Raw genomic sequence first — 70,474 nt, 5'->3', positions numbered from 1 at the left:
TAAGAAGGTATCTCAGAGATGTATGGCTCCGTCTGACTCTCCGTTGTTGCATGAGATTGAACGGTTCTCTAGAAATGGACTTCGCTGAATCTGCGGCCTGACTTTGACCTGCTGTAGGTCAGCGACCTTACAAGGTACATGTAAATTTTTGATACCAAGCAATCTGCTATTCACTTGCGTACTGCCAGGCAAAATGTGTTGCGGCTACGCCACGCCGTTCGGAAACCATTCCGGAAAAAAACTTCGTGGGGTGGGGGTCAAATCGACTCCCCACCCGAGCGCGTGTTAAGGAGCTGGCATGCGACGAATGACGCTGTTTTCAAAAGGGTATTAGCTATACCATTTGTGCAAACTTGTCATACAGTGACGCGATAGCATGTCCAGGTGAATGAAGACAGTGCGGGCCGTCAGACGGCTCACTGTCGCACTGTGGAATGGGATGCGCCTAGCAGGAGGTTTGAGGAATAAGTCCTCTCCAAAAGTCGTTTTGGAGCTAAAGACGTAGAACGTGGTGGTTTTATATGTTCCTATTTGGTGTCTCTCCGAATATTTACACCATAACAGTTCTGCAGCGGTTAGACTTGAACATGCGCTGTACGGGAGGCGAGTAGGTGATTCCCACAGCTATGCCAAAGTTGTAGCCAATGACGGGTCTGTTGAAAGACACAAAGCGGCGATATTTCCGCTAGACGATGATTCGATATTTTGTAGGGTTGAAAGCCTCTTTTTGGAATGGCCTGTTTTCCTCGTTATCGGACTGGTAGCAGCAGAAGCCTCGTTTTTCCTGAGACCAAAGGCCGCATTTATCCATACGTGCTTATTTTAATATCAGCAAGCACTGATCGTCTCTGGAAACGCCGTTTGAATGCAGAAAGGTCCGTGACGAAATCTCGTTTCTTTCTCTTGAATTGGCCGATGAAAAATTGACATATATTCATTTGTTTGGCAAAGCCGACTGCCGTATGGCCGGACGGTGATAATGCAGTCGATCTGCCGTGGCGCCGGGTACGGACGCCTCCGACCTGCTGAAGAGGGGCGCCGCGTCACACTTGGGTCCCTTGCCCGGCGGTGGCGCGGTGATCCGACGCCGGTGAGCCGGTCCGCGGCGAGGCCCACCCCCGCGTGCCGGGACTGGAGCCTCAGCCGGAGCCAGCGGCGGGGCTGGCGACAGCGCCAGCCTGGCTGAGCCCCGAGCAGTGCGTGCCGCCGCGGGCGCTCCGAATGGCACCCGTCCGTGCGGCCGGCATCGACCGCAGCTCAGGGGAGCCGTCCCGGCTGGACAAAGGGGCTCCCCTCGGCTGGCGGCGGCTGGTGCGTGCCCCTAGGCGGCCGCCGGCGCCGCCGCCGCCGCTGCCGCCGATGTCTGGTCGATACGGGCCGGAGACAGCTGAGCGGCGGCGGCCGGCCAGTGCGGGCCACCCTCTGCCGCCGGCCGGCCCGCTCGCTCGCCGCGCGCCGCCGCCCGCCCGCGGGGACCTGAGCCGTCGCCGAGCGGCGCGGCCCGCGGCCCGGCGGCCGCCCGCCCCCGCCCCCGGCTCCGGCCTGGCCCGGCCCGCCCGCCCCCGCCCGCGACGTCAGCCAGGTGAGCGGCGTCGGCACCGGGCCGACCGCCGGCGCCGAGCCGGCCTGCACGGGCCGCCATGACGCCGCTATCCCGCTGCTCCGGCCGCGCAGTCGCCGGTGTGACGAAACGGTCAGCGACGGCCGAGGTGCCCTAGCTAATCTGGCACCGACGAGTTCAGTTTTTCTGCGTGCGTTGTGGTGATATGCAAGGCTATAGAAACAATACAATGCATTTATTGTAGTAGCCATCCTTTATGTATGGCTTCGCCACGTATGTCGAATATTTACGCATTTCTCACATTTGATTTGTAAGTTCTGTCGATTCAAAGTACGAAAAGGTCGGGGGATGCCAAAATTAATATCGCCCTTGTAATCTTTGAAATGCAAAAATAAACGCATCGTCGAGGTACGTATGACATTGGGCGCGATTGAAATTTTCTTAATTTGCTTGTTCGTGTAAAGTCTATGTGTTTTGAGCTCACTAGCATATCGGGAGTCTAGCGTAGTAACCAGTTTTGTGTTGTCAATAACGATTATGGCTATTTGTAGAGGACCTGGTTCAACCACCCAGGCATCTTGCCCCACAGCGCGGCGCTAGGAAGACTGATACACTGGATGTCGCTGCCACAAACGGCCGTGGTAACCTGTGGCTACCAGGTTCTGGCATATTGACGCAGCTACCAGTAGTCCATCGATGCCGCAAAATGACTTTGGACCAAGTGAGACGAAATGTGCGCGGGCTGAACGAGATCGTTAGATAGCCTTGAACGAGACATCGCTCAACTGTGATATACTGCATATTTAAATGTAATGATGCCTTGGCTCTTCATGTCGGGGTACATTTAGGCATTCATGGTGTAATTCCTCCAAAACTTTAGACAAAATCTGCGTGGCATCTGCTCTTTCCAAAAACATTTGGTGAGTGGTCTCGCGTACCGGCGAAAGTCTAGGCATAGTATCCAAACAATGGTACATATACATACATACATATACATGCATTTATATATATATATATATATATATATATATATATCCATTGGTGTAGCTAGGATTTTGTCCAAAAGAGGGCCAAATCGGTGCATGAGGTCACTTCAGGCAAGAGTAGCCCCATTTCGTTGCTACATGAGGGTCCCGATGGTTTAGTCGGAAGGGGGTATTTAGGCTCGCGACCCTAGTTTGAGGCATCGAGCTCCTGTTTTCGATGCTAAAAAAGCCCAGTGTGCGTCTTAAACTGCTAAAGAATGCTAGGAGCTTTGAACGGCAAGCTGCGTAAACTGCCAAAGTTTTTGGCCCATGCGGCCATGGGGCCATGGGCCCATTTTGGCCACTTAAAATTCTCGCTTGGCTACACCATTGTACTGTCAAAAATCTGCTGATCCACCCAAAACAATTGTTCTAAACGCTTTTGACCATTATTTCTGTAGCACTGCAATGTTGGCTCACGTGGCAGTAGCAAGCAAGAAGCGAAATGAGTTTTATCTTACATAAGTCTACACAAAACCTTAATAAGGATTGCTTAGGAATGTTGCTGTTTGCGACGAATCTATCGAGGGAGCTTATGCCGACAAGCATGGCCCGTACTGAACTGTTTTGGGAAGCTGTGGCAGCACCCTCAACTTTCATAAAATTTAGGCGAGGCCTTAAGCTTGGCATTGGAAAAATTGACTTGAAAAAATTGAAAAAGACCTTTTTCAACCCTTTTTTGGAAGTTTCACTAGGACGAGACCCCCGGAGAAAACCAGTCTTATAAGATGTATGCTTCTCGAACGCAGCCCGTCCGTCATGCGAAGCGATTCCTTGGTTCTGAAGCGCGATCGTCTCACTGAACAAGCGTGCCAGGGCTGTGGCCCCGCACCTGCTGAGGTCCGCACCGAATGGCGTTGGCGGCCGGCGGCTCCCAGCCAATGACCTGATGGCACAGGGCCGCTGAGCGCAGGCGATCCGTGGCCATCTCTCACGACAGTCCGTGAGGACACCAAGATGGCAACAGTCGCAATGGCACGTGTGAGAACGGTACCCTTGGCTAAGCTCACCATCCTCCTGTCACTGTATCCTCTGGTCTCCACTGCGGAGTGTGTACAACTCCGACTTTTCTGTCATGGTATGCTGGTCTCAACCCACGATTCCCATTGTTCAAAACCAGTGAGTGGCTGGCTATCGTAAAACCAGTAAGAAAACCAGTGAGTGGTTCAATATCCGTAAACACAGTGATTGGATGATTTGGCTGGTCGCCTTTTGCTTTGCGAATGGGAAAAAAATTGGGATGCCGTTAGTCCGCAAACAATGCCCTAGCGGCGGAAACCTACCAGCATGGCCCTAAATGCATGGGCGCCAGCAAATCATGGTGGGTACTGACGTAGACACCAGGTGTAATCTCGGGCAGTGCAGACTAACATTTGGATGCTGGCCAAGCTCCGACACTGTTAGCACAGACACCACTCGAGTATCGTCAGATAGAAGTGACTGGAAGTCGGGCCACGGGCGTACGCTGCCTCCGGCGCCATGAAGCACAGACATCGTAGAAAGTTACTGCATGTCTTCCTGAATCATTGTCATTTTCTTTGTCAGTCGTTTTATCGATCGTAACCTTGCGGTTTTTGTTGCCCTGAGTGGACCCGAGAAGGCCCAGACACTGTCAGACTGTAGAAGACCCAAACGTAGTAGTAGCTTATCACTATGCGGCTCCAGTAGTCGTACCATAGTGTTTCTACGCAATTAGTAGAACTTTTAATGAGTGAACGCGAAAGTTGGTGCTTTTGTATGCTGGGGGATGGAAAGTTTTTTCAGCCGTCGCAAAACCAAAGGTAACTTCTTGTCGATGTTTGTCAGAGACCACAAAAATTGGAACATTTTTCGCTGGCACGATGCCTCCCATGGAATCTGTGTTGATGTCAACACGCTTGCAAGCATGCATGCGACGCCGTGGCTGAGTGAAGGTGCGGCCAATTAAGCGCCATGCGAATTGCGTGTCCCGCCACAGACGTCCAATCCAGCATGTATTGGAAGTGGAGTCTCCTACCCGCCAGCAATCCGCGCTATCGATCCACTCAGCGCCAAACCCTGCTCCGGCGTGGCCACGCACACACGCGCGCCACGTGCTGGCTGTGTCTCGCCCGTGTATGTCGGCGTGCGGCAGAGGGCCGCTCTGTGCCTGTGCCGTGCCGTGCCATGTCGTGTTGCGACCCGGCTCCGGCTCCGGCTCGGCTGATGGCCGCCTCTGCCGCGACCGGAGGGCCGCCCTGTGCCTTTGCCGTGCCGTGCCTCGACCCGGCGTCACTTCCGGCTCCAGCTCGGCTGATGGCCTCCTCTGCCACCGGCGGAGGGCCGCCCTGTGCCTGTGCCTTGCCGTGCCGTGCCGTGCCGCGGCCCGGCGTTGGCTCCGGCTCAGCTGATGGCCGCCTCTGCCGCCGGCAGGGCGGCTACCCGGCGCGACTGAAGAAAGTGCTGATCGTGACGGCGCCGCTCTGGTTCCGCGCGCCCTTCAAGATCCTGCGCCTGTTCGTGCGTGAGAAGCTCCGCGACCGAGTGTGGACTGTCAGCAGGCCTCAGGTGGGTGCCGGCGACCGGCCGAGCGCCGACGGCGTCCTGGCGCGCCATCTTGGCTGTGAGCACGCGCGGTATGGTGTGACGCTAGGTGCTTGGTTCAAGCTTACCACGCTTGTTTGTGTTTGTTCACCTGGTATCCAGATTGGTTGGCGTAGGCCGTTTTTGGTTTGAGGCCCGCCGTTGTTTTGCTGCGTGGTGCTGCCCTGCCATCTGCCGGCGCCGGCGCCAAGTGAGGGTTGGCGTGTCCTGCTGCAGTTGTCGCTGCACATAGCTCGCGAGTCGCTGCCGGTGCAGTTTGGCGGAACGCTGCACGCCGACCATGCCCAGTGGCTGCGCGAATGCCACATGTCGATGAGTAACAGGACGGATGGTGACCTCTGCGACATCAGCCTCACCCAGGTGAGAGCGGCGGCCTCACCCAGGTGAGGGCCACGCCAGGGCTGCCGCTGCTTGTTGAAAGATTATGACAATTCACCTGGCGATGGGGCTGGCAGCTCACGAAGGTGGTGAAAACTAGCCGCTGCTTTTTGTCGAACGCAACTGTAACGTACGTTCAATGACGCCGGGAACTCGGCGGCACTGTTCCAACGGATTGGCTGGCCACTTGGATATTTTGGTCGTGGTCGTTGAGGGACGTGAGTGCAGCTCACTGCTTTGACAGGCGTCCTACGCTTTATATTTAATCAAAATGAATTCTGTTGTTGGAGAGCTCATGTGAACCGTCCAGCATCATGTACAGTGATAACTAGTCCGCAATTTCACGTCAAAGTTTCCGACTTTGACGAGCCGGTGGCTCGCTGACAGAGACGTGAACTGAAAGACCACTTTAATTGATGCGACGTAGGACATCAGTGTGATGCAATCATCCATGTTTTGGTGCCCGTTGCCACCGTGACGTGTTCGATCCGGGGGTGCTTGTTAGGCCGCTGATGTCATTCGTGTCCATAATGTCTTGGATACCTTGGCGGTCTGATATTTGTGGTGTGTGCGCCTCTGATGACCCTTGGCGCCTAAGAGCCTGATGTCTCTGAAGGCCCTGATGTTTCTGTGGGACGTTTAGGTTGTGTTCCACATTTGTACAGGGTTTTGAACTGAAATAGCCGTCCTGAATATCATTCGTTGCAGTTCACAGTCGTGCCGTTCTTTGAAAGTAAACCCCTGTGGTTTCTGAACTTACGTCCGCAAATATGTGGAGACTATTTCAAGGTCACCCAGGCATGCATGACGCCTTACAAACACCATTCAAGATCTGCCGGTTAGTTGGTCGTTCGGCGATCAAGGCCAAGTAAAATATAATTGTCCAGTCGTTCATACCTGGCTTTTGTGAGCACTATTTCCAGAAACGGCCGTCAATTGGCTCTCAATCATTGTTGTACAAGGTACGATGACGCAATGAAACAATGACGTGTTGAGGAGCATATTAACTAAGTACAGACATTTGGTTTCCTAGAGCGGTCTTTTCCACATAAAAGCATACGATCTGATACAAGTAGCTCATTTCATCACATCTGCTGCTTGCTTCAATTTCATATGTGGAGCACTCCCTTCAATCTTTCTGAGATATTTCCATGAGTCTGCCTGTTGGCTGGGATCGATGGCCTGGCGACGCTGCTGTTTTGCGAACCCCGTTTTTTATTTAATTTATAGACCCTTGTGGTCTCTGGTCCGTTGTGTTTTGGTTTGACGGAACCTTGCCGCCCTCAATAACTCTGGGTACGTCGCTAAGTTTCAAGGCATGGGGGAGGGAGTCACGGGCGCTTCTGGAGGCTTCAGGCTTTCAGGCTTCCTGACATTCTTTGGAGCCACTGACGGCTTTGAGAGAGCTCTGTGCCCTCTGACTATTTGGAGTCTGTGTGGCTATCCGGATGTATCTACGTCTCCTGGAACTAGCGAGCCCCCCGGCATTTTGATCTTCCCCTGATTACGGTGTCTCATCTGGTTTGGAATCATAAGTCCCCTGAAGGAATGGGGTCCTCCAACATCAGTGGTTTGCAAAAGCAGTGATGCTCCAACAACGCAAACTGTTAGTACGCTCGGAAATATTCACAAAACTGTCTGGCCCCAGAAACATTATAGCGTCTCAAGAGATGTCAAGTGGTTTGCAGAAACATCACGGGCCGACAGAACTAGCAGGATGGTCTCGGAAACATTGGAACCCACAGAAGGTTCATAGCCAACACAAACAGAGAGCAAAAAAAAACAACAAAAAACATTGCGGCCAAAACCATATGTAAAGTACTTTCAGGACCATCATAAGGCAACATGGAAACACCGGGCCCCAAGAAACGCTAGAGACCCACACGCAGCGAGAGCCCAAAAATATCTGACCCCAAAAAGCAAGGTCCAGTAGAAAGAACCACCAGAATGTACTCAAGATGGTCATCGTTCCCAGAAGCATTAGAGGCATAACATCATCAGGGTCCAAACGCGTCCGAAACTCCTAGAAGCTCGCAGCTCAGCGCCAGCTGCAGACCGCTGCTTATCCGTGTGGAATGTAACGCCGCAGCTGATGCCTCCAAAGACACAGGGGCCCAAAGGTCCTGTGTTTGTGTCCCCTCCCTCCGTCCAAGGATCACCCGCTTCATGGGGATATTGCCGACCGCGAGAACGAACGGTTGAGAAATACCAGGAGTAATTAAAGCATTGGAACCTAAGAAACATCAGGAAAAACACGGAAACAAACGTGCCACAGAGACAGGGACACCCAGAATGTAACGTGACCATAAGCATCACTGCCCCCAAAACACTGGAGACACATGAGCACGAGGAAAAAGGCGTTTAAGAAAGGGCCTTCATTGATCCTCAAAGGTCTGGGGCACAAGGTACACGAGCATCAGATGTCACATTAAGGTCCGGATGGGTAAAAACATCGAAGGGATGCGGGAGCCGTGTGGGGAGGGGGGGGGGGGGGGGGAGATCGCGAAAGTCTACCGTGATCATGAAGGCTTCAGAGGTCTTGTTAGTTCATACCTTGATAGGTAACCGTAATTATGTGATGACTATCGGAACCATGATCATAACCGCCATAGTTACGTCGGTGTGAGTTGTGGAATGCTTTAGAATATAAGGACCATGATGCAAAATCACGTAGGTAATTTGGGCATGCGTTGCCGGAGTGAGTTGTGTGGCTGCCACAACACTTGTCGAAATATTTTTACTCGTTTCTGGTTACTACGACATAGGTAAATCGAGTTCCCAGATAGTGTTTCACGCCTGTCACCATATCATGCCCTGCCAGTGACGTCATAGGTCCCAGTGGTCCCCTGCCGGCGGGATTAGCGTGCCCGGCATCTGCCGCCGCCAGCGAGCTGATGAGGTCGGCCGCTCCGCCTCCGCTCCCCTGACCTGACCTGACCTGACCTGACCTGACCTGACCTGCCCGGTCCGTGCAGCTGGACTGCGAGCGGGTCGGCATGACGGTGGACGATGTGGCCAACGCCAACTCGTCGGCGGAGGCGAGCGGCGCCAGCGAGGTGTCAGAGGCGTCCTTCTCGTCGGACGGCGACGGCAACGTGCGACGAGCGGCCGCCACGCCGCCGCCGGCCGGCTCGCACTCGCCGGAGCCGGCCGCCTGCTCCGAGAGCTCCGGCTTCTCGGACGATGACTCGCTGCACATGGACGACGGCCGCGGCGCCACGCTGCAGGAGCTGCTCGGCCAGCTGGAGGCCAAGGGGCGCAGACAGCTGTACGACGACTACTGGGAGATCAAGGCCCAGGCGCCGGCCGGCACCTTCAACCACTCCATGTGAGTGCCACTGGAGCCCGATCGCCCATGTGGGGAGACAATGCCGTTCGTTGAGACGCCGACCGGGATTAGCTGCTGAGACGTATTTGGGTCATTTGTCGTACAACTGTGCTCCGAAATTGGCACATTAGTTTTTAAACTGACACGCGATGCAGCATAACGCTCTGCGCACGCTGTCGCTCTCTAGCCCGATTTTCACGTACGGACCAGCAGTCCAACAGTCCCCTCGGACAGCCCGCCTGCTGCTGGCGTCATCCTACGTCACCGCACTGTCCGCAACAGCTGACCGTGAGGCAGTGGGCTGGCCTTACCCTTCACTTCTGGTCCAAAACCGGCGGCGAAATTCGCTCCGGCTTAAGTTGGAGACAGCTGCCTTCTGCTGAGCGTTGGCATCCAGCGTCCCTGCAGCTGGAAGGAGCCGATGGGGATCCAACCTGGTGTCTCAATCCGACTCAAATCTTCCGTTAACATTGAGTGCCCATGCACCAAATTGGTGCATGTGATCCTCAATATTGGGGTTCGTCTGCCCACATTTGCATAAAGTTCAGCCCCGTCTTGCCCGCACAACTTCGTCCCCTGAAGTGAAGTCACTGCCGCACTATGTGCCTGGTCACCATTATCTCTGAGCATGATGCAACTTCGCTTCTAATTCCTGGCCAGTACCTGGCTATGGTACGATTTATGGTAGCTATCCAGAGCAATGCCTGGTTCATGAACGCTTCTGGTCTGATAAACGGTCTTGTACAAATACAAATTATAACAATGCTGCTTCTGGATCTCAAAATTCGCTTTTACAGCTCATGTGCTTGAAAATCAGCCAAATCCGTAATATGTGCTAGGCTGCTCGGACATGTGTTTTTTTTGCAGGCACGCCATCAATATAAGACTGTAGTCTGACAATCTGCTGTGCGCACGGGTTACCGACCATTGTATCTGGTAGAGCAGTTGTCCTTTCATCACAGTCCCTGGACGGCTATCGAAAACCCAGCGTCCAACGCACTGTGCTGGCGGCCTTCACTGTAACATTTGCTGGCATTTGCTACTGTATGTCATTAGCTAAACAAAACCGCCGCAGTACAGCTCTTCAGAAATTGTGTTGGGATTCTGATGAAAGAAGTTGGGGTTCTACAGTAAACACCAACAAGCCTAAAGATGTTGGTCTATCAATTGCATCCATACACGGATATGCCATATTTCATGGAGCACATCTTCACCTGCAAAAAAGCTCGGATGGATTGAGCGCCTCGTAGTTCGGTGGTTAGGACGACTCTTTGAAAGTGGGGTTGGAGGTTTTCACCAGTCCCCACTTTCTTCCCGTCCTGTGGGGTCCCACTGCCGGCGGGATCTTTACTGGTGATTGACGTTATTCAAGGTCACTTGGGCCCTTTTGCGCCATTTAACTGTCCATCATGCGCGTGGTGTTCGACCTACTTCTGACCGGCGGCGGCGGCCGCGCCTGGCGTCGGAGCCATACCGCGCGGCTGACGGCCCGACCCGACCTGACCCGACCCTGCGCTCCGCCAGGGTACCGGCCAACCGCGGCAAGAACCGGTACAGCGACGTGCTGTGCTACGACCATAGCCGGGTCACGCTCTCCCAGGTCGACGACGACCCCAACTCGGACTACATCAACGCCAACTACGTGGACGGCTACAAGCAGAAGAACGCCTTCATCTCGTCCCAAGGTGGGTGCCGCCCTGGGGAGGGGAAGGGGGGGGGGAGCAGGCCGGCCTGGCCCGGCCCAGCCCGACCCGACCCGACCCGACCCGGCGAGCGGAGCAGGCCGCCGCCTCCGTCCGAGCGTGTTCTCCTTTGGGACGCCGTATGTACCGGTGGTGCTGGTCTCCGGCGGTGAGCACCGCCGCGTCAGTCCGGTGGCCGTGTGTGTCAGGTGAACACGTGTGAGATCGACGGCGGGTGACGCTGTGTGAACCGGATGTGAGCGCCTCGTGCCGTGTGCACCGCCGCACGTCTGGCTGTGTGTCACCGTGTGACTGAGCGCGCGCGCGCCGGGCAGGTCCGATTCCGGGTACGTTCGCCGACTTCTGGCGGATGGTGTGGGAGCAGCGCGTGCTGCTGATCGTCATGACCACGCGGCTGGTGGAGCAGGGCCGCACCAAGTGCGGCCGGTACTGGCCGCTCGAGCTGGGCCACGAGACGCGCCACGGCTTCTTCACCATCGAGAACCTGGGCGTTACGCAGGAGGACTGCTACAACGTCAGCCAGCTGCTGCTGACGGACACGCGCTCGTCGCAGACGCGCCAGGTGAGGCGGCGCTCGGCGCGGCGGCCGCTCCCGTCCCACCACGCGGGGCGCGGACCGTAGGCTAGGTCTGGCGTAAATCGGCGGGGCGCATGCGCTCAGTGTGTATTTGGGACTGGTTCTCCAAACCGATCGCCATTTTTCTCAAATGGGAAGGCTGCGTCGTAGGCTCATTCGTCCGTTAAAGGAAGCGTTCCATGTTTGTACGGGGTTTTGAGCTGAAATGGCCCTCTCGAAGATCATTCGGTGTAGTTCACAGCCCTACCATCGTAAAAATATCTAGTTCCTGAGCTTCACGCCCGCGAAAATGTGGAAAGATATATCGTGGAGAGTCTTTCAAAGTTCCGTTAACACTCATGACGTCATGATAACGTCATGCAAATCCTGCCATTTCATAAGCCATGTGGCGATCAAGGCCAATAAAAATATATTTGTTGAGTTGTTCATATCTGGCGTTCGCGAGCACGCCCGCCAGATACGACGGCTCTTGATCGAGTAAATCAGTGCTGTGATGATTATTCAAGAGCCTTACATAAACTACGTTTTGTCCTACGTGTATAAGAAGTTATACGTTCTCCCTAGCTACAACAGAATTCAGACTTTTAATCAAATAATTTAAGAATATCGCTTTAACCGAGCGTTTGAATGCAAGGAAACGTCTTAAACTTACCGATAAATTATGCAATAACACCACGAGAAAGGGCCAAAGACCAAGCGCATAACGATATTGAGCTTAGCGAATACTTCCAGCCCGTGCTGCCATCTCTCAGAAGATAGCAGCTGCGATCTTGAAATGTAGAACATTCCCTTGAAAGGTGGCCAGAATTGTTGTTCAAGAGCGGTCACTTTCGTTTCACCCGATGTTTGGCGTCGCTAGACTGGTGCAGGACGGATGCCGAAGCCGCGTCCAGCGTCGGCCGTCGTGACGCGACGCCCGGAGCGTCGCTGACCTCCAACCTCTGATCCCTGACCGGCCGTCTCCCCGTCCGTTCAGGTGACCCACTTCCTCTTCACGGCGTGGCCCGACTACAACGTGCCGCACTCGGCGGACGCCATGCTGCGCTTCCTGGCGGCCGTGCGCCAGACGCAGGAGCGGCGCCTGGCCGAGCTCAGCCCGTCCTGGAGCGGCCACCCGCTCGGCCCGCCCATACTGGTGCACTGCAGCGCCGGCATCGGACGCACAGGTATGGAGCGCCAACTGTGTTCCCTGTGGAACGCCCCCGACCGCTGCCGAGGGTGGCGTGCGCGCTGGCGGGTGCGTGCGTGCTTGTGTCGAACTCTTCACTCGGGGAAGCGTGAGAGGGCAGTGGCTGACGCTCATTTGGCCGGTTGGTTGGCTGGTGTCGGCGCGACCCGTTGCCTGACTGCCCGCCGTGTCCGACAGGCACGTTCTGCACGCTGGACATCTGCATCCGCCGGCTGGAGGACGTGGGCACGGTGGATGTGCAGGGCACCGTGGAGAAGGTGCGCTCCCAGCGGGCGCACAGCATCCAGATGCCCGACCAGTTTGTGTTCTGCCACACGGCGTTGGCCGACTACGCGGTGTCGCGCGGCTACCTGACGGCCGAGGAGGTGGCCGCCGTCCAGCTGCTGGCCGAGCGTTCCGCCGCCGACTCCGACTGAGGCGGCACCGGGTACGCCGGCGCGCCGCGCGCCGGGCCGCGAGCTCTGCTGGGTCGCCGTGTGCGGGAGCGGGTCGCAGCGGCACGGCCTCCGTCGGCGCCCGGCGCCGGTCGCCGGCCCGGCCCGGCCCGGGGCGGCTGAGGGTCGGTCCGGCCTGAGGTCGGCGTGGCCCGGCGCCGGCGGGCCGGACGCCCCCAGGCGCCGGGAGGCGCGTGCTGGCCGGCCCAGCGGGCAGCTGCTACGTCGCCGAGAGACGCACCGCAGGCGTGTGAGTCTCGGTGGCGACCGAGTGGGGACGGATGCCAGCACCACAGGCCGGTGGCGTCGCCCGCCACTCCTGGACGGCTGGGAGGACGAGAGCCGTGGCTGGACCGAACTGACTCGTGTCTGTGGCGCCCGGCGTCCGGCGCGCGGTGGTCACGGTACCGTGTTGCGAGTGGTGCGAGCGTCAGCTAGGCCGCGGCGTACCGCACCGGACGTTGGACGGGTACGGCGCCGCTGGCAGATGGCGCTTCCTGCGCCGGCCCGGACAGCGTGTGCCCGTGTGGAGCGCGATCAACGGTCGTGGTCAGTGCCGTGGCCGCGACGCACATGTATGGCGCCCAACCCGCTGTACCAGTCTGACTGCGCGCGCGCGCGTGTTAAGAGCGCGGCGGCGTCGCGCCGCGTGTGGTGCGCTCCGCGCGGCCGGACCGGGAAACTGCGCCGCAGACGCCGGCCGCGCGCGGCGCCGTGACGGCCGCCGTCTTCGGGGGAGTGCGAGTGGCGGCTGGCGCTCCGACGTGAAGGTGCCAACTGGTGGACGCGTCTGTAGCACTGCGGGGTGCGCGCCCTGCCACTGACGACGAGACTGGCGACGGCACCCGACGGCCGCTGCCGAGGACGCAGGCCCGCCATTGGGACGGGGCTGTGTCCGGGCGTCCTCACAGAAGTCTAGGTCTGACGAGTGCGGTGCGACGTGCCAGCGGTGTCAAGTCTGGGTGGCTCCTCTCATCGTGTGAGTGTGTTCTAGAATGGCCGTCCTGTTATGCGTTTAGAACCTGCTGCAGCTGTCCTTCGTACGAGCTGAAGGTGTGCGAGTCCAGGCATCAAGATAGTCCTGTATGAGTCCTGGCGGAGATGGAATGGTCGTTCCCGTGCAAGTCACTTCCCTACCAATCATCAAACTCTGTCGGAGCCTGGGGTACCATGCAGACCACGTTGCGTCCTGCCCCCCCCCCCCCTCGCCACACGTCTTTCATCCTTCACCCCTTGGATTTGGCATCACGGCGTGGTGTGTCTTGGAAAGATGAACATTAAAATGCAAGCGCCCCGTTCCCGGTTATCACTCGTGTCCCTCATTCGTCAGTCGGTGGCACCGTTCCTTGTGTGTAGAGTGGCCGGTCTCCGTGGAAGTCTCTGCGCCTTTGATAACCGCCTCTTGTACGAGACGAGATGTGTGGAGGGTCTCGCTCTGGGAGCCCCTTCGTCGGGCTGGTCGTTCCCAGTGTTTGTCGCCGGTCCGGCGCAGTCCCTGCCTGCGCGAGTCCTGTCGTGTGATGGCGGGTTTCGAGCGGCGCCTCACTGCGCGGCCGCTGCGCTGGAGCGTGTTGTGGAGGGGATCCCCAGGACCCTGCGCTGACCGTACGGCAGGGGGGGGGGGGGGGGACTGTCAGTGCCTCGCCTCATGAGTCAGCTGGCGACACTTCGACCGCACTTGTGATACTTTGGCATTGGGAAATACTTCTCGATTCATCGTGGACGCTGTTGCCTTGGTCGCGGTCCACACTCGCTTCTCGGTTATGTGACAAGTAAACCTCGCCTGTACTGACTGATTCCAGCCGTGCTTCCCTCGAGAAAGCGTCCATGTTGAGCTGTTGCGTTTCTGGGAGAGCGAGGCACCGGGCGTGCGTCATTGGGGTTGCCCATTTCTGGTCAGGTGATTCAGCCCCAATTTCAAGCTGATATCATTTTAGTTGCGTCCTAGTAGTCTCGCACGTGCCTGGTCAGTATTTCATGTTAAGCCAAAGACATTGTGTGTGAGCGTGTGTGTGTGTGGGAGGTGTGCGTGTGTGTGTGTGTGTGAGCGGCCGGTACAACAGCGCACAGAAGTGACCATACCGCATATGAATCTATGGAATCCGATATATTTTCTTCGTTGTAGCGTATTTACTGCGCACCGGCCGGCAGCCGCGGTAGTGGTCTGTGGTGTCTGCAAGACATCGTCCTTTAATCTTGCATCTGTGTCCTTTTGCAACTCGTTCGCGGCCTGTCTGTACATCGTTGATCGCGTGTCTGTGACCGTCTTCCGACCTGTCAGCCCGTGCCGCGGCGGGCCTCGGCAGGGCCACGCGCCACGCCGGTGTCCGCGTCGCGAGCGCAGCCTCGGACACCTCAGCGGACACCCGAAGACGGCGGGGTCCAGCTCGGTTGCCAGCGGCGAAGGCGATCGCGCGGTGCGATGGCACCGGCGGGTGGCAGTGAGCGGTGCTGTTGGCAGACGCCCCGGGCCCGCTGGAAGTGTACATGTGGGCGGCGTGGCCCGAGATCCAGAGACCGATCCGTTGTCGGAAATATCTAACTAGAAAACTCGACATTGTGTTACTGCTTGCTGGTGTAAGTGAAGTCATGTATTCAATTAACGGAACTGCCACCTCTGGAATGTAGGCACGTGTTGCACTCGTTTATTTTAAGGGGAAGGGGGCATTAACTATAGTTGAGTACCCCGGCCGACCCCTGTCAACCGGACCTTTTGACGATTTTCGTTATCGGGTCGCACCAGAGACCTGGCAGGACCGGCAGCATGCCGGATTTCGTTGTCAATACATACTGCATATCTGCCCTGGCAATCAACAACGTCCTTTTGAGGCTCGAGTGTTCACGATTCCATAAAAGGCCCTCGCGCCTGCTGGCAGCGCAGCCGGGCGTGGCTGCTTTCAACCTGCACGCTCGCCACAGTAACGAATGAAGTCAAACTGCTTGCTGCTAGTTGCTTGCTTCGGGGGCTAATTTCGTGCGGAAGTGCGCAAGTATTTGTAGACCTTGACGTTCTTTCGCTGGGGTCACGTGGGCTAGAAAGCTGTGTGAAGTATAGCCTCACTTTCATACGAAAGTAGAGCCCAAAGCGAACTGACCTGGTTTCAGTGGGCCTTTTAATCAAAAATGTTTTGTCCTTAATGTTCCAGCCTTCGGCCTGGAAGTGGCCTGTTGGGTTTTACACAACGTGGCTGTCACGGCTTAGTCTCGAGCAGGCGATAACGGAGGCGTTTCCAACGCCGGCTGGGAAAACAGCACAATGAAGCTCACAAGTCAGCTACATCCAGTTGTAATTTGGCAGGGCCACTTGGGATGTGGCATGACTAATGTTCGTTGCTCAAACGAAAGACTCATCGAGATTAAATGACGATTCCCTGGGAGAGGCCCGAGATCGAATACGACGTCCACGTACCGTCATTTGCAGTCTAATCATCTGTGGCATTTCTCGTCCACCTACCCAGCCGGTACTAGCTCCTTCTCGTGGCAGCATTCGGTGGCCGCCAGCCCGCGTGCAGGCCACACATTCTGTACCGGCATCCAGGACTCTGGATTTGATTTGCGCATTCGTATATTTCCACAATTGACGCGTGTCGACAGCCCGGGAGGCACTTGAGTCGCTCGCGCGGCCGGCGGAGGCGCCGCTGAGCGCCTGCCAAGCCGCGCGACCCTGCGCCGTCCCTGTGACGCCCAGGTCGCGGCACGCCCGGCGTCCATGCCTGGTGTAAACGTCAAACCCCATTGCGTTTTTGGCGGTCGTCTGTCGCCATTTTTGAGGTCGGTTCAAGATCCGACAGCATACACAGATGTTCTCAGAAGGCCGTAATGCAATCCTCAGATCCGGCCTGGACAGAGGCTCTACCGATCCCAACTCTGGCCTCACAAGGCCCCATGGAACTGGTCGTAGACCAGCCAGGTCGAGACCACCTGGCTGACTCCGCAGCGGCAACGCCGGGCCCCGCCCTGCGGCGGCTTCCGTCGCGCCGAAGCGTCGTGGTCTATGGAGAAAATCTGCATTTGCTGTCCGATGCGCTTTTCTAAAAAAAAATCACACACTGTGTTGTGGCTAGCTTTTTGAATTTCACATGAACCAAAGCGTCGACGACCCTTCTCCAAAAAATCACAAGCCGGTGGGTACGCGTCCGACGGCAAGCTCGGGCGCACAGGGTGTGCACTCCGACGGCTTGGTGTCCGTACGCAGCCTCCGCACAGCGCAGAAGGCAGGCGAGCACGAGCGCCACAGCGCCCCACGCCGCGGTGAATCCGATCTATGGCGAACCGCGCGCCCTGCTCCGCCAAATGCGTGGGAGCATCGCGACGCCAGCCGCGCTCGCGGACACCCGTAGATAGCTCAAACGTCGTGGCAACGGTTGAAGCAGTTGATGCTGGCAACTGGTCGCTGGTAACACTGGTCGAGGCAGCTGGCAACGGAGAGAACAGACGGGACAACACAAATAACGGAGTGGCAGCAGAAGCAAGCATCATAGTACCACACGTAGTGTCAAACGCTGCAGCTACCGGACCGACACACAAGGTTGTATAATGCACGACACGGAGCGCGAATACACCAAAGCGATTACACTGCGCTGCCACGTAATTGCACCGTGCTGCGACATCAGCTGGTGGGAGCCCCGCGCAAAGCCCCCAGCAACTCGTCGCAGCACTCGCCGGGACGCTGGTGGCGGCCACTTTACGACAGCCATCTTACAGCCCGACCATGTCCACCCGATCGCACCAACTGACGGTCCTGGGATGCACCATCGTGGCAAGAGGCGCCGCCTCGGCAGGCACCATCGTGACAAGAGGCGCCGCCTCAGCAGGCACCATCGTGGCAAGAGGCGCCTCGCCCCGGCAGGCCCCATCACGACCAGACGCACCGCCGTGGCAGCAGGCGCCGCTCGACGGGCCCACTCACTTCGCACGGTCACCAGCAGATGGCAGTGCACGAACGCGAAACCGCGCAAGACGCCGTAACTACACAAATCTGAACATGTGGACACAATGACAGCATCTAGCCGCTCCCGCCTGATCCCTGGCGCGCGCACAAGTACCCTAGCAAAACGAGTAAGTTGCCTCAGTGGTGCGGGGCTTGAAGCTCGAGGTCATCCCGATAAAATACCGGCCGCCGCCGCCCGCAGGCCGGCTCCGCGGCCCGGTAACTCTGCACGCGGCCTCACACCCCCTGCGTCGAGCGGCGTCCGGTGACGGCGTCGCGGCGCAGTCGCGGCGCCCCTACGCCCGTGCCGGCACACCCATCAGCTGCGCGGCAGACGCGCCGACCGAGGCTCGGCCGGGCGAGGGCCGGCGGCGAGCGGCCGGCGCCAGGCCCATCAGCTGCGCGGCAGCCCGTACACGGAGACCAGCGAGTCGGTGCTGCCGGCCGCCAACGCCACCCGCACTGGGTGGAACGCCAGGCAGGAGACGGGCCCTGCCGACAGGCGCCACCCACCCAGTCAGCCGACCCGTCCGCCGGGCGCCGCCCCGAGGCCAGACGACCAGCCGCCCACTCGGGGCACGAAACAACAACGCACACGCAGCTGAGCACTTCCGGATCGTGGCGCGGGACGATGTGGCTTCTGAACTCGAACAGTCACGAACAACCATGAAGAACAAAAGGGTCGTCTATCTATCTGTTCGGTATTTGAGCCATGCAAAACGACACTAAGGACCACTTCGTTGCATGTTGACCGTCTGTCAGGCCAGACTTCAGCTGGCTTTTCATCTGTTTACGCGTTGGTTCAGGGAGGCGCGCCTAACCTGACCGCCTCACTCCCAGTCCCCTCCTGCCCACTCCGCCAGCACAGGCGGCGTGGCCAGGGCGGCACGAGGCCTGTGCCGTCGCCCCAGCCGCGGGTGGGGTGCGTGTGTGTGTGTGTCAGCGCGGCGACCTGGCCAGGGCAGCGCGAGGCCTGTGCCGTCGCCACAGCCGCGGGTGGGGTGCGCGTGCGTGCGTGCGTGCGTGCGTGCGTGCGTGCGTGCGTGCGTGCGTACGTGCGTGCGTGCGTGCGTGTGTGTGCGTGCGTGTGTGTGTGTGTCAGCGCGGCCCACTCACCGATGCGCTGTCCCATGAAGCCGTCATGGTAGCGGATGGTGTTGAGGCTCTCGCCCGTCAGCGTGTACAGCGATATGTACTGGTTCACCGACCCGCTGCGGCAGGGCACACGCACACCGGTCACACGTGTGCGAGGTTCCGCGGCACGCAGCACAGGCATCGCAGTCGCCCAGCCCGCGCCAGCCGCACACGCTCCAGTGACGACCGGAGCCGGAGAGATGTCAGCGCAGGATATTGCACGGGGTTCGTCATGACACCCTGTACGGTACAAAGCACGCGCCCGACCCGAGCGGCGGTCAGCGGAGCCGAGCAGGCACTCCACAGACTGAGGTCAATACTCACAAAACCCGACCTCTGAGGCCAGCCACATCTCGCGGACCACGCACAGCACTCACCAGACCACCGGCTCAACATGCCACTGACGGCATCCGTACACAAACCACACTCACCAGACTGCAGACACCCTTCTCAGGCTGCAGACAACTCTCAGACTGCAGACAACCCTTCTCAGACCTCCTGCAACTCTTACCAATGTCCTCAGACCACGGGCAACACCGTCCACCGTCCCCAAATGAGACAACCCTCATAGTCATGACCTCACGCACTGCTCCTCATACAACAGATGACTCGCAGGATCAAAGGAGCACTCGCTGCTGTCTCCAGGCCACAGACCGCGGACAATCCGCTCCACTGTCACCAGATCACGGACAATCCGCTCCACTGTCACCAGACCACGGACCATTCGCTCCACTGTCACCAGACCACGGACAATCCGCTCCACTGTCACCAGACCACGGACAATCCGCTCCATGTCACCAGACCACGGACAATCCGCTCCATGTCACCTGACCACGGACAATCCGCTCCACTGTCGTTAGGCCAGACACCACTCAACAGCCTACAGACACATACCAAGAGCAGACAACACTCCTCAGACCACAGACATTACTCAACAAACCACAGTCAATACTATGCACATTAGGCGGCACTCCGCCCATAAATCGCCTCCAAACCATAGAAGACGCTCACACCAGACTAGTCCGACGCTTTTCCCCAGGGCGCAGCCAGCGCTCGCCCGACCACGGCGCACACTCACCAGGCCAGCAGGTCGGCGGTGGGGTGCACAGCCATGGTCATCACGTCGGAGACGGTGTGGAACGTCCTGACGGAGGAGGGCCGCCGGGCGTCCCAGAGCTTGACGTCGCCCTTCTGACTGCAGGCGAGGCCGAGTCGGCCCGCGTCAGGCGCCGGCCGGTCGGCGGCACAGCGACCGACGCCGACCGCCGCCGGCCAGCAGCACAGCGACCGACGTCGACCGTCGCCGGCCGGATTAAACCCGGCTGCATCACCGCATCTCATCCTCATCCAGCTACACGGCCCAAACGCGGGTGGACAGTTGACACGTGCTCGGTAGATGGCGACGTGGGCCCCGCCGGCGGCCTCCACACTGCAATTATGGGCTCCCAGGCAGGACTGGACGTGAAACGGTTGTGTCCATGACACCACGGCCACCTCGCAGGGATAAACAGAGGCAACATTGTGAACTTCAGCACCAGAGACGTCGGTATCCTGTAATCGGGTTCGACAGCGGCTCCGCTGCGCCCTGGTCGTGAGCGGCCGTCTGCCGGCGGCGGTACTCACTCTCCCGTGACGGCCACCGTGTGTCCTCCGACGGCGCGCAGCTCAGCCGACACCACGAACGCCTGGTGCTCGCGCCACGAGCCCACCCGCGACTGCGGCCCCGACAGGCGCGTGTCGAACAGGCCGACCGTGCCGCTGGAGCAGCCGGCCACCACCAGGTGGGGCTCTGCGTGCCGCGGGGGAGGGGACAGGACGCGTCAGCAGACAAGGCGCGTCAGAAGACAAGGCGCGTCAGAAGGCAGGGCGCGTCAGACGAGAGGGCGCGTCAGAAGACAGGGCGCGTCAGACGAGAGGGCGTCAGAAGACAGGGCGAGTCAGCATACAGGGCGCGTCAGAAGACAGGGCGCGTCAAAAAATGGCGCTGGGGCGAGACGACAGGCCGGCACGGGTCAAGCACCGAACACGCCTGGGAGCACCGGCACTGCACCAGCGCACCGCCAGGCCGACCGGAGGGTACGGCGTGTGTCCCCCCCTCCCCCCCTTCCCCTTACCTACACTTAACGCCAGTCAGAAAAGAGTCCCCAGCCAGAGCATGCGAGGGACGGGGCGCGCCGGCCACCACCGACCTGACTCGTTGGAGGCCAGCGCCGTGACGGAGGTGTCGGCGCCGCACGGCAGCTCGGCGACGCGCCGCTCGCGCTGCAGGTCCCAGACGTGCAGCGAGCGCTCCTCGCCGCCGGCCACCAGCCGGCCGCTCGCCTGCAGCCAGGTGACGGAGAGCGCCGCCACCCGCGTCGCCTCCAGCGCCGACCACGAGGTGACGCAGAGCGGCGCGCGCGTGGCCGGCTCGCTGTAGTCGGACCACACCCTGGCGGCGCCGCGCTCGCGGTCAGCACCAGCCGCGGCCGCACTCGGAGGGCCGCACGGCCGCCACCACACGGAGCACACGCCGAGCTCCGCCACGGAAGCGGCCGGCCGGCTCCCTGCGATGTCACCTGCTGGTGTGCTCCACACTAAATGTGCGACACGCATGCACGCGGGTGTTCTGGGTTTGAGGCGCACGAATACATTCCGGTCCCACTTAAACCCGTATTCTAGGAGAGTGATCTTCACAACGGCGCCATGTACCATGCGCCGGACTCAAGCCATGAACCTAAGCCAAACGCACTGCCGACCGTGTCCCCCCCCCCCCCCCCCTCCCCGGAGTGGACAACGGCCATTCTCACTGGTCTGAGCGCTGCGTGGGAGGCTGGAGTCGCTCTGCACGGTGGGGGGGGGGGGGGCGCGATCTGTGCTATATATATGGGAGTGCTTTGTGTCGTGGACGGGAGAGTGACCTGTGCAGTGTACGGGAGAGTGATGTGTGCAGTATGAGGGGCAGTGATCTGTGCGGTGTACGAGAGAGTCAGCTGTGCAGTGTACGGGAGTGATCCATCCAGTGCACGAGAGTCAGCTATGCAGTGTATGGGAGTGATCTGTGCAGTATGAGGAGCAGTGATATGTGCAGTGTGCAGGAGAGTCGGCTGTGCAACTTGCAGTTTATGGGACAGTTATCTGTGCGGTGTAAGTACGACATATGTGCAGTGTGCCGGTGTGCTGTGAAGGTGATCTGTACAGTGTGTGCAGGCGGTGTGCAGGAGCGGTGCGTGCCCTGAGGCAGTGTGCAGGAGCGGTGCATGACCTGAGGCAGTGTGCAGGAGCGGAGCGTGACCTGAGGCAGTGTGCAGGAGCGGAGCGTGACCTGAGGCAGTGTGCAGGAGCGGTGCATGACCTGAGGCAGTGTGCAGGAGCGGTGCGTGACCTGAGGCAGTGTGTAGGAGCGGTGTATGACTTGAGGCAGTGTGCAGGAGCGGTGCATGACCTGAGACAGTGTGCAGGAGCGGTGCATGACCTGAGGCAGTGTGCAGGAGCGGTGCATGACCTGAGGCAGTGTGCAGGAGCTGTGCATGACCTGAGCAGTGGGCAGGAGTGGTGCGTGCACCTGCAGCAGTGTTGCAGGAGCGGTGCAGACCTGAGGCAGGTGCAGGAGCGGTCACTACCTGAGGCAGTGGCAGCGAGCGGTGCATTGACCTGAGGCAGTGTGCAGGAGCGGTTGCCTAAACCTGAGGCAGTGTGCAGGAAGCGGAGCGTGACATGATGCAGTGTATGCAGCGAGCGGTGAATGACCTGATGCAGTGTGCAGGAGCGTGCATGACCTGAGCAGTGTGCAGGAGCGGTGCATGACCTGAGCCAGTGTGCAGGAGCGGTGCATCAACCTGAGGCAGTGTGCAGGAGCGGAGACGCTGACCTGAGGCAGTGTGCCGGAGCGGTGATGACCTGCTAATGACCTAGGCAGTGTGCATGACGGTGCAACTAGGCAGTGTGCAGGCGGTGCATAACCTGAGGCAGTGTGCAGGAGCGGAGCGTGACCTGAGGCAGTGTGCAGGAGCGGAGCTGACCAGCGTTGCAGGCGGTGCATGACCTGAGGCAGTTGCAGAGCGGCAGAGGCTGTGGAGGACCTGAGCGTGTGCAGGAGCGGTGATGACCTGAGGCAGTGTGCGGAGCGGAGCGTGACCTGAGGCAGTGTGCAGGAGCGGTGTCTTGAGGCAGTGTGCAGGAGGGGCGGTTGTGATCTGAGCAGTGTGCAGGAGCGGTGCATGACCTGAGGCAGTGTGCAGGAGCGGTGCATGACCTGAGGCAGTGTGCAGGAGCGGAGTGTGACTTTAGGCAGTGTGCAGGACCGGAGCATGAGCTAAGGAGCGTGATCTGAGGCTGTATACAGGAGCTGAGCGTGACCTGAGGCAGTGTGCAGGAGCGGTGCATGACCTGAGGCAGTGTGCAGGAGCGGTGCGTGACCTGAGGCAGTGTGCAGGAGCGGTGCATGACCTGAGGCAGTGTGCAGGAGCTGTGCATGACCTGAGGCAGTGTGCAGGAGCGGTGCGTGACCTGAGGCAGTGTGAAGGAGCGGTGCAAGACCTGAGGCAGTGTGCAGGAGCGGTGCATGACCTGAGGCAGTGTGCAGGAGCGGTGCATGACCTGAGGCAGTGTGCAGGAGCTAAGCGTGACCTGGGGCAGTGTGCAGTAGCGGTGCATGACCTGAGGCAGTGTGCAGGAGCGGAGCGTGACCTGAGGCAGTGCGGGACGAAGCTGACCTGACAGTGCCGTCGTCAGCCGCCACTAGCAGCAGCGTCTGATGCTGGGGGTTGATGAACTCCAGACCCGTGATGCGCGTCGTGCTGCCCTTGCCCGGCATGTGGTTGACGTGCTGCGTCAGCTGCTGGCCCTTGCTGTAGTCGATCACACTGCCGACGCCCATCGACAGCGGCAGTCAGCGACACACCCGGTGCCAAGCGACGTCATTGTGCGCGAGAAGCTGCAGGGCACTGCTCTAGGTACAAGAGAACAGCTGCCGGTGGACAAATCGGCCGTGTCGCCCCGCCCGCGCGGCGGCCCTCTCGGCGCCGCGGCTGACCTGAAGCGGTTCTTGTCGGCCACCACCAGGTGTCCGGTGTAGGGGCTGAAGCGCAGCTGGGCAGGGGCCACACCGTGCTTGCAGAGCATCAGCTGGTGCTCCAGCCGGTCCTGGTGCAGCCGGCTCACTTCTCTCTCGCCCTCACGGCGCGCGCGCGCGTTCTCTGCGAACCTGCGCCACGGCAGGCGGACCGCCCGGTCAGAGCCCCTCGGAGACCGGGCCGCAAACAAACGAACGCATCCATCGCAGCTGGCGAAAGCGCAGCAACGCGCACGTCAGCATGTCAAGAAAGCAGGAAGCACGCTCCCAGGACCACAAGAATGCGCCAAACCAGGAGCGAACAACGTCAGATGTGACGCGTCTCGACGTTGCTGTAACAGCCCGCCCGAGCTAGCGACACCTGACAAGTACATGCACGAGACTGGGAGGCCTACCGCCCGTGGTCTCCGTCCCGCGAGACTGGGACTAGCAGGTCTGCCGCCAGTGGTCCCCGTCCCGCGAGACTGGGACTGGGAGCCCTGCCACCAGTGGTCCCCTTCGGACTGGGAGGCCTGCCGCCCGTGGTCCCTGTCCCGCGAGACTGGGGCTGGGAGACCTGCCGCCAGCGGTCCCCGTCCCGCGAGACTGGGACTGGGAGCCCTGCCGCCAGTGGTCCCCATCAGACTGGGAGGCATGCCGCCCGTGGTCCCCGTCCCGCGAGACTGGGGCTGGGAGATCTGCCCCCAGCAGTCCCCGTCCCGCGAGACTGGGGCTGGGAGATCTGCCGCCAGCAGTCCCCGTCCCGCGAGACTGGGGCTGGGAGCCCTGCCGCCAGTGGTCCCCATCAGACTGAGAGGCCTGCCGCCCGTGGTCCCCGTCCCGCGAGACTGGGGCTGGGAGATCTGCCCCCAGCAGTCCCCGTCCCGCGAGACTGGGGCTGGGAGACCTGCCGCCAGTGGTCTCCGTCTCGCAGGCGGACGCGTAAACGCCGCACCGGGGCCCGACCGACGCCGACAGGGTGCGGCCGCAGTGGCCGCCCACCTGCACTCTTTGGCGTAGGCCTCGTCGTCGTCCTCGGTCGCCTCCGAGTGCTCGGTGAAGAGGTTCAGAGGGCGCGCGTAGAAGTGGTCCATCCAGTCGACGAAGCACGTGCGCAGCGGAATGTCGCTGCAACCAGCGGCAGCTGGATCACACAGTGCCGCCGACTGGTACTTGAGAGCGCACCAACCGGGACCAGACGAAACATCATCTCACGGGCCTTACACCAACATTTAACAGGGATTATGTTACACAGCGTATTTCCTGATGGGCGTGTGAGCGCCAATTCATGTAGTATATTGTTCAAAACTGTCTGGATGCGAGTCTGGCCCACCTTGGCAGGTTGAGTCGACGAAGTGGATGATTTTGTCAAGAATGATGTTTTGCCAAAATTTTGGTTCGATATTGGTGGCACTTCAACAGGAGCAGACATCCCTGTTATTTCACGACCACACCTCTCCCTGTTTAAACCAGAACACATGACGCTCGAGACCGGTTACGAAAAGGTAACGATGGCCGCTTTCACACCGACATCTAGGCTGCCTTTGCGGACAACATTGAGATTCACGGAGGTTTGCAAACGCTACATCATCAGCTTACAACGTGCAATGTGTCCCTCGCCTGTGTTCGCTCTCGCTGCCGAGATCTAACAAAAATCAGAGAAAACACTGCCGCTGTGCACTATGTACAACAAAACACGACTATCCCACATTGACGGGATACGTATGCCCTCGAAACAGCCTTCGTTACATGCATCAACTTTCCCAGAAGGTAAATTTGGCGGCCTTAGTCCGTGATAATGTTGCGACTGATGTCACTGTGGAGCCACCTGACTTGATCGCGCCTTTCATTACTGGATATTTCTGCTTAAACTATCCCTCATAAACTTGCTTAAACGATCTGCCTCATCGAGATGGCATGCGACTGTCGGCCAGTCCTTCATCTTACTGTAATATTCCAAAGGCAGGTGTCACGTAAGCACCCGTAGTTCCTCACACGTAATTCACATTATGTTGCCGTTCCATTCGACTCCACTTGTTTACAATAAGAATGGCATGGCTTGCTTTAGTTGAGTTTTTGCCAATTTTTGCCACTGACATCTTACGTCCGCGGTTAAACTGGTCAAAACCGGCTGGCAGAAGCCGCGGAGCAGCCGGTTGCCGTGAACCTTCACTGATATATGGCAATTCAAAACCGTCTTTGTAACACGTTCCACGCTTTCCGTACTAGTCCAATCGGCAATGCTGTATTATGATCACACTACAATGCTGCAAAACAACCGCACCTGACCACGCATATTGCATGTCAATGCCGTACCACTGGTTGCTGGTAACGGCCACCACTGCACCGGTCCACAACATAAGCTACCAACGCCCCGACGGCCGGCCGCGGTGGCGCCGTCCCCTCACGTGTGTCCGGCCGGCAGGATCTCGGAGAGGCTGCCGTCGGCCGATGAGCGCGAGGTCCTGCGCAGCAGCGGGGACCAGGCCGGCGAGCGCGGCTCCGACGGGCTGCCAACGCGCACACCGTCAGACGGCGGCGCGGCCCACCACACAGGCGGCCGGTACGCGGGCGACGGCCTCCACCCGTCCGACCCGGCCGAGACCGTGGCGGACGCACCGACCGCCGTCGCAGCACGCCCCTCGTAATGATAACACAGGCGACGACCGAGGCCCGGTCGGCCCGACAGAGCGACGACGCAGGGAACTCTCACGCGACAGATGCCTGAGGTCCGACACCCGTGGGCATTACGGGTCGAGTATGGGCAGCATAACCAATGTTTGCTGGATGACGTCGTTTAACCGGTACCTCCGGGTATACTGAAGACCGACAACTATCAGCACACTATAAGCACTAGCACACACAGCATGATGGCACTCTTAACCCATGACGCCAAATAAGTCGATACTTTCGAAATCGAAATAACCCTGAACCGGCGAAATAAACCTGAGCCTGAACCCTGAACCACCAGACACGAAATACACAGCGCGCGTCGCGTCGTTACCTCCGTTGCGGGGAGCCGGCAGATGCGGTGTCGCTCATCACTGGCGTGTTCAGCTTCATCTGGGCCGCCTGGAGCCAGACCACGTGGTCAGCTGCCAGGCGGAACGGCACGGGCCCGCCCCGGGCAGGCGCCTGCACCTCGCCTCCCCAGAACACCGTCCACATCCCACCAGGTGTTCTCCTCTCGCCTCCCCAGAACACCGTCCACACCGCACTAAGCGTCCTCCTCTCGCGTCCCCAGCACACTGTCCACATCCCACCAGGCGTCCTCCCCTCGCCCCCCTAGCACAGCATCCGTACCCAACAAGCGCATCGAATGAGAGACTGACTACCAGGACGGCTGGTTACAGAGTCAATGTTAAAGCCGCGGCAGGTCGCAAGCAGAGCCATGGGTCCGCTGTTGCCAGCTGACAACAGGGCGCCGGGTGGCGCTGACTGACCTTCTGCCGGACCTGATGGGTCAGCTGCAGCACCATGTCCGCCACCTGGCTGTCCGGGTCTCGCTGCAGCGCGCCCAGCGCGTGCCACACCTTCCAGTAGACGCTGCCGAACGACAGGCTCATGTGCGTTGAGATACCTGCGGCACCAACGGCGGCTCACGTCCACATCCGGCTACCGATGGGTGTCTGGAAACGGCAGCTAGCACCACTAATGCCTCACTCCAAAAGCAGGCACCACAAAACAAAGCTGAGAAAAAAATGACTGCGGGAGAGAGAGAATGAGAGGAGAGAGAATGAGAGAGAGAGAGAGAGACAGAGACAGAGACAGAGACAGAGAGAGAGAGAGAGAGAGAGAGAGAGAGAGAGAGAGAGAGAGAGAGAGAGAGAGAGAGAGAGAGAGAGAGAGAGAGAGAGAGAGAGAGAGAAGAGAGAGAGAGAGAGACAGAGAGACAGAGAGACAGAGAACAGAGAGACACACAGAGACAAGAGAGACAGAGAGACAGAGAGACAAGAGAGACAGAGAGACAGATAGAGAGAACAGAGAGACAGAGAGACAGAGAGACAGAGAGACAGAGACAGAGAGACAGAGAGAAGGAAAGAGAGACAGAGAGACAGAGAGACAGAGAACAGAGAGACAGAGAACAGAGAGACAGAGAGACAGAGCGACAGAGAGACAGAGAGACAGAGAGACAGAGAGACAGAGAGACATAGACAGAGAGACAGAGAGACAGAGAGACAGAGAGACAGAGAGACAGAGAGACAGAGAGACAGAGAGACAGAGACAGAGAGACGAGAGACAGAGAGACAGAGAGACAGAGAGACAGAGAGACAGAGAGACAGAGAGACACAGAGACAGAGAGACAGATAGACAGAGAGACAGAGAGACAGAGACAGAGAGACAGAGAGACAGAGAGACAGAGAGACAGAGAGCAGAGACAGAGAGACAGAGAGACAGAGAGACAGAGAGACAGAGAGACAGAGAGACAGAGAGACAGAGAGACAGAGAGACAGAGAGACAGAGACAGAGAGACAGAGAGACAGAGAGACAGAGAGACAGAGATACAGAGACAAGAGACAGAGAGACAGAGAGACAGAGAGACAGAGACGAGAGACAGAGAGCAAGAAGAGAGCAGAGACAAGAGACAGAGAGACGAGAGACAGAGAGACAGAGAGACAGAGAGACAGAGAGACAGAGAGACAGAGAGACAGAGAGACAGAGAGACAGAGAGACAGAGAGACAGAGAGACAGAGAGACAGAGACAGAAGACAGAGAGACAGAGAGACAGAGAGACAGAGAGACAGAGAGACAGAGAGACAGAGAGCAGAGAGACAGAGAGACAGAGAGACAGAGAGACAGAGAGACAGAGAGACAGAGACGAGAGACAGAGAGACAGAGACAGAGAGACAGAGAGACAGAGAGACATAGAGACAGAGAGACAGAGAGACAGAGAGACAGAGAGACAGAAGACAGAGAACGAGAGACAGAGAGACAGAGAAGAGACAGAGAGACAGAGAGACAGAGAGACAGAGAGACAAGAGACAGAGAGACAAGAGACAGAAGACGAGAGACAGAGAGACAGAGAGACAGAGAGACAGAGCGACAGAGAACAGAGAGACAGAGAGACAGAGAGACAGAGAGACAGAGAGACAGAGAGACAGAGAGACAGAGACAGAGAGACAGAGAGACAGAGAGACAGAGAGACAGAGAGACAGAGAGAAGAGAGACAGAGAGACAGAGAGACAGAGAGACAGAGAGACAGAGAGACAGAGAGACAGAGAGAACGAGAGACAAAGACGAGACAGAGACAGACACACACACACACACACACACACACCACACACACACACACACACACACACACACACCCACACACACACACAACACACACCCACCACACACACACACACCCACACACACACACACACACACACAGAGGACTGGCGCTTACTGGTGCGGTTTTTCGAGCCCGGCGAGCTGATGCTGGTGAGGGAGCTGGCCGACGAGACGCGCTTGAACGGCTGCGGGGACCGGGCCGAGTCGCTGGCGCCCGACACGGTCAGGTAGTTCTGCCGACCGCGGCCGCACATCACGTCATTTCACAATACTACAGCCAACCAAAGCCCAGCGCTGGTGTCGCTTGTAGTTTTTTGTATTTTTATGAGTGCAGCCTTCGCGCTATTTCCATAAAACTAAACAACCAGGAGTTTAAGCATGACGAGGTTATTTTGGAATGGTTTCCATCAGTCCTTAATGCGGACAAATTTGGTATTTTGAACCAAGCTTTCGACCTACTTCATTTTTTCCTATTTAAAATTGTTTCCCAACATAGCATGGACAACGTAAGATCCACTTTGACGCCAAGGCTCTTTTGCCGAGCGATGTCCCGACTTCCGAGATAATTCCAACTCGGCCTACCGTCATTCGTCGAGTCTTTGGGCCGGCACCGGCCACGATATGCACCTAAACATGATACAGGGTCATGGTTCGCTTCGCTGCAGCGCCAGTGACAAAAAGTGTCAGCAAATGTGTCAAGTCGCGCGCCATCCATGTAAGGAAGCCATGGCTGCACACGCAACTCGCACGTCATGATTGTTGGATTTAATATCATGCCTCAGAAACGGCTGGAGCTCACAGCTCAAGTGTCCTGACTTGAGACGGCCTGTCGTCCAGAGGCCATTTGGTAAAATCGATGCAAATTGAGTATTATCTTCACGCACACACATTCTCCACACGTTCACAGACTCAGAGTACTTGACACATTAGCAGTACGTAAACGAGAAACTACCAGGCCCTCAAAGGTCTGCAGTCGTACACCAATGTTGCTGCTCGACCCAGTCACCGGAGACGATAACTGAAAGACAGGCTGTGGCTCCTTGCCCAGCGGTGGCCGCCGAGCCACCGAGACATGGCCACGGCCCGGCAGGGGAGTGAGCGCACCTCGCGCTGGGCCGCGGCCGACTGCTCCTCCTCCTGCGCGGCCAGCGAGACGAACTTGCTCTCAAACTGCTGCACAAAGCTGCTGAACGCCGATATCAGCTCCTGTGGCGACCGCGTCAGCCGTCAGACACTGGCAGCTCGACAGATACTGGGGTCAGCTGTCACAGGCAGCTCAACAGATACTGGAGCCAGCTATCAGGGGAAGCTCGACAGACACTGGGGTCAGCTGTCACAGGCAGCCCGACAGACACTGGGGTCAGCTGTCACAGGCAGCTCGACAGATACTGGGGCCAGCTATCAGGGGAAGCTCGACAGACACTGGGGTCAGCTGTCACAGGCAGCTCGACAGACACTGGGGTCAGCTGTCACAGGTAGCTCGACATATACTGGGGTCAGCTATCAGGGGAAGCTCGACAGACATTGGGGTCAGCTGTCACAGGCAGCTGAACAGATACTGGGGTCAGCTGTCACAGACAGCTCGACAGACACTGGGGTCAGCTGTCACAGGCAGCTCGACGGATACTGGGGTCAGCTGTCACAGACAGCTCGACAGACACTGGGGTCAGCTGTCACAGACAGCTCGACAGACACTGGGATCAGCTGTCACAGGCAGCCTGACAGACACTGGGGTCAGCTGTCACAGACAGCTCAACAGATACTGGGGTCAGCTGTCACAGGCGGCTGAACGGACACTGGGGTCAGCTGTCATAGGCAGCTCGACAGACACTGGAGTCAGCTGTCACAGGCAGCTGAACGGACACTGGGGTCAGCTGTCACAGGCAGCTCGACAGACACTGGGGTCAGCTGTCACAGGCAGCTCGGCAGACACAGGCGGCAGCTTACACCATACCACACAGCCCGAGGCTGCACCAGCCAAGTGTCAAACCTACATCAACAGAGCCACCCTGCAGTGACGGTTTTAGAACTACGCACGATCAACCAGAACATACCGCACAGCACAGCGCAGCAACGCACAGCAATCTAAGCTCACTGTACGTGCTGCGGCGGCAGGTCCGCCCCGACTGGGCTCTCCACATGCCGTGCCACCTGTGGGTCGGTAGCTGGGCCGACGGGGGCACCCACCCGGCGCGTCGCCCTGGCCGGCGGGACCCTGCCCAGCCCCTGTCGGCGGGGGTCCCGCCGGTCGCCAGGGGTACTCACCCGGCGCACCATCGGACTGCCGTCCCTGGCCGGCGGGACCCTGCCCAGCCCCTGTCGGCGGGGGTCCCGCCGGTCGCCAGGGGTACTCACCCGGCGCACCATCGGACTGCCGTCCCTGGCCGGCGGGACCCTGCCCAGCCCCTGTCGGCGCGGGTCCCACCGGTCGCCAGGGGTACTCACCCGGCGCACCATCGGACTGCCGTCCCGCAGTGAGTGCTTTAGCAGTGCCATGGCCACTGAGTGGTCCACAGTGTTGGCGTGCTCGGTGCGCTCCACTACGGCGTTCATGAAGGTGCCCAGCGCGTACACGGCCGCCGTCCGCACCTGAGACACGGCACACACAAACACACGATGACCGGTCACGTCAGCAGGCAGTTGTCAGACCTGGCGACGCTATCAAGTTATTTTATTTCGCTGAATGACACCAGTTAATCAAACGCATGAATCTGCACTGCGCTTACCAAATGTTACGACCACTTCACGGGACACGATGCAGGAGAATGATCTTGAGACGCCACGAAACGTGTTGCTAGGTTTTAAACCAGAAAGTTCAGCGATCGCTGAGTGATTATGGCCAAAGTCAAAGTGAATTATATAGGACAACGCCTTGACGAAATATCTTGATCAAGTTTTTTCATTTTCTAATTCATCGCCATCTGTGATTTCCAGTATATTTTGCGCATCAGATGCCTGTATTAAAAAAGGATTTGAGTACACAGGTACACCCAGCAGCACATCAAACGCATTCATCAGACTTCTGCGTGACCCAGTCGAAGACCGCGCCCCACCCCACACCGGACGTGGGGAGCGAGGCGCGAGCGCGGCGGGCGCGGCACCCGGCCGGCGGGGGCCGCCTACCTCGGGCACCTCGTCCTCCAGCAGGGTGAGCAGCTTCTCGTGTGCCAGGTCACGCACGCCCGACCAGCGCGCCTGGTCGTTGTGTAGCCACAGATGCCCGAGCGTGATGGCCAGCCAGCTCCTGCCGACGCGCGCCCGGTCCCAGTCAGCTGGGCTCAGGGGCGCCGCCGTCGGCTGCTCACGCCACAGCGGGGATCAGCCGCCGACGGCCACCAGCCGATCACGTGACGCCCAGCCCACCCCGATGGACGCGGCTCTGGGGGGGAACGGAGGCCGTCCTCCGCCACTGGTCTATTAATGACTCCGCGAAACAACAGCGGCAAAGAGCAGTGAAACGGGCATTCGCGAACTTGGAAATCGGCGACGCGGCCTTCATTTAATTTGAAGAGCCGATTCGTTCCCTTCCCTCGTTACAGCCCTGATAGCTCCCCATGCTCCACACAGTCCAGTTCCACACAATCCCTGACACTAGGCGGTATTTTCTGGAACTGGAGTATCAGGGATCGAAAGGCGCTCCGTCCCCCTTCGCACGGGGTCCTCCACCTGTTCTACACGGGACTTGTCTGGGGTGAGGGGGTGCAGTACCTCAGCAGGGGGCCGGAGCACTTCACCTGCTCTACACGGGACTTGTCTGGGGTGAGGGGGTGCAGTACCTCAGCAGGGGGCCGGAGCACTCCACCTGCTCTACACGGGACTTGTCTGGGGTGAGGAGGTACAGTACCTCAGCAGGGGGCGGAGTCTTCCCCCTGTTCTACACGGGACTTGTCTGGGGTGAGGGGGTACAGTACCTCAGCAGGGGGCCGGAGTCCTCCCCCTGTTCTACACGGGACTTGTCTGGGGTGAGGGGGTGCAGTACCTCAGCAGGGGGCCGGAGTCCTCCCCCTGTTCTACACGGGACTTGTCTGGGGTGAGGGGGTGCAGTACCTCAGCAGGGGACTGGGGTCCTCCATCTGCTCCACACAGTACGGGATCAGACTGCCCTGCAGCGCCACCTTCTGGCCGGCCCGGTAGTTGCGCACCATGGTGGCCAGCACGAACGCCGCCTGTAGGGTGCGACACACCGCCGCCCATCACCCGGCAGCCAACAGCCGCGGAGCGGCTCGCCAACACTCTCAAGACGCCAACCACTTTCAGGCACCGCCTGACGACAACGGCGGAAAACGTCCAGCAAACACGTCCAGCCGCTTGCAGCACACTAAAGAACGGACTGAAACAACTGACTACCAGCAGGCGGGCGGCACCAACTGCATGAAGAACAAACAGCGAATCAACAGACCGAAGAGGCGGCCGAGCCCAGCAGCGGCTCGGACGGAGTCACCAGTCCGCCGTCGCCGCCGGCGCGCCGGTGCGGGCCGGTGGCGGACTGCACGCACGGCCGGGCGGCTGGTCCGGCCTCCGCGCTCTGCCTCTCTCACCATGGTCCTGTGCTGCGCCGGCATGTGTGGGTCGGCCAGCACCTCCAGGAAGTAGCTGTGGCCGCTGTCCCGCACCAGGTCCGCCTGACACGACTGCACACGGGGCGGCCGTCAGTCCAGCGGCCCGCAGCCGCGCCAAAACGACATAAGCTGCACAGCAGGGGCACCGCCATAGGCAGCGGTGGGGAAACTTCCCCTTACCCACGCCTGACCCTCAAAGGATTCCCTAAGATCCGTGCATATCTTGAGACCTGCGGGTGGTTAGCTGTCGATGCGAGAGAATGACACAGAGGGTGACATACTGCACGCAGACGGCCGGCTGACACCGGCTCATCACAAATACCGACCAGTCTCCGGCGGCTGAGCCGAACCCTCCCGTATTCGGTGCACAAATACCGGCCAGTCTCCGGCGACCGAGCCGAAGCCTCCGGTATTCGATACCGGCCAGTCTCCGGCGTCTGAGCCAAAACCTCCGGTATTCGGTGCACAAATACCGGCCAGTCTCCGGCGGCTGAGCCGAACCCTCCCGTATTCGGTGCACAAATACCGGCCAGTCTCCGGCGTCTGAGCCAAAGTCTGCAGTGGAGCTAGCCAAGCGGTGACGGGTCGGCACGTCGGCCGCGCCACCGGCAGGTGACGCGACGACCTCGTGTGCGGCTCCGCCCGCCTGAGCACCTGCAGGTGCTGCGGGCGTCCCCCGCAGGGACCGGGCAGGCACCAGGTGGGCCGACGCACCGTCTGACGACCGCTGCCGGGCGGTGGGAGCCCGGCCGGCCGCCGGCGGACTCACCGGGTCCAGCGCCATGATCTTGGCCCAGATGATGACCAGCAGCGGGCGCAGCTCGCGCGCCGACGCCTGCAGCAGCTTCAGCACGTACGGGAAGATGCCGACCGAGAGCGCCTGGTTCACCGCCCACGGGCCCAGGTCCAGGAAGCGGCTCAGCAGGTCCAGCGCGCGCACGCGGTGTACCTGGCTGAGCAGCACCTGGCGGCGGCGCGCGGCGGCACGGCCGCTCAGGTCAGTGGTCCGGTCGCGTCAGGCGACGTCGGCTCGCTTCCGGTCGGTCCACCAGCGCAACTCCACCCGGATTTCATCGCACTCGCTCGGATCAGCTGCCAAGCGACAGCAGGCTGAGTGCGATCAGGTTCGACCAACGCACGCCTGGCTGCCGCCCAAAGAGTGACGCTGGAGGGCGGGGCGCGCCCGACTGCGCACGGCAGAGCACCCTCGGCCAGTCGCCCGCCGGCTCGGCACGCCGCCAGTGCCGTGCGCCGGCCGGCGGCGGGCCAGACGGGACGCGGACTCACCTGCAGCACGATGGGCAGCTGCTCGGGCGGCCGCTTCACCTCCACGCCGAACCTCAACCACACCTGGGGCAGGTCGGCCGGCGGCTCAGTCGGCGGCCGGCCACAGCTCTCCCCGCGTAAACGCACACACAAACCACCGGCATGCATGCTGTCTCCACGTGAGTCCGGTGTAATGCGGCGGGGCTAGCTGGGGCTTCATTATGACGGAACGTATCGGCCACACAGTTCAGCGTCATGGACTGAAGAGGTCACCCGCTTCCTATGCCAGTTACTCTCACATGCGTCCAACGCACATGGGCCTGCGTCCCGACAATGAGCCCACTCTCCCAGCTCGGACTGGTGCTCGCTCGGACTCCAGGGGAACATTACGCTCCGTGTCACACCGATCCCGTCCGCTCCCCGCCGTAGTAACGCAGCTGCAGCTCAGTTGGCCGTCGCCCCGCTCGCACCTGGAAGGCAGTGAGCTCCTCCTCGAAGAATGACGAGTGGTTGTACGTCTGTCGGTTCTCACGGATGATGGCCGGCAGCTGCAGGAGGCAGGCGTCCACCGCCAGGTCCCAGGACGACCACATGCTGTGCTACCGACCCCACCACAAGCCACGGTATCGGCAGAGGCCACACTCATGACCAGACATGGCGTGCGTTCGCGCACCACCAGCGACCGCGCCCCGTTCTGTCGCCACCAACAGCGCACGCCGGCCAGCCTGGCGTCGTGGAATAATTGAAGAGCGTGAAACTTGCCGGTGAAAACTGGTCCCTGTGCCGGTCCTTACGTCATAACAAATTTCCCGCCAGCATCGCCACCACTGCCGATCCACGAACAGTGAGCCGACCGCATGTTCAGCACAACCGAGCGTCGCGAAGCGGCATCACAGCACACCGGAAATGAAACCCGTGCACAGCCTGACGACCGCACGTTAGATGTCAACCCACGGCTGCAGGGCACATTGGCTGGTACTTCGCGGAGCTTCCGTGGAAAGGTTCAACGATCACATTTCAGGGTCGCGCGACACCGCAGCTCTGCAACAAACTTCCACATGTCCAGCCCGCGCCAAATCGCAGCTGACCGTTGGCACACCAATAGCTATATAGTACTACCACTTAGGAGCGCTACTAAGTCCCCGTAAGCCGCCGTTCTCCAGCGGCGCTAACGGCTGACAGTTGTGCAGGCAGTTAAGGTCAAGGCAGTGTGCTTACCTTGTGTGTGCTGGGTAAGAAGGGATGCGACACAGGGTTGCAGTCGTACGACTTCATGATTCGCTCGGCCAGGAGGAAGTTGCGGAACAAGCTAGCGACCAGAAGATCTTGGCGAAACAATCGTTGGAACACGTCTGGAACACGTGATGAAGCCTATCAAAAGTGTCCAAAATGACGTATTTGCTGTCCTTGAAAAGCAATACACAGGTCGCACCTAATGCAATAAAATCAACTCGTGTTCTCGCAACATCACGTGACAATTCAGAACAGCTCTAGGCAAACTTCAAGTCCATTAGCATTTCGCGCCTGTATAGGTTAGTATGTCGCCTCACCGCGTGGCGTGCACAGTTGAGTGTGTCGCGTGGCATGTACAGGCCAGTGCGTCGCCTCACCGCGCGGCGTGTACAGGTGAGTATGCTGCCTCACCGCGCGGCGTGTACAGGTGAGTGTATCGCGTGGCGTGTACAGGCCAGTGCGTCGCCTCACCGCGCAGCGTGTACAGGTGAGTGTGTCGCGTGGCGTGTACAGGTGAGTGTGTCGCCTCACCGCGCGGCGTGTACAGGTGAGTGTGTCGCCTCACCGCGCGGCGTGTACAGGTGAGTGTGTCGCCTCACCGTGTGGCGTGTACAGTTGAGTGTGTCGCGTGGCATGTACAGGCCAGTGCGTCGCCTCACCGCGTAGCGTGTACAGGTGAGTGTGTCGGGTGGCATGTACAGGCGAGTGCGTCGCTTCACCGCGCGGCGCGTACAGGTTAGTATGTTGCCTCACCGCGTGGCGTGCACAGTTGAGTGTGTCGGGTGGCATGTACAGGCCAGTGCCTCGCCTCACCGCGCGGCGTGTACAGGTGAGTATGCTGCCTCACCGCGCGGCGTGTACAGGTGAGTGTATCGCGTGGCATGTACAGGCGAGTGCGTCGCTTCACCGCGCGGCGTGTACAGGTGAGTGTGTCGCCTCACCGCGTGGCGTGTACAGGTGAGTGTATCGCGTGGCATGTACAGGCGAGTGCGTCGCTTCACCGCGCGGCGCGTACAGGTGAGTGTGTCGCCTCACCGCGTGGCGTGCACAGTTGAGTGTGTCGCGTGGCATGTACAGGCCAGTGCCTCGCCTCACCGCGCGGCATGTACGGGCCAGTGCGTCGCCTCACCGCGCGGCAGCGTGTTCCAGGCGATCGTATCTGTGATGGCCGTGAAGATCCAGTTGAGCTCGCCCAGCATCGTCCTCCGGTCGGTCAGCTGGCCGGGGATCTTCTCCAGCTCGTCCAGCGTCACGCCCGACACCAGCTGGTTCTGGTTGCTGATCACAAACCACCTGGCGAGGCCCGGTCGGCAGCGGAGCGTCAGTGGTAGGTCAGCGGGTGCGCGTGAGGACGGGCCAGATCGGGGTCAGCAGCGGTCAGCACACGTCTAGTGGGGATTGGGGCCTAGAAGGACCAAAGTCCATTAGACTTTGGACGTTTTAGGTGAGCTTTGACCTCGTCCAAAGTCACCACGTCCTGAACAGGCCAGCTTGAGCTGATCACCGCGCACTGAATGATGAAGGCTCGGTGGCAATCAGCTCCAGAGACTGAGTTTTGCATCACGTTCAGCAGATTTTGGTGGTCCGGGGCGCTTCTGGTTACATTTGACTCGAGCCAAAGGTCGCCACATTTCGAAACAGTGCATGTCATCCACGGTGGCCCATCGAATGGTGGACGTTTCGTGGTGACCCGCTCCATAGTGCTGGAGCATGGCATCATCAACAACTAATTTTTCCGATTTTGACGTTTGTTTGGTGATCTTTGGTCTGACCCACTGTCGACATATTCTAAAAACGAGAAGTCAGTGAGACACGTCGAATGGTTCTGATATGGTGACAGTCGGTATGATAAGTCCAGAGCGTACGATCACCGGCACCTCAAGTTGGCGGTTTGGGGCGTTTTTGGTGGCCTTGACCTAACGCAAGGTCACCGTATTGGGGACGGGTAAAGTCATTGACCAACGAATCGGAGCACAGGATGACATGCACGTAAATCTGGCGGCTTGGGACATTTGTGACGCCCGCTCACCTCAGCCAAGGTCAACGCAGTCTTCGAAGGATAAGATACCGACTATGGCACAGCGCCCTAAAGCCCAAAACATCATCATAGGAAGCGTGATGGTCTGGCTAAGATCGGTCACGGAACACTCGGAGCATGAGATAACCTGTAGCTGATTTTGACGGCTTATGACGTGTATATGACACCTCTGACAGGACGCAGTCACCTGTCTTCGACTTTGGTGCGGTCTGTGCAAGTATGGTAAGCTTTCTTGCGAGAATCATTCGGAGTGTGCATTGAACCAGTACTTGAGATTAAAAGGAGCTTAAGGGGAAACGCCTCAACATTTTTGCCAGGGGCGGGGCGTGCATTTTAATCGCTGTAACTTTTAAGACACTAGTCGGGGTCGCTATCTGTTGAAAGCACTGCGTCGATTATAACTGGGAGGCACGTTTAGCACCAAGCATCATCCGTATTTTAAATGGCGCGATTCTTGAACTTGCCTAAAAGACCTCTGACCCTCCATGTCACGGCGGCTCGTCTGACCGCCGCCAGCCCTGGGGTCGGAGCAGCGCCCCGGTCCACACCCGCTGCCGCACTACAGCACGCAGGACCCACCTCAGCGCCATGCGCACGGGCGTGGTGAGGCAGCAGGTGAAGAGGTCAGCTGGCAGCGACGGGTGCTGCGGCAGGATCTCCTTGGCGCCGCAGGCCGCCAGCTGGATGCAGCTGTTGAGGGAGGCCATGCCCCCCTCGGCGACCGTGTGGTACTCGGCCTGGAGTGGGTAGCCCGTGCCAGGTCACTTGAGCGGTCCGATCGGGTACGTCGTCATAGTGCGGGCACACCATCGCAGGGCCACACCCGGCAGACGCCAGACGGAAGCACACACAAATACACTATATGGCTCGAGATTAGCCAACAGTTGGTGTCTTACTGACTTGCCTCATACTGACTCTGCAGGCCCGCAAATACGGTAAATAGACGAATAATTAAGCTATCAACCGAGCAAAAACTCAGTCGATGGCTCTATATTCTTCGAAGAGCACATGGGTCCCAACGCGATCATACGCGACCAGAAAGTGGGATGCATCCACCTGTTCGCCAGAACTGCGGATTCCCGACCCGCTGTCTGCCAGGCGCCCTCCACTCGGCCTGTCGCCCATCACCTCAGAGCCAGCCAGCCAGCCAGTCAGCCAGCCAGCCAGCCAGCCAGCCAGCCAGCCAGCCCAGCCAGCCAGCCAGCCAGCCAGCCAGCCAGCCAGCCAGCCAGCCAGCCAGCCAGCCAGCCAGCCAGCCAGCCAGCCAGCCGTCGCCCACACACCTGCCGCTGCGAGGCGAACATGTTGAAGGAGTCGACGATCTGTCCGGCGCTGGAGCAGTCGTACACGTAGATGGAGGGCGCGCCCATCCACGTCTGCAGCTCGTAGATGGAGAGGGGAATGTACTGCGAGTAGGTCTGCCGGACACCGGTGACAGACGGGTCTCACACGGTGCACCCTTACCCTACCCCACCGTATCCACTGCGAGTAGGTCTGCCGGACACCGGTGACAGACGGGCCTCACACGGTGTACCCTTACCCTACCGTATCCACTGCGAGTAGGTCTGCCGGACACCGGTGACAGACGGGCCTCACACGGTGTACCCTTACCCCTACCGTATCCACTGCGAGTAGGTCTGCCGGACACCGTTGACAGACGGGCCTCGCACGGTGCACCCTTACCCCTACCCTACCGTATCCACCGTATCAAACACAACTCACAAAGCCAACATGGCGCAAGAAATAGCATTTACTGACTGTTTCTTTTCTAGCCTCTTTTTGCAAGTAGACTATGATTACTAGTTGCTCGAGATTATGTAGAAACAAAAATAGGGCAACGTCGACATCTAGCTCCTTAATAACGACCTTCGTTGAGCCTTTAGCTCCGATAACTCCAAGCATTTCACCGTACAATGCAGCTGAACCACGGTTATATCATCACAATTGCTGACTCGTTGTCCACATAAATAGTTGTGGTTCTCACCACTTCGTCGGATATGCATAGAAATTCGTCACCACCAGATGTGGTAAAGCCTCACCAAGCGGGAGGGTCTACTTTGCATGCCACGCGACGGCTGGTGGGCATTTCTCGCTATTTGGCATACACCTGACGCTACGGCCAGAGCAATCAGTAGACAGCTCGATGTTAAAGAAATAACCTTTAATAATAATAAACAACTAAATAAAAAATACCTAAATAACCGGTTGACCTCTTCCTGTCAACCAGAAGCCTCCCAAATCTGCCCAACTTCATTACTTGGGGATAAAAAGTAGGGTACTTGCGGTTCTCTGAAGCTGCAAACGGCATTTCGGGGGGAACTAAACACAACACTTTTTGAGATAAGATGACAAAAGGTTTGAACTCCGTGTGGACCCAGTGGAAGGCGAGCGGGTGGTAGTGGTACCACCAGTGTGACAGCGATTTGATAGCCTTATGGGTCACGACAAAGCGCAAACGACAATACTTCAGTTGTCCTGAATTTGTTGGGGCTGAACACCTGGTTTTTTACTTTCGAGTTTACTGCTCATACGAGGAAAAGTGAAGACAGAAAACCGCAAGTGAGTCCAACCGCTTAACCCCCAGCAGGTGCACTCACCCGATTGAAAACCCAAATCTCGCCGTTCTGGGTGGGTCGCGGCACGCCATGGCCGTTGTAGTGGAAGAGGATGCGCTCCTCCTTGGCGTTGCGCCGCAGCGACGTGCACAGCTTCTTCACGGCTTCGGTGGTCGGGTCCAGAGCATGTTTGTACCTGCGGCGGAGCAACACAGCCTGTACTGGCAAGCTGCACTGGCAAACTCGCTCAGGCCACCGGCAGAGCCTTCAACGCGCGCCCGACCGTAGATCCTGGACCGTACAGGATCTTCGACACACCAACCTGGAGGCCGGAATAACATTTCCCCAACATTTACCACGAATTCCAGTTCTACGGAGTCCATTAGACGGAACATCTGAATACTAATCCAAGACGAATGATAAAAAACACAGACACAGTCCAAGCCCTTACACGTGGCGCCAGTGAATACGGTGATCACTACAGCGCCCAGTGGCAATGGCGCCAACCAGAGTCCACTCTGACCCCCCCCCCCCCCCCATGTTGCTGATGCAATCTGCCCGGCTATCGCAGCCCGACCCTCGGCGGCAAGAAATCTTCAGAAACAGTGCATTAAAAGGCCCTAAATGCTGGAGATTCTTCAGAAAGCTGAAGAAGTACCAGACTGTACAAATGTTGATCGTGGCGATCCAGCCACACACCTCCGGTTCTCCGGTTACTCACAAACTTTCGCTTCAATTGCGACATCCAAAACACGGGACAGATCAGGTTCAACCTGTCACTGAGCATGCTTAGCCACCCAACCCATCTAAACTTTGTTTGTGAGGACTGGGTAGTCACCAAGGAGAAATTCTTCAGGGTCTGGTGCAGGATAGGAGGCATGGCAGCGCTACCACAGTCAGAGCACCTCTTGTAACTTGGGCGCCAAGTTTTACGAGGGGCAATCCAACCTAGCATCATTTTTTTGGCGAGTCCCTGCACAAATTTTGCCAAAATAGATCCTGAAAGATCTTGTTACAAAACTTGAAAATAGAGCCTTGATCCTCAAATGCCCTTTGCCAAGCTCGGCACGTAGCTTTTATTCTGGCAGATCCTTGCGCAATACTAAAATGAATTTGCGGTCGTGCGACACTTCGGCAAAAGCTAAAATTGGCCATCCACATCCCGGAAACCATTTACGATATCTATGCACATATCTGGGTATTCATGCTGCTTGTTCAGTGCTTGGCCGTGTCATGGGCGACAATAAGCAAACGTTCCCCACCACAACAAAGGCGCACATCACTCGCATCAGACCTCTGGCGAAAACTCCGACGCGGTTCCGAAAGAACGACTATTGCGCATTCTAAACGTCCAGCTATATACAGTATACTCGGAGACCCTCCTGTTAGTCGCCTGAGTATCTTCCCAGTCCGTGCTACTCCGGTGACCCGGCCGCACGGCAACACCACTGCGGTAGTCACCACGCCTTTGGCTGCCGGCGCTAGCCGTCCGTCAGAGGGCGGCACCCACCTGGCCTTGGGCTGCCAGCGCTGGTACTGCTGCTGCAGGTTAGCGGCGATCAGCTCCAGCGCTTTGGTCGTCGTACGCGGGTCTGCCGGCCAACAAACAAACAAGTCACCGTCCGCCCGCCGACAAACACACAAGTCAACGTCCGCCGGCCGACAAACAAACAAGTCACCGTCCGCCTGCCGACAAACACACAAGTCAACGTCCGCCGGCCGACAAACACACAAGTCAACGTCTTGCCGGGTGACAAACACACAAGCCAACGTCCGCCGGGTGACAGACGCTTAATTCAGCACTCACGCACACACAAAAATAGGCTGAAGGTACTTTACATGCGTGTAAAGTTAATCAGACTCGCACATGCCTACCCCCAAACGATCGTGACAGCGGTGTATGATGGGCACTTAGCATGTTCCATAAACAGCAGCCAGCGCAAATTATGCCGGCTTTAACTTAAGCTGTGTAAGTGTGCAGAGCAGTGCAGATGCTGCTTATTTGCAATGGTTTGTTCCACTTAAAGGAAATATTCCACAGCTGCAGATATTGAAGCAAGCATCCGACATGATTAAATAAACTAACTCAAAAACGTTAGCATACTTTTAAGTGGAAAAGATTGCTCTAGACAACACAATTTCTCTGTTTCACAAATGCGCTCTTCGATACGTCGTTGCTTGATTACGTCATCACACCTTGCGCACCATTGATTGGGAGCTAACTGGCGGCCGCTATCTCTGGAAATCGTGCCGGAACGCCAGATATGAACGACTCAACCATTCTGTTTTTGGCCTTGATCGTCGCATCGCTAAAATGAAATGGCGAAGATTTGGATGACGTTATCATCCCGTAAGGATGCCTGGGTGACCTTGAAATGGTCTCCCCTAACAGTCCGCATGTCTTCGCCAGCGTGCAGCTTAGAAACTAGATGGGTTTAGGCTTTATGAGGGGCAGAGCTGTGAACTGCATCGCATGATCTTTCAGACGGCTATTGCAGCTCAAACGTCCATACAAATGTGGAACACTCCCTTTAATGAAAGCTTACAGAATATGGATATACAGGCATATGGATGACGACCCAAACGTTGAGAAACCCCTATCTTTTTCGGGTCCATACCATTACACAGTGCAATTTCAAACCGGCGGAAGTTGAACATTCATTTTACGAAACTAACCACAGCCTAGGGATTGCTTCAGAACAATACCACGACCGCCAACATTCCCAATATGCGCAACCGTTTGTGTTTATACGATTATCCGGCTAATAAGCAAGGTCAAAGGTCACATTCGGACTGGTTCGGGGTTTCGTCGCCCTTCCGCTTCTACCGGCGTGGGACACTGAGAACCCTCACGACCAAAGGCACTGTCTGAACCATAGAATGATACACAAGCCGCTCACCACACGTGCTACGCTGGTGTGCTACTGCATCTGAGTTGCAGGACGGGACTGAGGCGACAGACAATCAGTACGTGCGCTACGAGGTGGGTGTGCGCCGTGTCGGCGGCGACACAGCGGAGGCAGGCCGGACCCGGCGGCCGGCGCGGCTACTGACCGACCCAGGTCTCCAGGCGCGCGCACGGGCTCGTCTTGAGCACGTCGGGCGGGTCCACGTCGATGTTGAGGCACAGCACCAGCGCCACGCTCACAGTCTTCATCTGCCAACACAGCGCGCCAGTTCAGAGCCCCGAGGGCCCACTCAGAGACCCGACGGCCCAGTCAGAGGCCCGAAGGCCCACTCAGAGGCCCTAGGGCCCACTCAGAGGCCCGATGGCCCACTCAGAGGCCCGATGGCTCATTCAGAGGCCCGAAAGCCCGGTCAGAGGCCCGAGGGCCCACTCAGAGGCCCGAAGGCCCACCAGAGGCCCGAGGGCCAGTCAGAGGCCCGACGGCGGCCTACTCGGAGGCCCGCCCTGGAGCGACACGCAGCCGACCTGCCGACCGTCAGCAGCCGGCCGGCCGTTAGCGCACCTAGCGCACGAGACGACCACGCCGCTCTCGCGGGTCCAGAATCACCACAGTCAACCTACATACAGATATCGTAGGGTTTTTGTTGGCTTTGCGACGCACTTCAGCCGCTGATGCTATAAGACGCCACCTGACTCTCGTCCTGGTAGGATGGGCGGAAGCCGCGGAAAATACAAAATATTGTAGGGTATCGGCAAAAACACCAGCATTTTATGCTCAACTAATCCAACAGTGCACCGGCCAGCATGCATCCATCTGAGCCGGCTTCAGTGGAAAATGGCAGATTTCGTGGTGCATGCTTGGTTTCAGGCTTCCTTTCGTATGTCCCGGCTGGATGAGCGTTTGAGGACTTCAGGACCCTAGGAGCGTAACTTCGGATTGCACGTATCGCTACCATATCAAGGGGCCCGAAAAACATAGGCGTCTTGAAAACAAACGGCCATCGCTACCATATCAAGGGGCCCGAAAACATAAGCGTCTTGAAAACAAGCAGCCGATAGGCCCTGTAGCTAAGATGTTGTCGGCCCCAGGGCATCACGAGCCAAACAGAGCCTACCATCATCCGGTATCAGTTCAAACCACCGTGAGGTGTGGAGGTGGGGGGGGGGGGGGGGGAGGCGGAGCCAAGGGGAGAAGGGTACTAAGTCGCGCAATACACGCTGGGGATGTTTATATGCTGATGTTTAGTTCTGCCTGCACATCAACATATTCCAGCGTAGCGCCGACTAATCCATCTTTCGTCACCGTGCGTCAACGCAACAAACTCGGTGCGAACGGGCGGGAAATCACGCCAGGGGTCCCCGAGGGAGCGCAAAGAAACGGCCGTCATTCCACAACTGCGGATTGCATAGTGCTGGGTAGCAGCTGCTAGAATGCGGCTCCAAAGTCTTTACGTCACGGTTTTCGTCGCCACAACCGACAGGGATGGCAAAAAACGTTGAATTGCGACATAATGAGTACAAATATCCCTCAAAAGTGAGGCCATAACGGAGCATCGGTCCTTAGCGTCACAGCCTCCTCTATTGGTTGTGCCGATGGCGAGGCCAATTACATAAATAGTTTTGTACACGATTCTCCCAACCCTCCAATCCTCTTTCTCGCTTCATCCTGCGTCCCAGCGGCGCCCCGCTTGTCCGAGGCAGGCTGCATACGTCAGTCACGAGTGGCCCGAGAGGCCCCTGGGGAGGGACCCCGACCGGGCGCCCAGCGCATGCCCCACGGAAGGGTCCCTGCGTGGGCTAAGACTCGGCGTTTGACTCCCCAGGCGCCTGCAGTCCTCCCCCACCGTTATTCATTCGCATTCATCTGATAGCCCTGAAATGATCATTTCTGGTCGAAAGGGCTCTAATCCAAATAACGAAATAACAAAAAATTAGGCAATTGATATACCATCATATAACACTGCCACATTGGCCAGTGTTGGTACACAAGTGATGACCATGACATACCGCTACATTAACCAGCTTTAATTTCTGCATGGTCAATGCGGTTGGCTACAGGTTCAAACAATGCCCATCATCATAACGACAATCCTAACCGTCCTGGGCATGCTGTGGGCAGCCACAACACGTCCACGCCATGGCACATACCCGCTCCTTCATCCTCCAGCACTCCTTCTGCACCAGCTGTCCCCTCGATCTTGCCCAGGTGGCGGCCCTGGCGGAAGAAGACCGGAATCTTCCAGTCGAGCTCGTCCGGCTGCTGGTCCGGCCCGGTCGACTCCACCGAGCGGCGGCCGCTGGCGCTGCGCGACGCCGAGCCCGGCGGCCGCGAGAACATGCTCCACGACATGGCGGACGCCTCCAGTTCCGCAGAGCAGCACTTCAGCTGGCGCAATCACGGCACATCAAGGCGGATAGTGCCACTCCTGTGCTGCTGCAGGCTCTGTGGACAGCAAACATGGACGTATTTTCACAAGCACGCACGCAGCCAGAGCATTGGTAAGGAGGGGCGGAGGGTTCACAAAGGGCCCCTGATGGTAAAAGGCAACCCCCCCCCCCCCCCGAAAACAGAATCGCTGGATATGGCCCGTTTGTTAATGAGGGCATCTTTTTTTGGTACCCTTCATTTTTACCTTCTATGAGTGGAATAGAAGCCAAAAGCTCCAGCGGGATCAATTCTGTCAGAATTTTATAGTCCACATACTGAAGAAATATGTGTTAAGCGACGGCATGAAATAAATCACCGGTGCCTCTTCATGTTACAATGGTCCTGTGGACTCTGTCTAGTTTTTGAACTACATGTCCTCAAAAATGGGCAAAGGAATATCGACGAGAATATTTCAAAGCCACCGTGGCATTCATGTCATCATAACGTCATTTAAATCTTGTCATTCCACACGCCACGCGGCGATCTACGCAAAAAAAATATTGTCGAGGCTTTCATATCTGGCGTTCGTAAGCGCAATTTCCAGGCACAACGCCTACTCAATTGGCTCTCAATCAATGTTATGCAAGGTACGGTGGCGTAATCCAATCATCACGTATTGGGGGAGCGTGCTTGCTAAAGAGAATTGTGCTGTCTACAGCAGTCTTTTCCACTTAAAAAGTATACCAATCGTTACAAGTGAGCTTGTTTCAACATCTTCGACGCTTGTCCCAGTATCTTCAAATGTGAAACATTCCCTTTAAGGAACCCACGAATGCAGCTCGAAAGGGGTCAATAATCGATTTGTACTGACATGACCAAGCCACGTTTGTCTAGAGATATTCAAAAGTTCAGTCAGAATTGATGACCCATGTAAATTATGTGACGCAGTTTTGAGCATGCGCACTCGCAAATCCTAACAACAAAACCTCATGCCAGGCGTCACAGTCTTCATAGCCCGCGCGGTGCCTAGCAGCCCCACGGCTGACAATGAGCCGTGGCCAACGGGTGGACGAAAATGCTGACGCTTTTGAAAGAAGCATCTTTGAACGCTTTAGAACATCAAATCGCGCATTTAGAAGGGAGTCTGGGTATATGCTTCACCTATACGGTTGCAACATTTATGATAAGAACGGCTAAGCATTTACACGAAGAAGTGCCGGGATCTGGTGGTGGAACTGGAAAAGTAAACGTAGAATCGCTGTTTATCGTATTGCAGCAAAAGCTAATTTATCTCGTAGACGGTCCCAAAGATGTAAAAAGACGCGCCCAGTCTCATCTTTGAACGGTACGAATTACCTTTAAGAGTCGGACCAGAATTTTGACGGTCGTTCTCGCGCGCTCGGCACCCGCCGCCTGGTGCTGCTTGCAGTGGTCAGCGCCGTTCGGTTTACGGAAACTGCAACCCAGGCCATCGCTGTCCTTGCTCCCGATTACGGGAGCACAAACTCAAACATTTTGATGTGATCTGTTTCACTGGTTGATTCAGCAAAACAATAAAAGTTCCCGAACATGGGATGGCCTTGTTCGTTTTTGAACCTATTTAGATCCACTCTATTCAATACTGATGGGATCCTACATCTCCTTCCAGGCAATGGTCTCTTGAGTAGAACACTAGGGAGCCCATACTGACCCCTGTCAGGGGCTGAAGTGCCATTCTTCCAACCGCGGGGTGGCTTCCAGCTACCACTCTGGCGACACCGGGCGGGATCCCCTAGCCGGTCTAGAGGCCCTTAGAGGGATGCATCATATCACATTGTAGACCTCCTCAAAGCCCGTAACTGACTAGGGGCCGCTACCCGACACCTGATCCCCTGTTATGCACTGTGAACCCTGACCGACCCTGGGACCCAACCACTGTTTTCAGGACGAGGACCAATTAAATTGTGTCCCGTGGCCTTGCTCCTGCTTGGGAAATGGGACACCAGGGCTCAGACTGACTGGGAGCCAACTGCTTGGTGTCTGAGGTCTTCGGAGGACTCGAACATCCGCATTGTCTCAGGGGGGTCATCACCTTGATTTGACCCCCCGCCACTCCTTCTGGCTCTTATGCCCGCCAACCAGACCTTTGATAGTCAAATCCATTGGGCTGCCAGACACCTCTTCAGGACTCATCAAACACCGCTGTTGGTCAGCTTGGGGCCCTTTGTGAGCACAGAACCCTCTGTTGAGTGCTTTAGGCCCCTGACAGATGCAAGGGGCCTGACCAGTGTAAATCACTGGCTCTGGCTTTGTAGCTGTTTGGGAAGTGAGTCTCCAGACCTGTACTGGCATGCAGATGACTGAATGGTACTGGCGGTGCCTGATCAACATATGAGCCCACATCAACTCAAGGGTCCTCTATTATTTGAAGGCCTGTCCTTACAGGCTGGGGCCCCTGAATAATGCTCAATCCAGCTTTTAGTGCCCTTAAATCCTCTAATTCAGCCCTTGACTGTAAGACTGCAGGCCCGCCAGGCTCTTCAGCTCTCCCTGAACACTGCCTTAGGCTCACTCAGGCCCCTTGCCAACACAGGGCCCTTTTCCAATTGCTGGCCCTGGTTTTGCCCCTGCTTGGGAAATGGGCCCTCAGGCCATCGCCTCCAGGAGCACACTGTGCATTACTGGTGGTGTCTTACTAACAATAGATCTTTGATGGCTCAGTTGGTTCTTAATCATCACATAGGGCCCCTGGCTGGCAGAGGAGTGCCTGGCCCTGTGAGCTGAGGCTGCTGAAAACAATCTCCAACCAGCCTTTTGGGCACTTAATCATAAGGAACCTATGGGAGGAGTATGCATCCTCTGTGCTTTCTCTGCCTGTGGTTCTGTTCATAACCAATGCTAGCACAACCCTGCTTTATTAGCACCCCTTGGGTTAGACAAAATATTGAAAAAGGCCTGTAGTCCTGTGCATATCCACACTGTATAGAACCCACTTATTGCAACCTATCCAGTGCCTCTATAAACCACATACCATCACCTTCCCTGCACTGAAGCATCTTCTAGGAAATGACCAAATGCCACCTTTCCTGCCAGGGTGACAGGCAGGTGACATTATATAGCCTGAGCAGCTGAGTGGGTGTTGAAACCCCGATGATAACGGTACTAGGTAATGTCTAATCACCATCATCCCTTCATATGTTCATGTCTCATTGAGCAGTGTCTTCATAAGCCAACAGCTAGCATTCCACTTTGCTGTAGGCTAACTGCCACAATGAAATTGGCCTTAAGCAAGATGATATTCTAGTTGCAATATAGGAGGATAGGGTTGAGAAAGGGAAGGTTAAGGGTAAAACACAACACACAACTTTATGATTTTATGCAATTTGCACTGTACGCATAGCCATGGACCATGTTCTACATTTATCAGGCACATTTTATTTGCCAATTTTCCTTTTCATGTTAAAATCATCTTGACAGCATGGTATTTAGTAACATCAAAGCATTACAAAATACAAAAAGGGGCAATCGTGATATTTTTGTTGGGATAACAACATGCAACAAAATATGCCTGTTCAACCAAGGTAATCACTCAAACCTTTTCTATCATCCCCAAACTTTAAAAATAATTGCCAGAGCCATAGGCTTTCCAGTTCTAATACACACTGAACTTCATAAAACAACAATAATGACTATGGAAATACGGACTGCACAGCAAATAGCCGTAACTTACATACATACCTTAATGTAATAAACTGCTATAGCAACGAACGCTCAGTGGTCACCAGTTTTCAATGATCATCCCCTGGGTGACCCTACCACGAGTAGGACCCTCTTCAAGCGTGCAGGTCAGCTCCAAAGAACATCGTACCCGAAGTCGATTAACCACCGTCAGCTGATTTGTTCCAAATAATAACAAGCGTGTTTAATATGACGTCATTAACACCAAATCAATCAGACAACAAAAAACAGATGATGGGAACGATCAACAAATAGCTAACTTCTGACTATCAATACTCAAGTAACGCTATCCTTATCGTTATTACAATGTCGTGAAGTGAATTGTGTAATACTATGACGATTGCAGAGGCGGTCCCGCCAGGGGAAGGGACAGGTGGGGAAGAGGGGAAACGCGTCCCCCATTCCCCTTAGGCCAATAGGGACTGACTATCAATGGCCTGATTTGGGGGACCGAAAGGCTGGCCGGGGGTCGTATTAGGAGTTTTGCCCCTGTGGGCCGGGCCCTAAAATGCCAGTCATAAGGCCCTCTGTGCTGACTGGGGCTCCTTAGCTGATGAGGGCCTCTATGTCGGTCACGTACCACGAGCACCGAACAGTCAGCTCTGTGTCAGTCTAAGCCTGACGGCCCATTTCCCAAGCATGGACAAGGAGCTGGGGCCCGCGATTTGTTTTGGTCGGGCCTCTGAGTCAATGCGGGACTCTCCGTCTTGGCCGGGCCAACAGTGCCTAGCAGGGGGTTTCGTGCTGGCAAGGAGCCCCGAGTCGATCAGGGGCAGTGCTCTAGGGGGCGGGAAGAGGGGCCTGATGCAAACTCCCGGACCAACGATCAAGGACCAGATTGGAAGACTGAAGAAGCAAGGGGCCCGAAGGGCTAGTTGTAGATCACATTAAGAATCCCTGACCATACAACCGTGACTTAAAACGACAAAGGTTCAACGTCTTGCTTGAAGGGAGACCCTTGGGACAATGCAGGTCCCTCTTTCGGCCAGAGTCCACCGACACCGAGCAGGCGGATCCATCTCAGTCTCAGCCGCGGCGTATATTTCCCTAGCAGGGACGGGGCTGGGGCCCGCACTTTGCATTGGTCAGGGCCTAGAAACAATGGGGGGCCTTGTGTCAATCAGGACCCACAAAGCCTTACAGGGATCTGTGTCGGCAAGGGGTCTCGAGTCTCCCAGGGGAACATTGTCTGAACACGGACGCGGACCGTACGCCGAATGTCAGGAGCCTCTTGCGTCGGCCGGGGCCCTCTGACATTGAAAAGAGATATGAGAGCTTACGATGAGAGTCAACAATGGAACAACGAAAGGGGCTTGTATCTGTAAGGACCTTTGTACGGAAGGAGAGCCCTTCGCCCCATTTCAGCTAAGGGCGTACAGAGTCGAACTGGAATCTTTACCATCTAGTGGGCAAGCTGAGGCAATAAGGGATACTGCTACATTAGTGAGGGCTCCTACTTTGATCTGCGGCCAACTTCCCTGGTAAGAGGGCCTATCGCACCAGGGAGGGGACCATGCATAATGCATTTCTCTAAAGACCTCCGGATCGACCAGGGGACTCCATCCTTGTGTCACCATGTTGGCATTCGGAAGGCATTACCGTGCTAAGAAGGTTAAGTTAGCGACGTTTTGGTATTCGAATTCAGCGTCAATACCGATTACGCCTCACGCAGGTGATTCGGTCAAACGCAACCAGCTGATAACGAAAATCAGATCCCGGCGCAAAATGACTCGGAAGTCGGCGCGCCCTAAAATACCAATCATCATCACGAAAATCAGGTCCATTCTTCCCTAACTCGACCACATTGACCTCCCGAGGCCAACTATCCAAGTGAGCGTGCCGTGCGGCCACTGTATGACTTGTAGCCAGTTATCGGTTCCAGCCCCATATGTCAAAACGTCAAACGTTTTACTCCATTGAAGTAGCGCGGGTGGAGGGGGGGGGGGGGCACAGGAGCACCACCTGACCCCCTTAGGTTCCGAGGGGCCCGAAGGGCCCTTCAGAACTTAAGATTAAGGGCCCAATTTAAGGGCCCGAAAGGTCGACTGGAGGTCATATTGAGGAGCCCGGCCTGCAGAGCCGGGACTTCAATGCCATCTGGAGGGCATTATGCGCTGATCAGGGGCCCCCTAAGTCGATAAGTGCCAATATGTTGGTCAGACACCACCAATAACGCACAGTCAGCTCCGTGTCGGTATGGGCCTGAGGGCCCGCTTACCAATGGGTCTGAGGGCCTGCTTACCAATCAGCCACAGGGCCGGAGCCAACGGTTTACATTGGTCGGGACGATTGTATCCGTCAGGGGTACGCAGTGCCTTACAGGAGGTCCGTGTTGGCAGGAGACCCCGAGCCGACCAGGGGCAGTGTTCCATGAGGCCCAAAGAGGGGCTCAGCGACCCAGCAGATCCGATGATCAAGGGCTCGTTTGAAGGGCACAAGAGCCCAAAGGGCCGAGTAACATAAAGAATCGCAGCCCGTGGGGTCGTGGCCCGAAATATTAGTCATAGGTTCTCTTGCACCGTTTGAGGATCCCTGTAACAATGCCGTTGTCTCGTGCCGCCAGAGACCACGAACACCGAACAATTCACCACTGTCAGTCTGAACCCTGGGGGCCCATTTCCCAAGCAGGAGCAGGGCTGGGGGCCACGACTTGCATTGGTTTGGGTTCATGGAGCAATGGTTGGAGCCGCTGTGTCGGTCCGGCGCCCACAGTGCCAAACAGGGGGTCATCTGTCACCTAGTGTCCCCGAGTCGGTCGAGGGTTTTGTTTGAGGAGGTCCAAGGAGAGGCCCAAGGGCCCCTCGAAACCGAAGATCAAGGGCCCGATTGACAGGCTGAAGGGGATCAAGGGCCTAAAGGGCCGACTGCAGGTCATATCATGGCCCCCCGCCCGTAGGGCCGTGATCTCAAATACCAGTTAGACGGTCTCTTGTACCGATTGGGAGTCCTGAGACAGACCGTTCGTCCATTTGGGCCAGAGATCACGAACACCGAACACTCGACTCCGTATCAGTCTGAGCTCTTGAGGCTCATTTCCCAAACAGGGCCAAGACCGAGCCCGTGATTTACATTAGTCGGGGTCACTGCAACAATGCCGGGCGCCTGTATCTGTCGTAGGTGCACAGCGCCCAACAGGGCGTTTTGTGTCAAAACAAGGGGCCTCGGATCAGTCAGGGAAACATTTGCTCAACAGAGATAGGGACGGGACCCCCAATAACAGAGGACCTCTTGCGTTGGTTGGGGCCCTCTGACGATGAAAGGAAACATTATGACCTATGATGAGTGTTCACATCGATACAATGAAAGGTTCCTGTCCCAGTCAGGGCTCACAATACCGAATGGAAGGCCTTCCAACCCAATTCCAGCATGAGCCCGTTCAGCCGAACCGGATTCTAGGCACCAAGTATTGGATCAGCTGCGGCGATCAGGGATGTTGTTGCGCCAATAAGGGTTCCTGCATCGATTCGGGGTGAAATGTGCGGTCAGGATGCGCCCCATGTCAGTAAGGGACCAGCGTGATATGGTGTACTCCTCTTTAAGACCTCCGGATCGACAAGACGATCCCGCCTCGTGTCGCCAGAATGACAATCAGAAGACACCCTGCGGTGGAACGAAATGGCCCTTCAGCTCCGAACGGGAATAACGATGTGCTTCCAAGTGTTCTACTGAAGAGATCCCCGAAAGAAACAAGGTGTCTCATTAGAGCTGAAGAGAGTGGGTCGAAGTGAGTTAAAAACGGGTAAAGCCATTCAATTTTTCCTGAGGACGTTCATTCTTTTGCACGATCGATTGGTAAAACAAATCACATCAAAAGCTTTGAGCCTGCGCGCCTGAAATATCGGGAGCAAGGACAGCGGCGGTCTAGGTTAAAGATTCCATAAAACCGAACGGTTTCGGCCGCTGCAAGCAGCACCAAGCGGCGGGGGCCGCGTGCGCGAGAACGACCGTCGAAATTATTGGTTCCGACTCTTACAGGTAATTCGTATCGTTCAAAGATGAGACTCCACGTCGGCAGTACTCGTCCACTGTTGAGACCAGGCACATGGACGCTCGGAGGAACTTGGAGCGCCCCCGGGGGGTGATGAACGTTGCGAGATGTTGGCTGCTGGTGGTGTTGGCTGCGAGGCTGCTTTCTTGAAGAGGGAGCTGCCAGTATCCTGAATTGGCATCCAGCGTGGAGAAGATCTTCGCGCTCACTGGCATACCAGAGACGGCCTCTCTCGGAGAGTGGATGCAGAGTCCTTTTTACAAACTTGTTGAGCTTGGTGAGGTCAACGGATATCCGCACTCCTCCATCAGACTTTGTGACCAGCACCAGTGGATGACACCAATCTGATGGCTCGTCACCCAAGGGGCGATGATGCCCTGTCGAACCATTTCTTCCAGCTGGCTCCCCACGTCGCCTCTCCATGCGTACGGCACAGGGCGGGCAGCGCGTACTGCGAAGGGTTTGGCATCTTCTGTGACATGAATGGCCATTGGTGGGCCTGCCATTGGCTTAAGAGATGCATTGCTGTCATCAGATGTGAAGACGTCGGCGAACTCCTTGAGAATGTCACTGCTTAATTGTTTGCGCTGTTGCTGTTGGCCGGTGTCCTTCGCTGAGCGTATTAACGGCACGCAGTGACTGCTTGCGCTTCGAGTCTGGAAGTCATCAGCGGGCTGTGGGTAGTGGTCTGGGAAAATGCCGAGTTTCTGGGCAGTATACCAGGCCAGAAGAAGTCCCCGTGACTCAATGAAGACGTAGACTGTGTCTTCGACCGCAATCTCGTTGAGGCGACTGATGGCCCTGAAGGTGCCAATGTAGTGCATGGACTGTCCATTGGCAGCTGTGACGTCGGTGCTTGGCGGCTTGGTCAGGGCACTGTCCTGTGCACCCAGGGTGTGTGCAGTGTCTGAGCTCATCATTGTGACCACGGCCCCCGAGTCTGGGGTTGCGTTGATGCTGCCAAAGAACGTCCCGCTGGGATCTTCCAGCTTGATGGCAATCTTGGGGGCCTGTAGACTGCGATGTAGACTGCTGACGAAGACTTGGGTAACAGCTGTCTGGTGTGACGGGTAACGCTGTCTGCGGCGTGATCGCCGTGATGCGTCAGGCTCAGCCTGTAGTTTCTGGGACAAGAGCCTTCTACAGCAGACAATGGCGAAGTGTCCCCTGACACCACAGGAAAAGCACGCTTGGTCTGCTGCAGGACATGCTCCTCTCAGATGGCTAGACCTGCCACAACGTCCGCATGGTGGGCCTGGGCGCCCTCGCGAAGGACTACGTTGACTTCGATCACGGTGGTTGGAGATTCTGGACACGTTGTGGCTTCTGTTGATGACGTCTTGTAGCACCTCGTTGTTTGCCTGCGCCGCTTCCTCGGAACGACATGTGTCGATGATCTGTTCCAGTGATGGGAATGGGCACACTGTCAAAAGCTTGCGCCGGGTCTTTTGGTTGCGAAGTCCTGACATAATGCGGATAGTGAGACGCTGGTCTATGCATATGCTGCATAGTTCAGCATCAGCGGCCAGCTCTCTCACTGAAACCAAGAAGGCATCGAAGGGCTCGCCCTCTTCCTGTTGCCTCTCTTCAAACTTCACTCGGTCGATGGCGATGTTGCACTGCTGGCGAAGATGATGTTCTATCTTTTCCAACGCTGACTGAACCGTGTCAGACTCCTCGTCGATGCCGATAGCGTGCTGAGATGTTGCACGTATGTCTTCAGTGAAGCAGGAGCGCAGGTAGGACAGCTGGTCTTCACGACTGAATGTGGTGAGATAATAGAGCCTGTTGTAGTCTTTTCAAGATGACTTCCATGCTCGGAATTCGCGTAGACTGATGGACACGGAGAGCTTGCTTGGCGGTGCTGCTGTGGGCGGTCTTACGGCACCGTAAGGCATCAGTGATCTCGGTGGGTTCGATGGTTCTAGTGGAGCCCTTGCTTCTACAGTAGCGGTACCAGTGGACGTCAGCGGCAGATTGCACCGGGCTTCCCGCTCGGTCGCTTCAAATGCCGGAGTCTCTAAGAGCGTTAGCTGCCGGTGTATATTTTGTATCTCTGACCTGAAAAGATTGAGGTCACGCCAATGTTGTTCTTGCTGCCCTTGGAGATCTTGCCGGCGCTGGTCTTGAAGGCCGTCCAGCAACTTTGTCAGCCACGGTGGAACAGTGTTCTCTTCAGTGTTCTCTTCAGTGTTACCCATCTTGCAACTTGATCGAAGATTGTAGGCCATGCAGAGTAGAAGTATCAAGAGTCTCTCGCAGAAGGTTCAACTGTCGGCTGCGTCATGTGATGTCTTCGTCCGGCGCTTCGGCTCAGCTCGGTCAGAGAGAGAGAGAGAGGCGTGTAGTGATGCGGCGGTCTGTATTGGACCAAGTCCAGCGGCGCCCTGTCCCTGCTATCTCAGGTAGGCACGACCCAACATTTAGTTCGGGTGAACTACCACTCATAAGTCAGCTTGCATGCACGCACCTATCATGCGTCCCGTACGGCCCGCCACGGGACGGTGGTCACCGCCCGCGGCGATAGGTCGCATTCCACCGCGCGGCCGAGGCCGCGCCGCGACACGGCAGGGACGGCATGCTGTGCCGCCGGGCCAGCTGGGGGTGCTCATAACACAAATAAGACGTCATTAGAAGCCCGTTGTCAATTCCAACCCAGGGTTCGTAAAAACACCAGAGCTCACGCCAAAACCTATGCCGAAGTTAAAGTCAATTTGAGGTATTGTATTTGAACTTGGGTTTCGACTTTAACACTGGTGTCTCTGAAAGCCCAGGCTGGAATCGACAATGGGTTTTCTAATGACGCCTTATTTGTACAAATTCGTGTCATACAGCGGCAGCGTGGCATTATCTCGTCCATTGATCTCGAATTTGACCATGGGTTTTGGCTCTGGCTGCGGTGTTTTTGGAAGCCCAGGCTGGAATAGACAGTAGGCTTTCTAATGACACCGTATTTGTACAACTCCGTACCATATAGTGGCAATGCAGCGCTAGCCCGTCCCTTGACCTAGAAAATTTGCTTTTGGAGCTTGTTTTCCACCACAGTAGACTTTAAAGTTTGTCATTTTGATATCCCAGGGACAAGCGATCAAGGGCCCGATTTAAGGTTCCGAAGGTACCGAAGGGCTCGTCGGAGGTCTCATTAAGGAGCCCGGCCCACAGGGCCAGCCCTGTGGCCAGCCCTGTGGCCCTTAAATGCCTGTCAGAGTCGATGAGAGCCTCCTCCATCGATCAGGCACCCCCAATACCGAACAGCCGGCTCCGTGTCGGTTTGGTCTGAACGCCCATTTCCACGCAAAGACAAGGCTGGAGCCTCCTATTTACGTTGATCGGGGCCCCTGACTCGATGACGGACCCTTTTGTCGGCCAGGTGCCCAGAGTGCGTAACGGATGATCCTATGTTGGCAGTTGACCACACGTGCGTCAGGTTAAGCTTTCGAGGGGACCGGACGAGGGGTCCGGAGGGCCGTTCGCAACCGACGATCAGGACCCGAGTGTTCGAGGGGTCCAAGGGGCTGGCTGGCGGTTGTGCTAAGGGGCCCGGTCAATAGTGCCGGGCCATCCGATGCCAGTCAAAGGGCCTTTTGTGCCAATCGGGGCCCTCGGCGTCGATGAAGGCCTTCCCAAATCCTTACCCAAACAGTCGGCTCCATATCAGTCTGAGCCTTGTGGGACCATTTCACAAGCATGGATCAGGCGTGCGCCCGATATTTGCATTGGTCGGAGCCCCTGAAACAATGGGAGGGGGGGGGGGGCGGAGCGGGGGCCTGTGTCAGTCAGGGCCAACAGTGCCATCAGGGGTTCCTGTTTCTGCAAGGAACCCCGAGTTGGCCGATGATACATTTGCTGAATGGGGGGCCTGGACGGAACCCCGAACGGCAGAGGGCCCCCCGCGTTGGTCGGGGTCCCCTGATGATGAAATCAAGGGAGATTTGGTAACTGTTGAGCAGTTCTGAGCTTCACGGACCACCCGGGGTTCTTCCGGTCTTCAATGAGCACCCCTAATTGCGCAGGAGCCCTTCTAACTACCTAAGTGCTCTTCTGCCTACTCAGAGTCCATTGGCTACTCAGAGCAGTGTCCTAGAATGGCCGACTTTGGGTGTAAAGCAGCACCCTATGAGGAGGAATTTTTCACTCCTTGTCCCCTATATTTTAGGTGTTTTTTCACTCCTGCCTGACATTCTCTAATCGTCACATGCCAAACCCCTATTTTCCTTTCTGAGATTTTCAGATGTCATCCAAAGCCGAGCTCACCTTGAAACCACCAAGCACAAACGAGGCTCCGCAGAACCTGGACACCTATGGCTATGTCCTGCCTCACCTACATCTGAATCATGTCCATGTATGGACAGAGCAAAAGCGCCAGCTACCTCCAAGCGCAAGTACCCCAGCGACCCCAGCCGCTTGCACGCATGAAGTTTGGTTTGTTTACAAAATGCATCACAATCTGCAGCTGTACGCCAAATACAAGGTTTTCACGCATCCCCTATTTTTTGGTCTCACCGCCACACCACGGAAACAGAGCCTGGTGCAAACACCAGCAAAACCTGGTAGAGAATTTTACTCCACGTACTTCTTTTTCCCCGAGGAAGCTTGACCACTAAATGCATCACTCCCGAAATGCATGAGTGAAAAGTTCAAGAAATGTCTTTTAAATGATGCTTACAAGATGAATATCACCATTTGAGCATTTATATTAACAGATTTTAAGTGAAATCAGCTGATGACAGACTCTTGTGAGAAAAGTACCAGTCTTTATGTTTATTTAGTTACTTTTGTTTTTCTTGATATCATACCAGTGTGATACCACTTTATTCTCCCTTCCTTTTCGATTGCCTGTGGAGGTACTATTTGCTGCTTAAAATGTTGACCAATTTTTCTGCAAGATGATCCAGCTGCAAGCTTGTACGTATTTCATAGCATAAATTGGATAAATTCGCCAGCCGCCCAAACATGTTTGATACGCACCCAAGCGTGAACAATTCACAGGGAATGAAGGAGACAATCTTGAAGCACGGAACTTATTTTTACCGCCATTTTTGCCCCCTTAAGCCTTCGGTTAACTGTTTTTTTGGTTCATGGCGGTGCTCAATAAGGATAAATCCAAAGCTTTCGAGTGTCTTGCTTACCAGGCCACCTCGCAAGGCCTTAAAATAGCCCTGCCTAAAGCTGCCTCAATATGGCAGCATATTCTAATGCTGCCATACAGAGCCTTGGGACAGACCTGGCGCAGCTAATACAGAAGTGTTTAATGGAGAAATTCTGCCTTGTGGAGATGTTTATCATGCGCACCTCTTACTTATTTCGCACTTTAATCTCGAAGGTTGGTGGGGATGAGTGATATTTGTATTTGGGGGGTGACTCGGACGACTCTGACTGCCAGCAGACCATGCAAAAGGCACTGAATTTGTGTTTTTGAGGGAGCAGGAAGAAGCCGGTAAGTCTAGTGTGGACCAAGTAATTGCTTACCGTACCTGCTTTCAACGCATGGATTGGTAAACAGAGTTAGCCATTTTCTGTTTTAATGCATCGAGTTTTGCCATAAGACAAATTATAATGCCGCAAGGCATGTAATGGGCTTATTTTGTTCCATATGCTTGGTTGTTTGCCCCAAATTTCTTCAAGTGGCCCCTCATGGCTGCTTTAACCAGATGTTTTCTATAGTTGGCATGGTTTGCTGACTGCCAAATGACTGTATTGTATATATGCACTATATTTTTAACACAGGGATACTCTAAGCTGCATAGCAATTATAATATGAGTTAAATATTGCTATGTAACAAATTGTCAGACCACCCCATTTGAAAGATGAAGCCAACACCTCAAACTTACGTCATTAAATAGGAATAAACAAGCCCAAATAGATGCATTTGCTCCAGCTGAAAAGGCCAGTAGCAATACTGGCATGGTCATCTAAAATTGATGTTATTTTTGGAGAAGAGAGATTGCTTTGTGGAGCATACCCATTATTGCCCTTGACATAGGCTAACCATGACAATCAAAATAAGTTGTTCAAAGTGATTTAAAGTGTTTTAGTTTGTGTGTTGTCAACTTTGATGTCAACAAGCATGCACAAATGAACCGAATAAAAATGCAAGTTGAAATGAGCCAAAAACTAGCTGTAAATATCTTGTTTGTATCACAAGTGCTGCTGTCAACAGACAGGTGAGTTGAGATGATGTTCATCATATGGGCTACTCTAAGTTAGGTTAAGTTGGTCAAGTGCATGGCAAGTGGCAATAGGCATTGTGCAAGAACCAGCAACTCACAACTGCTGCTGTGATACAAACAGGCTATACAGGATGAGATGATGTAAGGCCTCTTTAGGTTAGGCATAGGCTACTTTCATGGAAATAAGCGCTGGTATTTTGTAAGAAACAGTAACAAAATGTTTGTTTTCCCTGACCCCACCTTAACAGAAGCCAGAAGTATGTCTATTGTGTTTGACTTGGTGATGGACTGATGTGTAGAAGTCCAATGTTTTTTGGTTTGAGTGTTTTATGCTTGTTGAATTTTCTGTTGTTATATTGTTATTGAATTCCTTTGCTTTGTTTTGTTTTAAAAGTGCTGTGATACGTAATTGAAAAGTGCAGCATCAAACTATTGGTGTTAGTAATTTGTTATGCTCATAGTAGTGTCATGAAATTACTAGGCTTTAACACGCGCCCGGTTGGCCGGCTAGATACCCTTCGCTCGGGTGTGAGGGGAGGGGATCAATTTGACCCCCCTCCCCCTCTGAGATCTCGGGAACTAAAAAAGGTAGATACACCAAATTTACAGGGTGTCTTGACCTATACGTGAACTCACTTAGGTTAAGGTTTCAGCTTCCTAGGTCATGGCCTTCAGGTCAAATAAGGTCAAACAAGGTCAAATTCCAGGTTGGTCTCCAAACCACCCCCAGAACCTATGCAACTGTCTCTAAGCAAAAGGTCACAAGCCCGTTTGAGGTCATTGACCTTGTTTGACCCTTTGAAGGTCATGGTGACCAAAGTGATACAAGACTGCTCTGCGTTTTCATTTGAATAAGCGACAAAGATCACACTAGGCAGTATGTTCCTAAAACAAAAGGTTGGACCCGGGTCGTCTTAGGTCAATGGCCTGTTCTGACCTCTAAGAAGTCAATTGAAAATGTATAATGCGGTTCCTTCTGTCAATAAATTCGAAGTGAGCACCGGCAATTAGCCCATACAGCAACCCTTAGAGTAATAGATCAGGTTGGTTTTGACCTTCGTCTGACCATCATACCTGACCTTAGGTCAACGTAATTTGCGCATTCAATATTTGCGGTGCCTAAGAAAGCATCTCAGATATGTATGTCTTCGTCAAACACTCCGCTGTTGTATCAGATTGAACAATTCTCCAGAAATTGCCTTCGCTAAAACCATGGACTGACTTTGATCTGTCATAGGTCAGCGACCTTACAAGATACATCTAAAATTTGTATGTCAAACGATCCGCCATGCAGTTTTCTACAGCTATGAAAAATATGGCGCGGCTACGCCGCGCCGTGCAAGGACTATTCGGAAAAAGGCCTTGGGAGTCAGTTCCCCCTTGCTAAAGCATCAGTCACGAGCTCATAAATTATTTCTTTTGTGAATGGATTTTTTCACTCTCGCACGGTCGTTTTGCGGTGGAATTTGCGATTCTAGCTCCCTGACTCAGAGTCCACTGGCCGTTCAGCGGTTCGTTTGGTCACCAGTCATTTAACTGTGCACTCGCGATCGCCTGGACACTCGGAGTCTCCTCAGCTGTTCAGAGCGCTTTCGATCGCTCCTTCCGCTCAAGTTGCCTTTCTGACTCCTCGCGTGGCCTTCTGGCTGCTTGTTAGCCGTCCTGACAGTTCAGAGGCCCTCTGGACGAACAGTGGCTGAAGCAAACGTTCCAGGCTCTCTTTGCAGTGTCCATCTTGCCGCTCAGGGGCCTGGCTAGCCAGTGATGGGCCACTTTGTCCACCAAGAAACCCCTCGGCAACTAATGCACCTCTCTGGCTGCTCAGGGGCCCACTGGAGCTCAGGACATGGCTCGAGATCCCTTGGAGGGCTCCTGGGACCGACAGACCCCGGAAAATCTCACGGACCGTTTGTCTTGAGCCTGGCGTTCCGAGCAGTCCAAAGTGAGGTCCGAGGGGAATCCAGAGCGGGGGTCAGATGGGACTTCAGGCCCCTGGGAAATGTCCGTCATACCTGTAGACCATTCAACCCTAGTCTGAAACGCTTGGACGGACTTGCGCTTTACCAAACGGTCCAGTTGATAAACACGGGTTACGCAATTTTTCACGCACCCTGGGCGCAGTAGAATACTGGTGACTTGCTTCGGGCCCCGTGGGAAGGTTAATATGCGTTCGAGTGAAGGGTCAGTTTGAACCTCGAAGGTTTTTCATGAATGATCTTCAACAGCCACGGCGCAGCCGCGCCTTGTTTTAATTAGCTGCAGGAAATCGAATAGTAGATCCCTTAATATAACAAGCACATGCACAGTGTAAGGTCGTTGAACCTAGCAGGTCAAAGTCAGGCCGTGGCTGTCGGCGAAGGCAATTTCTTGGGAATTATTCAATCTAACGTGGCAACAGAGCGCTTGACGAAACGAAAACACCACTAGTTAAAAACATGATTCTCACCCATTTTGTCTTCTATTTAAGTGTCTTTCCTATTGTTGTACGCCCTCGTCCCCTCGTCAAGACATGGTGGTGTGCCCCCTGGATTACTGTGAGGCAGCCGAACTTTGCTCCGCGTACAGCCGTACGGAGGCGTCTGAACAGGCAGAGGAATACATGATTCCGCATTGAGAGCACAGGTCAAAATAATTGACTAGCTGACACGGTTTAGCGCGACGCAGGCGAGTGAGTTCTCCTGCATTCAGGATGACAACATGGGGATATTTTCATTCCATATCTCTTACGTGTATATTTTCGTTTTTTCATTCTCGGTATTTATTCACATGCATGCTCCAGTGACCAGCAGTGACAGACGGATAGCCGGACATAAGTCTCCAAGTCAACACAGATCTCCAAGTCCAATGAAAAGCCAAATAGGAAAAGGGAACACAAAAACATCGAACGAAAATAGTCGGAGGAGATGAAAGTCGACGGGATAAGAGCATTATCGGACAAATGGCGAATCAGAAACGGTCGAAGGACAAAAAAGCCAAGACGTAAAAATCCAGATGGATCCATGCCTACCTGGAACTTTCACCATCGCGCTGATAATGCCCGCGAGGTTAGGGATTTCTGAAGCGATTTATTCAGCGAAGAGTTCTGATTTCTCTGAAAACACGTTGGGTGCTCAATTACAGCCAAATAAGACAAAAATGACCTATTTTACAATATCCTGTGACGATTAAGGTGTAAAGCCAGGTCAAATTACGGAGAACTCCTTATCACCAAAAAATTGCTGTCCGATCTAAAATCTTCCAGTATCAGAATATTATATGTGCCAAGCACAAAAGAAACAAACGTCCTTAAAAAAACTCCTGACCACTCAAGGTTACCTTTCGAGGTCATACTCATGCTCAAATGACTGGGAACCACGTCACTAAAAATTACCGACCGATCTTTTATTGAGATCACCGAAATTCGTGGTCTTGAGAATCCACAGACAAAAATTCAGCAAAGCCTCTGTGTTTTGTCAGTTCAGAGTGTACCGAGCCATTTTAAAGTCAGTCGCGCGAAGCAAGTTTTTCCATAGTCTTAAATGGAGAGCTTCACCCTTCTATGGAGTTTTGAACTGAAATGCCCACATTTAACACCAATCGGTGCAATTTACAGCCCTGCATTCCTCAAGACCTATCTATTTCTGAGCTACACGCTCGTGAAGATGTGCAGATATCTTCGAGATCATCCTGGCATTCACGACACCATGATGCCATCCAGATCCTGTGCTTTCCTTAATCATGCGGCGGTCAAGGCCAAGAAAAATATAATTGCCGAGTCGTGTATATCTGGCGTTTGTGAGCGCTACTTCCAGATAAAACGGCCGTTAATTGGCTCTCCTTGAGCGTTGTATCAGCTACCATAACGTAATAAAAACAAGTGTCCATTGAGAAACACATTCCATTAAAAGGAAAACTCGCGTTGACTAAAACAGCCTTTTCCATTTAAAGGCATCGTTGATGATAAGTGGGCTTATTCATGTACCCGACACTCTTTTCGGTATCTTCAAATGTGGACCATTCATTTAAAGAGCGACACAGGCCAAAAGCAGCAGAGGAAAGGGCTACGTAAGTAACACTTCGACGAGTTGGCGAATGAGATGTGGTAATCCACGCTATATCTTACAGAATTATTTCGATTACATTGGAACAACTTTCCTTTGCAAGAACTTTGCTGAAAAATTGCCGGATTGACGTTGAACTAGGCAGCACATGCCGTCCGCCGAGGCAAAGCCATTTTTCCTGCCCTATGACACACCGTGATCCTTAAACCGATAACTTACAGCAAATGACAGCGCACCTCGACGCAAGTTATTTTATGGGAAAGGTAATTTAAGGTAGCAGGCGCGGAGTCACGGCGCCGCCGCACCAGCCCCCGTCACCGCCGCGCGCCACACATGCGTTTCACCCGTGGTGAACCGACGAACACCGCGGAAAAGCCGGGAAATCGGGTCAGGCCCACTGGATTTAATGTTGCAAGCACCACCGCGGGCCCTCGTGCGACAGCCGGTCCTTGCGATGGACCCTGCCCGTTGCGGGCCGCGTGACTGCCGAGGGATAATGTTGACTGCAATCAGAGTGTCAGCACCATAACCGATTCGGTTCCCACAGCCTCAGCACCACAGCCAGTTCAACATTCCACGGCATAAACACTAAAGCGGGCTCTATCATCACCGTATCAGCACCATGGAAAGTTCCGTCATCACGGTATCAGCACAGCGAGCCCCGTCACCACGGTATCAGCAACACAAGTTCCACCTCCACGGAATCAGTCCGTTTTGCAAGGTTATAAAAAACAGATAAATGCCAAACCCCCAACATGCTTATGCCTCTAAGCGCCCACCAGTACCAGATACAGAAATTCCAAAGCTCACAACGCATCTGCGGATACAGTTCAGAAAACACCAACACTTAAAATCAGGATGGCCCCAAACACCACCAGCACAGGACATGACTATTCACAAACATAGCACTTCCGAAGCACTCAATGGTTTATCTCTACACGTCCGACTCTCTCGATAGACTTTCCGCCGCACCAGCCTCAGCACCGCCGTTGGTCGCAAAAAAGCTCTATACTTTCGGAAGACTCTCATGACTGGCCGCTTCGACCAGTGACTGTGCGTCGGCATTCGTGTGGCGAACATGGCAGAGCAGCGGAGTGTTGACGACGTTAAGTCGGACTTTCACACCAACGCAGCAGCCTTGAATAGCATAGCTAGGTTGGATGGGCATAGGTGCTACAATTCAGGCGGTCCATTATGCAGCAATCCCTCTGCTCTGCGAACGCTGCAGCAGTGTTCTTTTTTGTACTATTGTGCCACAGATCAGATGCATATATGACCTGGTGACCAGCAACCCAGTATCAGCACCACAGCCAGTCCTGGTGCTGTGGGGGACGGCAGGGCGGCGGACACGGCTCCGGCACCGTCTGGTTCAAGATCAGCAGCTTCGCACCCACAAACTCGCGGTTTCGTCGCTGGGACGGGAACGGCTTGGTGTGTGGGAACTTCTGACACGTGTAACTGTCATGCGCCAGCACGTCCCGCCGGCGCAGCATCTCCGGCCAGAGCACCGCCCGAAGCGTCTGCTCATCTTTCCACTGCAACGGGGCACACCGGTGAGGGGGGGGGGGGGGGGGCGGGCGGCTTGCACCTTGGTTGACGAGCTTTTTGAGCACGGGTTTCGAGTGATGTGACATCTTGGACTCCTGTCGGACAGCCAGGTTCCAGTCAAGCTTCGCTCATGCAGCACAAACATTACGACTTTCACCTACGTTCACTGGAAATCCAGGCTTTATCAGAAATATTTTATGGCTGGTTGGATTTAATTGGTTATCAACATGGGAATGCCAGTCGGCATTCATAAATATATGCAAAGGAAATCACTGGGTTGGTGATGGGCACGAGCGTCGGCTGTCAGCGATGTCAGTAATGTTGCCCCGCTCGTCCAATGCCTGAGAAATCCCAGCAAATCACGACGCGGTCCGGGGCCGAACTCAAGATCTCGAGGCTCTCACAAGAAATCCTGCTGTTCATACTGCTCACACTCCTATAGCAAGATCAAAGATCACTGTGTGGTACCCAGAATGATCATGCACCAACCCTCATACACTCGGGCTATATCGCACCACTGGATTTGCCCAATCATCCACAGGATATGCTACATCCGCCTGAGCCTTTCACCCACATGCGCCCTCGCGAGTGGTCTACTAACCAGCCGTGTTGTGGCGTTCATTATCTTCCGAAGGACGGGTCGGTAAACGCTGTTGTAGCGGTTCCAGCCTCCCCACATCCCTGCAAGAATTTCTATCTGTTGCTCGGGGTGGTCCCGCATCACGTGGAAGGTCCGATTGGACGCCAGCCACTCATCCACAGCGTCCCTCTCGCGCTGGAACGGATCAGGTAAGGTTAGGTCGGGACGGGCTGACATCACGAGGAAGTCTCTAAGAACCACGTCGGGCTCTTTTTGACGTCTAGCTTGAAGACGACGGTCATAGTGAAACGGAATCATCTGCGCTCCATCGCCTTGCGTTTGTGTACACGCGCCATATATGCCGAACACCTGCAATAATTCTCTTCATACCGTTCAACATTTCAGAGACATCATAGCTCGATAGAAAGGCGCTTACTGACGCGAATCATTTCGGGCATTCATTTTGCGCAAACTATCTCCGGAGACAACGCAAATGCTCTGCAGCTTTGTTACGAGATATGACTCGTATCACGCCCCATCCGATCGGAGTGGTGACCTCACCTGGTTCATCAGAGAGTCCAGGTCACGCACGATGAACCTGCGGACCGAGTCGTCCGCCAGAACGACGAACCTCCAAACGGAGAAGTGCTTTTGACTGATGTCACCTAGGCCCGCCACATGGCGTACGCCACAAAAGTCCAAGTGGTCGTACCTGCGCGGCGGAGGACTCCGAGCTCAGCGCTGCATGCCGTAAGAAGTGGTGCACACCCCATTGGAAGAAATTCCCCACACAGAATTTCTTCTGATCTTCAGCCAACATCAGTCGATAATCACGTGCAGAGAATTTTGGGGCGATCGGGAACGTCTTACTATTCCAACTTTGCAAATTTCTATGACTGCGGTTAACCACCATATTTGGAAACAATAGAAATTTCACACACTAACACCGAACAACACAAACCCCATACACTTCGAAGGTCGTGCACGCAGGGACGTAGCCAAGGCGAGGGCCGATGGGAGAGGGCGTGCCCCCTCGCACCGAGTCAAGAGGCTGACAATAGATTCTGCAATTCGGTCCCACTTCATGGAACTAAAAAGAGTGCATCTGACATTTTCTCCCCCTATCCCTAGGGCTCTGACCTACCGGCACTGCAGTCCGCACACCGCGTCCCTGCCGGCTGGCGTGCGCAGGTCAATGTCGTGATAGACTCGCATCACCCAGCCCGGGTAGAACTGCCGCGCGAGCTCCGCGTTCTTCTCGATCCCGCGGAAGAAGTCGTTGACCAATTCACCAAAGAAGCTAAAGGCGATCACACGCTGGCCAGCGCCGCGCAGGTCGGCAAACCCACCGCAGCTGGAGCGACTACGAGGGATCGCCGGGTCATAGTGACGCTCGCAAGCGCACCCTGGCAGCCGGTAGGCGGCGCTGCCCGCGGATCCGGCAATGCCAGAGGGTGGCGGACCGAACCAAAGCCGCAATAAGAATAGGAAGACAGCGGTGACGAACAGGAGGGACACCAAGTAACGAAGCATTTTGCGCGAGTGGAGACGTCGGCCTAGCGGTGAGGGGGACTGCATCGTAATGCCGAGACGTCAGGAGGGCCGCGGCGTCCAGTTGGTCGGTCTCCGAGAGCTTCGCCAATCAGAGGTTTTGAACGTGGAGCACGTGGTCGACTCGCTCGTGCTTAAGTTAAAGCTGGTGTGCTTAAACTGCAATCACATGCAAACGGGTCATCATTCCTGCACCTCTCCATCATGCAGACTGAGTTCGGCCGAAATGGCCCACCTACTTAGAAATGAGTCAAAAATTGTCCTTTTCTTGTATCATAGCAAGACCAAAACTGTTAAGTATGTATGGCCCACTGATTTTCTGTTTTTCTAGCTTTCTGGGTGATTTTGTGAACATCAACAGTATACTTGGGTTAAAGAGAACTGAATTCTACAGCATATTCTGCCTGCACCACTGTTTTAAAGAGTAGGGTGGATGGAACTTATCCAAGATGTGACCAATTTCAGAACATGGCACAAATTAGGTATTAAGGTGTATGATTGCAGCATTCCAACAGGGTATGAGCTGTGCAACTCTACATCTGTTTACAAAACAAGTGTTATGTTGACACAGGAAACACAACCTAGTGGCCTAAATCTGGGGACAAATCCAGGTTTTAAGTCCTTCCTCATCCTTAAGTCCTTTAAGTCCTTTCAATGAAGTCCAGAGTCCTTCATTAATTGTCCTTAAATGTTTTTGATTGCTTCACTGAATGAACGGAACATGCTTATGACATCAGATTTGCTTCCAGACTGTCCATGTCAAAATCGCCCATGTCGCAGCAAGAGCACTTCACAGACTGAATTTTGAAGACCCCGTCCAGTACAGTCCAGCTAGTCCAGGTCTCATTTGCCTGCCAATTCGCCTACACTATATTTTTTCAGTCCAATCCAATCAGGTCCAATGCACCAGAAAATTTAACAACTAAATCCATGCTGATGAAGTTCCTTCTAAGCAGTTTTTAAAGTTTCAGCAGCATAATGGTTTATCTGGACATTCTAAATTTAGGTTATTTGTTTATTTCCGCCAGAAAAACAGATGCAAGGAGTTGTCACAAGTCATTGTATGCTGGAATACCTAAGACAGCTTGTTGCCTGTTGGGAGCGCAAGTTTGGACGAAGATCAGAGCAAACAAGTTTATCTTGGCGAACAACTTCATCACAGTGATATTCAACTCGGTGCCGCCACAGCGCATGATAGAACATAACTTCTGGTTTCAGTGACATAGACATGAGCTCGTTGGGTAGCATTTTCAGACTCCAGCGCTAGACCCAACATACCTGCACATATTACACGATAATTTCAGCAGCACATAGTTCGCAAGGGCAGGACATCGCCCATCAAAAACGCCTTCCAAAAACTAAGTGACCCCACATCATTTCATATGGTACGTTTCTCGAACGCCTTGAGTGCCGCAGGCACAAATATAGGATCCTCCAACATATCCTTGAAAATATTTAGTACGTATTGGTGCTAAGAGGGGAAACGGTGTTTAGTACCGATACGTCCTAACAGTGGCAGAGTTTAGTACGTACAAATACTAAACAGAGCAGCCCGGTAACTCCAACGCTGACCAGAGGACGTGAGGCTGCGTGGAGGTGGACGACGCGAGTTTCTTTTCTTTCGATAAGAATATAAACCTTCACTTTTCTCAATTTGGGGTCTCAATTCCCATTCGAATGCGCGTTTCTCCTAGTGCGCGGCGGGGTCAGTCGGTTGGTGGTCAGTGGGCGGATCGTGGAAGTGATTGGGAAGCGTGCCTGGAGAAACTCGCACGTGATTTGCAGAAGAGTGTTACCTACCGGCTGAGTATGATAATGATATGTCCTGGACGACAGGGCATTGGAAAAGATATTGTCATCCGGGTAGTAGAAAGAATGGGATACTAGTCTCGAGATGTGGTTAGCATCAGACTTGGGTTTGACTCGAATGTCTTGAACCAGCTCCAGACTGGCTCAGAGATTGTGGAATCCGACTCAGCTCAGTGACTCAGCTGTTGCATTCATTTGACTAAGTTCAGACCATATTTACATTGGAACACTTGATGCATGACTCATGCAGATTGCAAAATCAAATATAAAGGTCTGGCTCATTTATATGCATAGGTATGTATACACACACACACACACACAGAGAGAGAGAGAGAGAGAGGAGAGGAGGGAGGGAGAGAGAGAGAGAGAGAGGAGAGAGAGAGAGAGAGGAGAGAGGAGAGAGGGAGAGAGAGAGAGAGAGGAGAGAGAGAGAGAGAGAGAGAGAGAGAGAGAGAGAGAGAGAGAGAGAGAGAGAGAGAGAGAGAGAGAGAGAGAGAGAGAGAGAGATTAGATAGATAGATAGATAGATTGGCCGATCTGGATGAGTACAATAAGTCCTCTTCATAATCGTGATGCCCATCTCTATATAGCTTCCCTCTAAATGTTTACAAATCTGTTCAAGGCATGAGCGCGAGCAGAATACTTATGCTCTTGACAAATCAATCACGAGGAGGCGAATCATTAAAACCTAATTGGAGAGTTTTGCTATGTTCAACCTCCAACATGAGCTTGGAGGCGGGCTCAAGCTGCTGAATAGTTAAGAAGTTTCCGATGCTGAACTGCGAGTGATTCTCTGATTTGCATTGCCATGACATTGTTGGTGCGTGAGTGGGCGGTCGTCTGCGTTAGGTGGTTGGGCGTGCGGTGTCCCACGAATGTTCGTTGCATCCTTGACAATTAATGCGGTTTGTCGTCGATGGTAGATTAAGTCATGTTTAAGTTTGAGTTGGTCTGCGTAGGGCATAGGAAGTGAGAGCTTTGTTAATCTGCAGACCGGTGCGATTCTGGTACTC

General features: G+C 55.5%; 3 protein-coding genes across 5 annotated transcripts in view; 1 reads left to right on the top strand and 2 right to left on the bottom strand.

Annotated features, from left to right (window-relative positions):
• The window catches only part of LOC119103922 (tyrosine-protein phosphatase non-receptor type 9-like), a 20,797-nt gene extending 8,040 nt beyond the window's left edge, over positions 1-12,757 (top strand). Inside the window, 7 exon segments of the mRNA XM_037227620.1 lie at positions 4,978-5,112; positions 5,365-5,508; positions 8,502-8,854; positions 10,379-10,539; positions 10,872-11,119; positions 12,111-12,300; positions 12,501-12,757. Coding sequence (XP_037083515.1) covers positions 4,978-5,112; positions 5,365-5,508; positions 8,502-8,854; positions 10,379-10,539; positions 10,872-11,119; positions 12,111-12,300; positions 12,501-12,739 — 1,470 coding nt within the window. The 3' untranslated portion in view covers positions 12,740-12,757.
• A 5,316-nt stretch (positions 12,758-18,073) lies between these two features.
• Positions 18,074-49,870, bottom strand: raptor (regulatory associated protein of MTOR complex 1). The gene is given in 31 exon segments (XM_037225786.1): positions 18,074-18,179; positions 18,804-18,898; positions 19,900-20,016; positions 20,445-20,610; positions 21,011-21,104; positions 21,183-21,252; positions 23,516-23,665; positions 23,836-24,006; positions 24,856-24,981; positions 26,262-26,363; positions 26,858-26,925; positions 27,297-27,433; positions 29,246-29,363; positions 30,235-30,336; positions 31,576-31,719; positions 32,254-32,374; positions 33,178-33,296; positions 33,669-33,761; positions 34,459-34,653; positions 34,977-35,039; positions 35,426-35,554; positions 36,174-36,307; positions 37,318-37,481; positions 38,806-38,963; positions 39,510-39,644; positions 40,824-40,977; positions 42,292-42,373; positions 43,836-43,938; positions 45,838-45,864; positions 45,866-46,132; positions 49,775-49,870. Coding segments are annotated over 30 exon segments (3,609 nt in total). The 5' UTR covers positions 46,040-46,132; positions 49,775-49,870; the 3' UTR covers positions 18,074-18,081.
• A 12,772-nt stretch (positions 49,871-62,642) lies between these two features.
• On the bottom strand, positions 62,643-69,054 carry LOC119102633 (uncharacterized). Of its 3 annotated transcripts, XM_037226085.1 has the most exons (5): positions 68,931-69,054; positions 67,246-67,811; positions 66,663-66,813; positions 66,123-66,296; positions 62,643-65,508 (listed from the first exon to the last, which is right to left on the bottom strand). In XM_037226085.1, exons 2-5 carry the CDS (start codon positions 67,677-67,679, stop codon positions 65,272-65,274), a joined length of 996 nt encoding a protein of 331 aa, XP_037081980.1. In that variant the 5' UTR covers positions 67,680-67,811; positions 68,931-69,054; the 3' UTR covers positions 62,643-65,271. The 3 variants fall into 3 exon arrangements, with proteins under 3 accessions (XP_037081980.1, XP_037081981.1, XP_037081982.1); XM_037226086.1 differs by having other exon boundaries at positions 67,246-69,054; XM_037226087.1 differs by lacking the exon at positions 67,246-67,811 and having other exon boundaries at positions 68,931-69,053.
• Between the last annotated feature and the right edge of the window lie 1,420 nt (positions 69,055-70,474).

This window comes from Pollicipes pollicipes, unplaced genomic scaffold, assembly GCF_011947565.3.
Source record: "Pollicipes pollicipes isolate AB1234 unplaced genomic scaffold, Ppol_2.1 Scaffold_5724;HRSCAF=6776_pilon_pilon_pilon, whole genome shotgun sequence".
Classification (NCBI taxonomy): domain Eukaryota; kingdom Metazoa; phylum Arthropoda; class Thecostraca; order Pollicipedomorpha; family Pollicipedidae; genus Pollicipes; species Pollicipes pollicipes.
Note: the sequence above shows the minus strand (reverse complement) of the source record. Positions and strands in the feature narration are given on the sequence as shown.

Bases quoted from the DNA above. Each gene is read 5' to 3' on its own strand.
- LOC119102633 (XM_037226086.1), bottom strand. From the start codon at position 67,679: ATGCAGTCCCCCTCACCGCTAGGCCGACGTCTCCACTCGCGCAAAATG. The intron at 66,814-67,245 runs GTAGGTCAGAGC...TCCGCCGCGCAG, and splicing joins GTGTGCGGACTGCAGTGCCG to GTACGACCACTTGGACTTTT. The intron at 65,509-66,122 runs GTTAGTAGACCA...GCCCCGTTGCAG, and splicing joins TGAACGCCACAACACGGCTG to TGGAAAGATGAGCAGACGCT.